Source organism: Poromitra crassiceps, assembly GCF_964638095.1.
Source record: "Poromitra crassiceps genome assembly, chromosome: 1".
Taxonomy (NCBI): Eukaryota; Metazoa; Chordata; class Actinopteri; order Beryciformes; family Melamphaidae; genus Poromitra; species Poromitra crassiceps.
The window spans coordinates 110163178-110235266 of NC_139623.1; the positions used below are offsets into that span (position 1 = coordinate 110163178).

At 44.0% G+C, this 72089-nt stretch overlaps 2 protein-coding genes across 5 annotated transcripts in view; both read right to left on the bottom strand.

The window, feature by feature from the left end:
* Positions 1–1813: 1813 nt before the first annotated feature.
* etv1 (ETS variant transcription factor 1) lies at positions 1814–41669 on the bottom strand. Of its 3 annotated transcripts, none has more exons than XM_083637887.1 (13): positions 41551–41669; positions 41148–41237; positions 40563–40653; positions 40183–40230; positions 35466–35519; positions 26514–26643; positions 24209–24397; positions 21775–22022; positions 13891–13962; positions 13733–13801; positions 7485–7654; positions 5230–5331; positions 1814–3680 (listed from the first exon to the last, which is right to left on the bottom strand). In XM_083637887.1, exons 2-13 carry the CDS (start codon positions 41184–41186, stop codon positions 3456–3458), a joined length of 1437 nt encoding a protein of 478 aa, XP_083494013.1. In that variant the 5' UTR covers positions 41187–41237; positions 41551–41669; the 3' UTR covers positions 1814–3455. The 3 variants fall into 3 exon arrangements, with proteins under 3 accessions (XP_083494013.1, XP_083494014.1, XP_083494015.1); XM_083637888.1 differs by having other exon boundaries at positions 41148–41232; positions 41551–41572; XM_083637889.1 differs by lacking the exons at positions 13733–13801; positions 13891–13962.
* Positions 41670–49977: 8308 nt separating this feature from the next.
* dgkb (diacylglycerol kinase, beta) overlaps positions 49978–72089 on the bottom strand; it is a gene marked incomplete at both ends in the record, with an annotated part of 171242 nt that continues 149130 nt past the window's right edge. For both annotated transcript variants that reach the window (XM_083636690.1, XM_083636689.1), the window contains 3 exons: positions 49978–50085; positions 63094–63154; positions 69338–69458. In XM_083636690.1, the coding sequence (XP_083492816.1) occupies positions 49978–50085; positions 63094–63154; positions 69338–69458 (290 nt within the window). The remainder of the gene's footprint in view (positions 50086–63093; positions 63155–69337; positions 69459–72089) is intronic.

Consider the following 72089-nt stretch of genomic DNA (forward strand, 5'->3'; position numbering starts at 1 on the left):
CTACGAGGCGGGTCGCTGATTGGTTAGAACGCTTTGCAGTTTCTGCAGAAGCCCACCCAGGGCTTGAGGCCAGACGGTCTGGTAGAACGAAATGAAATGTGCGTTCACATGACCGGCTGGTTTACCAGGCTAGTAAAGAGTAAGTAAAGTGCCCCCAAAAAGAAAACATCATTTGAGCTGCAGCAGCTAGCTAGTGGGTGTGGTTTCGTCGAAAGAAAATAGTTCCTACATGAAACTGTTCACAAGGTCTGTGGATTATCTTGCGCAACCGGGCCATGATTTCTGGAAAGAGACATTGCTGTTGAGTTTATTCAAATGTATTTTTTTTTGCACTTTGAGCACCACAAGCCGAGCCATCCAGTTCCATTGTATTCGACATCACCAGACATCTCTACCGGTTATATCTCCAAAACTCGGCAACTCACACCAAAACGATCTAGATGGATAAATAGCACTGCAGATAAGAGTGAATATATCTATTTTTGATTTGGGGGTGAACTATTCCTTTAAGACTCTTCCTATAACACACAGGTGTAAGATATTGCAGCGCTGTTGCACTTTTGCGAGCCGCGTCATTTCACCGATGACATGAAAGCTCACCACATATTTAAAACTCACAGATGTTTGCATGGGATTTCAATGGCAGAGTTTGAATAAACCAGAGTCATTTGTGTCCGGTCTGTAACCGTGAAGTTCATTTGAACAGCGAAAGTCAACCGCATCCTCGGAACCCAACCAGCTCACACCTGAGGAGAGGAGCCGGGGCAGCCAATATGTTTTCCTGCTGGATGTGAAGTTAGACATGTCATTTAAAATTACTTACTTTAGCAAATTATGTTGGTACGAATTGTACAGAGATGATGTTGTTATGCTATTGTAAGTGCATTATGCATTAATTATCAAAATGCAGATACCGGTAGTATTATTGTGTACATACAGGACCTTTCCACTGGTTAATACACAGGTAATATACCCTGGGATAAGGCCATTGTAAGTGGATAACCAAATTAGAAGTGTCATTTATCATATTAAAAGCTTTAGCGCTATTCTCAATTTCGTATGTCGGATTAGATGTTGTTAAATGCATCAGGGAAGCAATCAGATGTATAAAGTTAAGGGCAATTCCTCGCACCATAGACAATCAATAAAGAGGAACCGAGAGAGGGAACTATAATGGGCTTGGCTTGTAACCTGCTCTGACAAATTAAGGCAAGCAGCGTTTTTTCATTACTTACACATCCGTTTTCATTTTTTCCATCAGTAGAACCAATTAAACAATGCTTCCTTAAATTAGTCATTGATTTTTAGCAATAGTGACACTTTACAGAAGGAAATAATAACTTTAAGGCAGTGGTACCTTTTTTCATTACTGCCACTCTCGTAAGAGCATGGGAACAAAAGACAGAAACAATTCACCTACATGAAAAAATACTGCCTTAAATTACTCATTGATTTTTCCTTAGGTGTCACTTTGGCTAAATGCTTTGTGGTTGGGAGTTTTCTCTCCAACCTGGAAATTGACAAGGGTCCATAATCTATTGCCCTTCAGCACACAGACACTATGCTTTATTACCCGTGCCAATATGTAAATACCAACCGATTCTTTTTTCTGTCAAGGAAGAAGCGACAGGCGGTAAGATTGGCTGTGGAAATCACCACAAAATTGCATTTTCTGTTTGACACAAGTGATAGATAACGTTGCCAAGACATCAAACTAAGAAGAAGAAAAAACTTTTCATGTAGCAGATTAATCATCTGAAAAGTGTTGATAAGCTTGTTTTTCCAGAACTATTTTATTACAGAATTTCTGCTATTGCCAATCCCACCCCAGACATGTATAGCTTGAGAACAAAACTCAGACACACCAGATCTTTTTTAATGCTTGATTGAACAAAACAAAGAAAATACCAAATGAAAATGAGGAATCCAGAATAGCAGGCCATAGCTGCCGTACATTTTTTTTAGACTAGAAAATACACTTACAATTTGAAGCAACAAATGTGCATTTACCTGATTATACAATGGAACACATTTTTTTGTTATAACATGAATCTTTATCACATTATAAAACTCTAAATATTTCTTATACCTTTTACCAAAAAGCAACCCTATCAATGGCAATGTGATGATTTAAGCAAAATATACACCTTGTGCTCCCCTACCTGTAACAAAACTGAAAAAAGGACAAAAATGTTTTTTTTTTTTTTTTTTTTTTTGTCTGAGCCTATGAAATATTTGACATCCTGGTTTATTTATTTGGGGATGCAGATGATACCTTGAATATCTTGACTGATTGCTGTATCCACTCATGATATATCTGTACATTTTTACAAGTTTTTCATGGGAAACCAAACACCTGAATGAGAAATGACTGCTGCTTTGATGTATGTGTATTTCAAAAATACTAAAGAAACTGCTGTTTACAGTATATTCAATGAATCAGTTATTTTACAGTATATATAAGGTATCCAGGCCTGGATACCTTTGTTAATTATCCTAAATACAGGCCATTCACATATGCTGAAAAAAAAGGTTTTCATCCATATACAGTTCTTCAATACAATTTTGAATGTATCCTTGTGTGCCAATGTCTCATCTTTCCAACTGAAGAGGTTCCTGTCAGTACAGGTTAGTGGAGATGATCTAGTGGAGTCAACGGCGTAATACATAATTATAGCAAAAACACCTACTGTATTTGATGAGAGCTACCGTATGAGTGAGGGGCAGAGATGATTGACAGGTGCCATTTTAAAACCGGTAGCAAGGCAGTTGTTACTGTATTTCCATGGCAACTAAATGTCTCTTCTTATCATTACTTTTTCAAGTCTATAATCATGTCACACTTCACCATAAAAGTATCATTACAATACATTGCATTATTATTCACTTCAATGAGTATGAAAGCATAATGACGAGATGAGGACGAGCAAAATCAAAAGGACAATTGGACAAAAGTGATCATCGGTACTCCTTCCATCGCTGCAGTCTCAAGAAAATCATTGTCTATCAATCTGTCCTTGGGCCGACTGTTAGCCGCTGAGTCCTGTCTCACCAGGGTGTTGCATGCTCAAAATAAAAATAACAAACAAACTAAACAAATCCCACATTAACATCTGAAGAAAAAAAGCCAACCACATAGCTAACCCTGGCAGGTTAACAACGTGTCGTTCCTGTCCATAAAGTGCACTCTCCATCCTGCTGTACGGCTTGGACGTCAAAAAAGACAAGAGCAAAAAGGGGGATGTGTGTGTGTGTGTGTGTGTGTGTGTGTGTGTGTGTGTGTGTGAGAGAGAGAGAGAGAGAGAGAGAGAGAAATGGGGAGGGGGCGCGAGGGCTCCGCTGGATGCGTATGCTAAGTCTTATTCCCGGAGCGACTGCGAATGAGAGGATATGACAGTTTCAGGTGTGAGCGGTCAGAGGGGAGGGGCCGGGCGGGGGGGGGGGGGGGGTTGATGTTAATAAACGTAGCCCTCGCTGTAGGGGTGCGGCTGGCAGTAGGGCCCTTCCTGTACGTAGGCGGCCATGTTCTCGTCAAAGTGCGACAGTGGCACCGTGTCCTCCTCGTTGATCTGCCGCTCCATGTCGGTCTTCAACACCGGCCGCTGATTGTCAGGGAACGCCATGGAGAACAATGCCTCGGGGTCGCACACAAACTTGTACACGTATCTCTCCCCCGCCACCTGGATGGAGACAGGTGTCAGGTGAGAAAAATTTTAATAAATTAATAGCAGATTGCTGTTTAAGACAAACATTTCTTGAAGGCTGAGCTGCTCTGAAACAAATAATGGTTAAACTTCAGTGGGCGGGGCCAAATAATCAAATTTAATGTTGGACAGATTGAAGCCCAGTGAAAAAGACAAGAGGTAAGAAGTTAATATTATGAAGACTAGTGCTTTTATACTAACTGGGGTAAGAAGCAACAGCCATAAGCTATCTAGGTTAGCTAGCTAGCGTACCTGAAGTGTTATTATGGATAGCATCACATTTCTTGGCATGGGCTGCCCTACACTACCTCTGAGTGGCCTACCCTGATATTCTTAGCCTAACCTTACACAATCATCACTCCTCATGCCTAAACCCAATCATCACTCCTCATGCCTAAACCCAATCAGAGGCAGAAATGTGGTGCTGTCCATAATGACGCGTAGTTGATCCTCCAAATTCAAACTAGCCATACTGCACTAGCCTTTAGCTATCTAGGTAAGCTAAAGCTATGGTAGTTAGCTAGCTGATGACCTTCCAACATCATGAAAACCATGGTCATGAATGAAAGGGGGGGATCAGTGCCATTAAAAAAAACTATTTTAAGCTGCTTTCTGTGTGTTCTGAAAATGTGTGCTTCTTTAGCTCCACCCATTGAAGTTTCGCTCAACCAATGAAAGTATTTCTGCCTGTAGAAACATTGTATAACTCAAAATCCAATCTACATAAACATATAGGTACTGGGAAAACAGAATGATATACGAGGCATCTCGTGCGCTACGCACGCTCGATCCTAGGCTCGCCTGCTGCGTGGGCTCGCCCACCCTAAAGTTCACAAAATTGAAACAGAACATTGCCCACATGATCCCTTCACTGATGACATCGTCAGTGATGTCACAATGCCTCCTTGTGTGTGTGTGCGCCACCTTATGACATCACTGATGACATCATCTGTGTGTGTGTGTGTGTGTGTGATGTGCGTCTGAGTGAAAAGGAGAAGATTCCCCAACTGTGAGAGGCAGCAATGTGCCACAAGGCATCCAGTCTGCCGGAAAGCCATTAGAAAAGTGTGCCGCCTTGTGATGTCACAATGCCTCCTTGTGTGTGTGTGTGTGTGTGTGTGTGTGTGTGTGTGTGTGTGTGTGTGTGTGTGTGTGTGTGTGTGTGTGTGTGTGTGACATCATCACTTCCGGGACACAACATTGAAATAAACAAACGTTGCCACATAGCCAAACTTATTTTATATATATATATTAAATATTATATTAGATAGTTTTTGGGGCATTTTCTCCCTTTATTCAACAGGACAGTAGGCAGACTGAAAGATGGGGAGAGGGAGAGGGGAGAGGGATATATATATATATATATATATATATATATATATATATATATATATATATATATATATACATACATACATACACACATACATACACACACACACACACACACACACACACACACACACACACACACACACACACACACACACACACACACACACACACACACACACACACACACTACCTTTTGCATGATTCCCTTCTCGTAGTAATAGCGCAACGATCGGCTGAGCTTGTCATAGTTCATAGCCGGTCGATTTTTCTGTATTCCCCATCGGCGTGCCACCTTTGCAAACACACAGACACAAATGATGGAGTCATAACAGCAGACATAAAGGGGAAGTTATAGCAGAATCGCCAACAGGTCGCCATTGTAAATAAGAATTTGTTCTTAATGACTTACCTGGTTAAATAAAGGTTAAATAAAAATAAAATAAATAAAAGAATAAATGCCAAAAGTATTTACTGCATTATGTTTTGTGCACATTTGCAAGACCTGTGAAAGAACACAGGCACGCACAATCTACCCAATTTCCTGACAAGAATGTCATGGCAGCTGAAACAAACCTTATTAATCTGTATTTCCTAATAAGAATAATTAAGAGTGCGTCCAGACTGGGCAGACCTGACCAGGGATGTGTTCATTAGGAGCTTGTCACACACCCAGCGGAGGAGGCAGCAGATGTTACAGCACCTGTCTACCAGACCACCCACCACCCGGCCGCGCCTCGCGCTCCAAACACACAGCCCCATGGCGCTCGCCTCACTCTCTCTTCTCTGCCATTCTGTGGTTTACTAACTACTCTATTCTCTTCTTTTTCTCCTAGCTTTCTCACTGTCTTTCCCTCTTTATCCACCCCTCTCTCTCTCTCTCTCTCTCTCTCTCTCTCTCTCTCTCTCTGAACCTGTACACTCAAAAATATGATACACATTACGGATGCACGATGACATCGGCCGATAAAGGCCTTAAAATGAAATACCGGAATCGGCTCGAAACAAACATTTCTGCCGATATTATAGGCCGAAGAAATGACACTTTAAGCCAAAATGCTTGATGCTTGACTAAATGCTTTTTTTGCAACTTGTGAAATAGGTCAAATTTGCCAGGATTGTCTCAGGTCTCATCCAAGCCTGTTTCAGTAGGATGAATCTTACAGTTTTGTTTGAAAGGAAATGTTAAATAAATAAAGAATCTGGCATGTTTGACATAACTTGAAGCAGTTTTATTTTGCCCAGTGAATGTGTACCTTTTGAAAAAACATTGTATTTACAGTATGTCTGCATCTGCCAGTGGGCCATCATGATGAGAGTAGGCATAATAATAATGTGTTAATTCTACGACAGGAGAGACTTGATCTGCTCTAAAATTAGGTGGGGGGAAATCACCACCCCCAAATAAAAAATAAATAAAAAATCCAATATAATGCATCCCCCCCCCCAAAAAAAAGTAATAAAAAAGCAACCTCGCTTGCCACACCTGCCCGGTCCAAAGGCAAAGAGATAGGCACTAACGTCTGTCCTCGGCGCCCCAAAGCGAGTGCATTTGGTCACCTGATGGCATGAATGGGCCCCCCTGTTTGCTGCAGCTGGCCCATGCCGCAACACCGTTGGGCCGTGTGGATGGTTGCCAGGTACCCTTCTACCAACCCCGTTTCTACGCCCTCCCCTCCCCGCCACACCCAACCCCCCATCCCGCACCCTGCATTCTCCTTCATCCTCCATCAGCGTGCAGGAGTGACTGACTGAGCCCTACTGTGTGTGATGTGGGTGCACACAGACCCGCGCTCTGTTTCCATTTCAAAAGGCCCAACCGTCAACATGGGTTATATTTTTAGTTAACTTGTTCTTTGAAATGGCCCGCTTGACTGGCTGTGGAGGTGATTTGGTTGGGTGACAATTTTTCGTGTGCACGTGGCCGAAGTACAAGAAAAAAATAAATTACATTACATTACATTACATTACGTCATTTGGCAGACGCTTTTATCCAAAGCGACTTACAATAACACATTTTTCTGTCTGCAATAGAACAATCAACTATGGAGCACAGTCTATGACAACTACAGCTTCTGAAGGAACAGTGGTACAAGTTTAGGTTAGTGGTACAAGGTTGGTTAGGGTTTTTTTTTTTTTCTTTTTTTTTTTCTTTTTTTTTATATAAGGAAAGAGAGAGACGAGGTTAGATCAAGAAGGGCCCAGTAAATACATCTTGGCCTCTCTGTAGGTTTCTAAAGCGAGTCTTAGAGGCCTGGTCTGACCACTTCAAGAGCAGAGAACATTTCACTGCAAATGATGACCTCTCTGTCGCTGTCTGAACATATCAAGCAATCTGTTTTTCTTCCTCAAGTACTGGCAAAATTCAGCTGCAACGTATGGCACTACAAATACTGCCATATTTCCACCACGCACCGGAGCACATTGATGTTTCACTGAGCTTCTCACCTCCTCTGGCTCGATGAGTTTGAACTCCATGCCGCGGCCGGTCCAGGCGATGAAGTGGGAGTTGGACGGGTCGTCGAGCAGCGCCACCAAGAACTGCCAGAGCTGCAGGGAGCCTCTGCGCTGGTAGGACGGACCCTCGCGGTACAGGCCTGACTCCTGCTTGATGTCACCTAAAGGACACAGAGTGGACAATTACAGGCCTGTTACAGGCCTGACTCCTGCTTGATGTCACCTAAAGGACACAGAGTGGACATCTTTCAAACACAACGTAAAAAAATGGATTTTAAATAGCCAAATCTGCGACCATGTGTAAATTGTACTGTAGTGCTCTTGTTTTTGCTTGCTCTGTTATGCTTCTTGTTTTTGTTTTGTCTTGTCTTATTAACCTAGTTTAGTTCATTTTGGTTTACTTTAGTTTCTGATCCGTTTTGGTTTTGTTATTGCTCATGTTGTTTTTTGTATTGTTCTGTTTAGTTCTGTCCTGGTGCTGCCTCTGTCGTTTTTCTGTCTCTCTGTGGGGACTACGGATGTAATTTAGCATTCTTGCTAACTCCGGCTTATTTACGTTGCCTTGTGTAATGTTCATGAATATGCACTGTCCCGTCCAAATAAACAAATAAATAAATAAATAAATAAATAAATAGGCCCGACTCCTGCTTAATGTCACCTAAAGGACACAGAGTGGACAATTACAGGCCTGACTCCTGCTTGATGTCACCTAAAGGACACAGAGTGGACAATTACAGGCCTGACTCCTGCTTGATGTCACCTAAAGGACACAGAGTGGACAATTACAGGCCTGACTCCTGCTTGATGTCACCTAAAGGACACAGAGTGGACAATTACAGGCCTGACTCCTGCTTGATGTCACCTAAAGGACACAGAGTGGACAATTACAGGCCTGACTCCTGCTTAATGTCACCTAAAGGACACAGAGTGGACAATAGGCCTGACTCCTGCTTGATGTCACCTAAAGGACACAGAGTGGACAATTACAGGCCTGACTCCTGCTTAATGTCACCTAAAGGACACAGAGTGGACAATTACAGGCCTGACTCCTGCTTAATGTCACCTAAAGGACACAGAGTGGACAATTACAGGCCTGACTCCTGCTTAATGTCACCTAAAGGACACAGAGAGGACAATTACAGGCCTGACTCCTGCTTGATGTCACCTAAAGGACACAGAGTGGACAATTACAGGCCTGACTCCTGCTTGATGTCACCTAAAGGACACAGAGTGGACAATTACAGGCCTGACTCCTGCTTAATGTCACCTAAAGGACACAGAGTGGACAATTACAGGCCTGACTCCTGCTTAATGTCACCTAAAGGACACAGAGTGGACAATTACAGGCCTGACTCCTGCTTGATGTCACCTAAAGGACACAGAGTGGACAATTACAGGCCTGACTCCTGCTTGATGTCACCTAAAGGACACAGAGTGGACAATTACAGGGCCTGACTCCTGCTTGATGTCACCTAAAGGACACAGAGTGGACAATAGGCCTGACTCCTGCTTGATGTCACCTAAAGGACACAGAGTGGACAATTACAGGCCTGACTCCTGCTTGATGTCACCTAAAGGACACAGAGTGGACAATTACAGGGCCTGACTCCTGCTTAACGTCACCTAAAGGACACAGAGTGGACAATTACAGGCCTGACTCCTGCTTGATGTCACCTAAAGGACACAGAGTGGACAATTACAGGGCCTGACTCCTGCTTAACGTCACCTAAAGGACACAGAGTGGACAATTACAGGCCTGACTCCTGCTTGATGTCACCTAAAGGACACAGAGTGGACAATTACAGGACCTGACTCCTGCTTAACGTCACCTAAAGGACACAGAGTGGACAATTACAGGCCTGACTCCTGCTTGATGTCACCTAAAGGACACAGAGTGGACAATTACAGGGCCTGACTCCTGCTTGATGTCACCTAAAGGACACAGAGTGGACAATTACAGGGACGTACTCCTGCGTAATGTCACCTAAAGGACACAGAGTGGACAATAGGCCCGACTCCTGCTTGATGTCACCTAAAGGACACAGAGTGGACAATTACAGGGCCTGACTCCTGCTTAACGTCACCTAAAGGACACAGAGTGGACAATTACAGGGCTGACTCCTGCTTGATGTCACTTAAAGGACACAGAGTGGACAATTACAGGGCCTGACTCCTGCTTAACGTCACCTAAAGGACACAGAGAGGACAATAGGCCCGACTCCTGCTTGATGTCACCTAAAGGACACAGAGTGGACAATAGGCCTGACTCCTGCTTGATGTCACCTAAAGGACACAGAGTGGACAATAGGCCCGACTCCTGCTTGATGTCACCTAAAGGACACAGAGTGGACAATAGGCCCGACTCCTGCTTGATGTCACCTAAAGGACACAGAGTGGACAATAGGCCTGACTCCTGCTTGATGTCACCTAAAGGACACAGAGTGGACAATTACAGGCCTGACTCCTGCTTGATGTCACCTAAAGGACACAGAGTGGACAATTACAGGCCTGACTCCTGCTTGATGTCACCTAAAGGACACAGAGTGGACAATTACAGGCCTGACTCCTGCTTGATGTCACCTAAAGGACACAGAGTGGACAATTACAGGCCTGACTCCTGCTTGATGTCACCTAAAGGACACAGAGTGGACAATAGGCCTGACTCCTGCTTAATGTCACCTAAAGGACACAGAGTGGACAATAGGCCCGACTCCTGCTTGATGTCACCTAAAGGACACAGAGTGGACAATAGGCCAGACTCCTGCTTGATGTCACCTAAAGGACACAGAGTGGACAATAGGCCCGACTCCTGCTTGATGTCACCTAAAGGACACAGAGTGGACAATTACAGGGCCTGACTCCTGCTTAATGTCACCTAAAGGACACAGAGTGGACAATAGGCCCGACTCCTGCTTGATGTCACCTAAAGGACACAGAGTGGACAATAGGCCTGACTCCTGCTTGATGTCACCTAAAGGACACAGAGTGGACAATTACAGGCCTGACTCCTGCTTGATGTCACCTAAAGGACACAGAGTGGACAATTACAGGGCCTGACTCCTGCTTAACGTCACCTAAAGGACACAGAGTGGACAATTACAGGGCTGACTCCTGCTTGATGTCACTTAAAGGACACAGAGTGGACAATTACAGGGCCTGACTCCTGCTTAACGTCACCTAAAGGACACAGAGAGGACAATAGGCCCGACTCCTGCTTGATGTCACCTAAAGGACACAGAGTGGACAATAGGCCTGACTCCTGCTTGATGTCACCTAAAGGACACAGAGTGGACAATAGGCCCGACTCCTGCTTGATGTCACCTAAAGGACACAGAGTGGACAATTACAGGGCCTGACTCCTGCTTAATGTCACCTAAAGGACACAGAGTGGACAATAGGCCCGACTCCTGCTTGATGTCACCTAAAGGACACAGAGTGGACAATAGGCCCGACTCCTGCTTGATGTCACCTAAAGGACACAGAGTGGACAATAGGCCCGACTCCTGCTTGATGTCACCTAAAGGACACAGAGTGGACAATAGGCCTGACTCCTGCTTGATGTCACCTAAAGGACACAGAGTGGACAATTACAGGCCTGACTCCTGCTTGATGTCACCTAAAGGACACAGAGTGGACAATAGGCCTGACTCCTGCTTAATGTCACCTAAAGGACACAGAGTGGACAATAGGCCCGACTCCTGCTTGATGTCACCTAAAGGACACAGAGTGGACAATAGGCCAGACTCCTGCTTAATGTCACCTAAAGGACACAGAGTGGACAATAGGCCTGACTCCTGCTTGATGTCACCTAAAGGACACAGAGTGGACAATAGGCCTGACTCCTGCTTGATGTCACCTAAAGGACACAGAGTGGACAATAGGCCCGACTCCTGCTTGATGTCACCTAAAGGACACAGAGTGGACAATAGGCCTGACTCCTGCTTGATGTCACCTAAAGGACACAGAGTGGACAATTACAGGGCCTGACTCCTGCTTAACGTCACCTAAAGGACACAGAGTGGACAATTACAGGGCTGACTCCTGCTTGATGTCACTTAAAGGACACAGAGTGGACAATTACAGGGCCTGACTCCTGCTTAACGTCACCTAAAGGACACAGAGAGGACAATAGGCCCGACTCCTGCTTGATGTCACCTAAAGGACACAGAGTGGACAATAGGCCTGACTCCTGCTTAATGTCACCTAAAGGACACAGAGTGGACAATTACAGGCCTGACTCCTGCTTGATGTCACCTAAAGGACACAGAGTGGACAATAGGCCTGACTCCTGCTTGATGTCACCTAAAGGACACAGAGTGGACAATAGGCCCGACTCCTGCTTGATGTCACCTAAAGGACACAGAGTGGACAATTACAGGGCCTGACTCCTGCTTAATGTCACCTAAAGGACACAGAGTGGACAATAGGCCCGACTCCTGCTTGATGTCACCTAAAGGACACAGAGTGGACAATAGGCCCGACTCCTGCTTGATGTCACCTAAAGGACACAGAGTGGACAATAGGCCCGACTCCTGCTTGATGTCACCTAAAGGACACAGAGTGGACAATAGGCCTGACTCCTGCTTGATGTCACCTAAAGGACACAGAGTGGACAATTACAGGCCTGACTCCTGCTTGATGTCACCTAAAGGACACAGAGTGGACAATAGGCCTGACTCCTGCTTAATGTCACCTAAAGGACACAGAGTGGACAATAGGCCCGACTCCTGCTTGATGTCACCTAAAGGACACAGAGTGGACAATAGGCCAGACTCCTGCTTAATGTCACCTAAAGGACACAGAGTGGACAATAGGCCTGACTCCTGCTTGATGTCACCTAAAGGACACAGAGTGGACAATAGGCCTGACTCCTGCTTGATGTCACCTAAAGGACACAGAGTGGACAATAGGCCCGACTCCTGCTTGATGTCACCTAAAGGACACAGAGTGGACAATAGGCCTGACTCCTGCTTGATGTCACCTAAAGGACACAGAGTGGACAATAGGCCTGACTCCTGCTTAATGTCACCTAAAGGACACAGAGTGGACAATAGGCCTGACTCCTGCTTGATGTCACCTAAAGGACACAGAGTGGACAATAGGCCTGACTCCTGCTTGATGTCACCTAAAGCAGAGGTTCTCAAATATTTTTCAGCCAAGGACCCCTTACAAGATAGAAAATATACCGGGGACCCCCTCATTCTGATTTGTGATTTTGGGCTAAGCTTAATTGTTTCCACGGTAACGTGCTTGACTTTTAATTTGATAGGTTTGTTATTAGAATGTAATCCATGAACCATTTTAGATTTAAAGCATAAACTATTTTCGTTGAAAAAAAATATACGGTATATCTTTTTTTTTTATTACATTACATTTACATTACGTCATTTAGCAGACGATTTTGTCCAAAGCGACTTACAATATCACAATTTGTCAACAGTACAGAAAACCACTATGCAACACAATCAATGACAGCCAAGCTATTTTGATAGACTAGCACCATGTAGGAAGTAGTTTGAGAAGGAATAAGTAACATGTACTGTAGCTTCTTCTTTTTTTTTTTTCTTTTTTTACCTAAAAACTTTTCGCGGACCCCCATTTGAGAACCACTGACTTAAAGGACACAGAGTGGACAATAGGCCTGACTCCTGCTTGATGTCACCTAAAGGACACAGAGTGGACAATTCTATGATGTTTCAAAAAGCTTTGTGCAGTTTGTTTCTTTTCATCTTCCCCCGTTTTCTCCCCAATCGTACTTGGCCAATTTCCTGTCGCGGCCGTTGCCCTGTCCTGGTCGTTGCTCCACTCCCTCTGCCAATCTGAGGAGAGCCGTAAATTAGCACATGCTTCCTCTGATACATGTGCCAGCTGCTTCTTTTCACCTGACAGCGAGGGGTTTCACCAGCAGGACGTAGCGCGTGGGACGATCATGCTATTCCCCCAGTTCCTCTCCTCACCCGAACAGGCGCTGCGACCGACCAGACGAGGTACTAGTGCAGCGACCAGGACTCATACCCCACCGCCGGCCAATTGCGTCTGTCGGAACATCTGACCAAGCCGGAAATACCACTGCCAGGAATTGAACCCGAGTCTCTGCGGTGGTAGGCAAGCGCTTTTACCTCTAGACTACCCAGACACCCCAAGGCCTTGATCCCCCGCCCCCCTCAAATGTAGAATCCTTCAAGGAGCCATGGGAACCCTGTCTTTAATGAAACAGAATGCACTTAGGCAGGACTCACCTTCAACCTTTTCAGGGACCACGCAGGTATCATCATAGAAATGCCTCGCCACTTTGTCAAACATACAACCTGGGGGAGTAAACACGAGTGATTGGTGTAATATTCTACAAATACCCAAAATGCACCATGACAACATTCACACGTATCATCAGTGGTACCTTCAGTCCTGTTAGCGTGAGCCAGATAGCCGTCTTGCCGTAAGTATACAGAATGGCAGCTCGGCACTTCAGCTGAAAGCCAGGCAAGAATGGGAGAGTGGGTGTTAAAGGGCCTGAAGGCAGCATTAAGAACACTATCTGAGTTATCTGATAGCAGTCAGAGCCTGTTCACTCAACGCACCACTGGCTCTGATTAAACAATATGGCCTCCAGCGCCAGCATTGCAATGGCTCCCAGCCACAGGCGAGCTCACTATATCACACTACTACTAATACACGCTCCCAACGTCTAAACACAGAGGGAGATTTATTACCGCATATGGCGCATACAACAAGATGCTTGTGGGCGTCCGGGTAGTGTAGCGGTAGATTCCCTGCCTACCAACACGAAGGTCGCAGATTTGCACCCACGTGTTACCTCCGGCTTGGTCGGGCGTCCATACAGGCACGATTGGCTGAGGAGGGAAGCCAGACTGGGGGTATATGTGTCCTGGTCGCTGCACCAGCGCCTCCTCTGGTCGGTCGTGCACCTGGTCGGAGTGGAAGGGAATTGGTGGGAATAGCGTGATCCTCCCACGTGCTACGTCCTGCCGGTGAAGCTCCCGGTGTCAGGTGAAAAGAAGCGGCTGGCAACTGCGCATGTGTCGGAGGAAGCATGGTGCTAGTCTACGGCTCTCCCCAGATCGGCAGAAAGTGGAGCAGCAACCGGGGCAGCAGGGGCGGAAATTGGCCAAGTACAATTGGGGCGAAAAAGAGAAGGGAAATCAGAAAAAAGGGAGAAAAAAAACACACAACGCTTGTATGGACAGTGGAGCAAGTGGACATGATGTAAGTTTTTCCAATTTACCTAACCCCTCCTTGCAATGTGATAAAAGTTTCTCAGTGAATTATAGTTATTGCCTCACCGAATAATCTGCTGGTTACCCAATTTTAACAGCAGAATTTGATGTCCTGGCGTGGCACATCCGTGCGTAATGACGTTTCTGTGCTGTGCTGCGCTGCGCGGAGATTATGGTGCGCTCAAGCGCAGCGAGTGTTTTAGCGCCTCCTTTTCAAAGCTCTTAGCGCAAAGTAACTGCGTGCTGCTGACGATAGGATAATGCCATCTATCCCCACATTTTAGCGCTGAAACGCCTGCTTTGGCATGTGGCACGCCTATGCCCAAGACAATTATAACAGCCATGCGCTTGTGCCCGCCCCCAATTTACATTGAACACGGCGTTAAACGAGCACAAACGTGTTTTCAGATCTAAATTACATAGATGTGAAGGGGTCACTTATTCCTTCTTCAACACTTATGTCTTCTCCTTTATCTACACATCATGGATTTAACAGGTGAAATCCATAAGTAACATACCTTTTTACTTAAATTCACCTGCTCAGTGACTTTCAGGAATAGTTGGTGTTCCGAATAGTCTAATTTGTACACACAAAATACAAATTTCTAATACGATCTTAATGCCTTTAACAGCTATTTGGTGGTTTGCTTATTTGAGTGATGAGCTTATTTGGCTTGTTTAGGTTTAATTAGATGTGTCCAATCAAATAATTCTCAGTTGTCTGAAAAGGACTTGCACTTTGCTACGGAAGCCATATTTACTAGTTTGTTTTACAACATCCAATTAAACTTCCATTGACTGTCCATGTTTTCAGAACCTCCCATAACACAGGCATCACAGGCACATGGCATGTGATCAAAATGGCCAAACGGGTCACAGGCACATGGCATGTGATCAAAATGGCCAAACGGGTTACAAAGTGAATGTTCAATAAACAGACTAAGGCCCTTCATTTAGACCCATAAACATTTCTGTGAACGTCATCAAAGTAATGGGCTTGTAGAGGAAATGACTGCTAATGAAATGATCAGCTCCCCTCCCATCCTGCAGCAGGCCTGCTCCAGTCAACAAGCCCCACAGTGCCTGCTAATACATTCACCCTCGTACTCAATCTTATACACAACTGTACACAACACTGCTAAGGTTTCTACTGTAGCCTTGGACCATGGACCAACAAATGCCATATTTCTCTCACTAGCACATTTCTCACAGGAATGCGGTGGCTCTCTGAACCTTACACTCATTATTGGTTGCCTTATAATGATGATGATCTACAAATTGAAGGTTACTGTTGCACTCATTGTGAGGCAGTTACGTAAATGTATTTTTTTTTAAGTGTAAATAGACCATTCAAGAAACATAGTGCTGTTGATGGACCACAGGGACATAAGAAAACTGTGTGTATTTTCAGATTAATCAATGGTGTTTTAATAGGTTTCAAGAGCCAAGAGCCCCTAAAACTCGGTCAGCACGTCAATTACCAAGTAAACCTCACAATGGAAAGTGAGAAAAACACCAAAATTGCAGTTGCCTGGCTTTTCCATGACAGCAGTGGTACATTGCGGAGCTGCCGGTGGAGGGGGGGGGGGAGCTGGTGTAACAGAGAGTGGGCAGACCCAGAGGAGGCCATGGGAAATAAAGAGCTGGTGTAACAGAGAGTGGGCAGACCCAGAGGAGGCCATGGGAAGTAAAGAGCTGATGTAACAGAGAGTGAGTGGGCAGACCCAGAGGAGGCCATGAGAAGTAAAGAGCTGGTGTAACAGAGAGTGGGCAGACCCAGAGGAGGCCATGGGAAGAAAAGAGCTGGTGTAACAGAGAGTGGGCAGACCCAGAGGAGGCCATGGGAAGTAAAGAGCTGATGTAACAGAGAGTGAGTGGGCAGACCCAGAGGAGGCCATGGGAAGTAAAGAGCTGATGTAACAGAGAGTGAGTGGGCAGACCAAGAGGAGGCCATGGGAAGTAAAGAGCTGGTGTAACAGAGAGTGGACAAGCCCAGAGGAGGAGGAGGCCATGAGAAGTAAAGAGATGGTGTAACAGAGAGTGGGCAGACCCAGAGGAGGCCATGAGAAGTAAAGAGCTGGTGTAACAGAGAGTGGGCAGGCCCAGAGGAGGCCATGAGAAGTAAAGAGCTGATGTAACAGAGAGTGGGCAGACCCAGAGGAGGCCATGGGAAGTAAAGAGATGGTGTAACAGAGAGTGGGCAGGCCCAGAGGAGGCCATGAGAAGTAAAGAGATGGTGTAACAGAGAGTGGGCAGGCCCAGAGGAGGCCATGAGAAGTAAAGAGCTGGTGTAACAGAGAGTGGGCAGACCCAGAGGAGGCCATGGGAAGTAAAGAGCTGGTGTAACAGAGAGTGGGCAGGCCCAGAGGAGGCCATGGGAAGTAAAGAGCTGGTGTAACGGAGAGTGGACAGGCCCAGAGGAGGCCATGGGAAGTAAAGAGCTGGTGTAACGGAGAGTGGACAGGCCCAGAGGAGGCCATGAGAAGTAAAGAGCTGATGTAACAGAGAGTGGGCAGACCCAGAGGAGGCCATGGGAAGTAAAGATATGGTGTAACAGAGAGTGGGCAGACCCAGAGGAGGCCATGGGAAGTAAAGAGATGGTGTAACAGAGAGTGGGCAGACCCAGAGGAGGCCATGGGAAGTAAAGAGCTGGTGTAACAGAGAGTGGGCAGGCCCAGAGGAGGCCATGGGAAGTAAAGAGCTGGTGTAACAGAGAGTGGGCAGGCCCAGAGGAGGCCATGGGAAGTAAAGAGATGGTGTAACAGAGAGTGAGTGGGCAGACCCAGAGGGGGCCATGGGAAGTAAAGAGCTGGTGTAACAGAGAGTGGGCAGGCCCAGAGGAGGCCATGGGAAGTAAAGAGATGGTGTAACAGAGAGTGGGCAGACCCAGAGGAGGCCATGGGAAGTAAAGAGCTGGTGTAACAGAGAGTGGGCAGGCCCAGAGGAGGCCATGGGAAGTAAAGAGCTGATGTAACAGAGAGTGGGCAGACCCAGAGGAGGCCATGGGAAGTAAAGAGATGGTGTAACAGAGAGTGGACAGACCCAGAGGAGGCCATGAGAAGTAAAGAGCTGGTGTAACAGAGAGTGGGCAGGCCCAGAGGAGGCCATGGGAAGTAAAGAGCTGGTGTAACAGAGAGTGGGCAGGCCCAGAGGAGGCCATGGGAAGTAAAGAGCTGGTGTAACAGAGAGTGGGCAGACCCAGAGGAGGCCATGGGAAGTAAAGAGCTGGTGTAACAGAGAGTGGACAGACCCAGAGGAGGCCATGGGAAGTAAAGAGCTGGTGTAACAGAGAGTGGACAGACCCAGAGGAGGCCATGAGAAGTGGCTGAGGAGGCAGCTCTGCCTCTCCAGGGTCCTGTCTGTCCGTTTAGTGAATGAACCCAAGCAGTCCAGCGTATGTTCATTCACAGTGTTGGGAGGGTTATTCCACTACAGATTACTGAATGCATGTCCTAACATGTAATTTGTAACATACTCGATTAGATTAGTCAAGTTAAGTAACATATTCTAAATACTTTGGATTAGCCTACTTTTGGAATACTTGAAAATCGTCTTGCTGAGCCCATTTGTCTGGGTCACTCTGAATGTACACACTCATTTGTTTAAAATATTGTATGCTTTGTATGATTATTAATATTGGTTTAATTTCTGCAGGTAAAGACCCAGAATAAGCCCACCTAGGGTTTCCTGTCTCTACCTGCACATGCTTTTGTTGATTTCCTTTACTCTGTTTCTTTTTTCTCTCTTTTTTTAATATGTGAAAAAAAGTGAGTTACATGCACATTGCACACTGATGTAATGTTGTGTCCTTCTTCAGCATGTTAGTGAAATGTGTTTGTAGAGTTAGCACTTGCAATAGGGCTGGGTATTGGCAAGGACCTCCTGATATGATAGGTATCACGATACATGGGTTGCGATACGATTGTATCACGATACATTGCGATACAATACATATTGCGATATATTGCAATACTCTACATAATTAACTGACAATTAAAAAATATAGCTAAAAATACAACACGCTGTGTACCACCCAGGTAGTGTAATAATATGTACATCGCTTTATATTGTTAACTTAGTGGACAAATTTTGTCAAAACTACTGAGTGTTGAGTGTCTTACTGAACGCACTGAAATAAAAAGTATTCTTATTGTGTCACTGAACACACAGCAGTGCAAAAAATTTGATATGGCGATATATCACGATATTTTTCTGAAATATCAATACAGTATTGCGGAAAAAAGTATCACGATATATTGCCGTATCGATTTTATTGCACAGCCCTAGCTTGCAACACTACTTTAAAGGGCTGACTGGCACTGGAAAAAACAAAAACAAAAAAAGATGTTTGTGTGCTGAAGAAGCGAGAAAAAAAAAGAAAAAAAATGGGGGAGGGGCTCCGGTGTGTCCCGGCCTGGCCTTCTCTCTCACGCCTTATGTGTGTGGGGGTGGGGGGCATCGGTGCTCTCCATCACTGGTCGAGGGATGCCGGTAGGTTAGAATAGCTTAGGTTAGGTGATAGATTAGCTACAGCCTAACTGTAGGCTGTAGACCTGTTATAGTGTTCAGGCTAAAATCAGACTAGAGTAGAATAGGAGAGGGCAGACTAGGCTGTAGATTAGCTAGATTCCCTGTGTTCTAGTTAGTTCCGGTTAATGGCTCGAGTAGTCAGATTGTCTGAACTGCTGCTCATTTGGCCTGGATGCTCTGCTGCTAGTTCCAGTGTGCCGTTGCTACCTGTGGCTGGGCGATAAATGTCAATTCATTTCTTGCTTATTCATTGGCTCTTTTCGCCTGATAAGTAATTACATAACCTGCCTGCTAAATTTGACTGTCCCCTGTGACTATTCATGACCATATCACCTAGCTACAGTATATTCTATCTGTTCTGCTCTTCTCTTCCCCCCTTCCCCTGCTCCCTCCCCACCTCCTCCCTTTCCCTGCTCTCTCCTCCCCCACATTCCCTGCTCCCCACCTCCTCCTGCTCCCTCCTCCCCCACACCCCCCCTCTCCCTCCCCAACTCCTTCCTTTCCCTGCTCTCTCCTCCCCCACTTTCCCTGTCCCCTCCCCACCTCCCCCCTTGCACTGCTCTCTCCTCGCCCACATCGCCCCACTCTCCCTCCCTTGCTCCCCCTCCTCCCTTTTCCTGCTCTCTCCTCTTTCCCCCTTCCCCTGCTCCTTCCCCACCTCCTCCCCTTCCCTGCTCTCTCCTCCACGAACATTTCCCATTCCCACCCCACCTCCTCCCTTTCCCTGCTCTCTCCTCCCCCACATTCCCCCGCTCTCCCTCCCCACCTCCTCCCTTTCCCTGCTCTGCCCTCCCCCACATTCCCATGTTCCCTCCCCATCTCCTCCCTTCCCTGTTCTCTCCTCCCGCACATTCCACCCCCCTTTTCTCCCCTTCTCTCTGCCTTTCTCTAATTGTTCAATCTTGTTATTATTACTACTGTAATTGCTACTGTTGTGTCAGCTAGATTTAGCTAGACATATTTTCTGTGAAGTCCTCTGAGACATGCTTGTGAATTAGGGCTATACAAATAAACTTGACTTGACTTGACATTTAGTATGCAGCACTTTTGGGGACATAGAGTCAGGTGAAAAGGCAGGGGAGAAGCCTTTGCACAGTGTTCTACATATTCCTGAGAGCGTCCTGGTTCTGTGTCTCTTCCGCCATTGCCATTGCCTTATGGCAGGTGCACTGTGCATGCACAAATTGTTGCACTTTTTTTTAATCTGTTTATCAGAAATGCATGCCTCATATGAACTTTAGAGTAAATAAAAACAAAACAAAGTAATCCCTTCAAGTAACTGTTTTCAGAATATCACCAATTTAAACTGTAACTGTAAGGGAATATTACTCATATTTTGAATACTGTATTCTAAATACAGTACATGTATTCCGTTACTCCCCAACCATGTTCATTCATGTCCCGAATGTAGCCTCAGGCCCCGTGGAAGGCCCCAGCTGACGACAGGCCTTTTTGACAGTGGCCATTTTCCGTCGAATCATTAATGAGGGTTTCCAAACTTCCATGATTGGAAGTTGGAGACCCTCATTAATGTTTTGCTTGCACCTGTGTTTACCCTGCCTTTTCGACACAAAATGGCCGCTGTGAAAAAGGCCTATTAGGTCCCTTTACTCACTCCCTAAGGGGAATGGACAAGCGTGGGAGGACGGATAGTGACCAGGCATACCCCCCCCCCCCCTCTTTTCTATGAGAGCACCACAGGAAATGGAGGCCGGCGCAGACACCCGGCTCAGCCAGATCCCCTGCCCTAATAATGGGCAAACTCAATAAACGCCAACCCCTCCTCCGCCTTCTCCCATTCCTGAAATGATGACGCTCTAGCAACAGAAAGAAATGCTGTCGCTTTTTATGGTATTTATTTCATCGCTACCATAAAAAGACTTCTCATCACATTACTTACCAGTTATCAGGGTAACATGTAGACAAGCACACGCACACACACACACGCACGCACACACACACACACACACACACACACACACACACACACACACACACACACACACACACACACACACACACACACACACACACACACACACACACACACACACACACACACACACACACACACACACACACACACACACACACACACACACACACAGAATTTAGAAGATTCTCACCAGGGCTCCCACACCTTCCTAAGCATCAAATTCAGGGACTTTTCAAGGACTTTCCAGGCCCAATTCCTTCAAATTCAAGGACCCAACAACCACGGCATAGTTTGAGATACGGATCCACTTTCTCGAAGCAGGTAGAGTGTGAAACAAGGACGCAAAGACGGCGGGAGAGACACGCGCAGACAGCGAAACGTATCGTAAACGTAACGTATTACTAACGTTGAGCAAAAAAAAATAATCGTATAAGAACTTATAAGAATATATAAATTCAAGCACTTGAATCACCCATGTCTATCTATGTCTATTTTCAAAAACTTTCAAGGCCTTGATTTTCCCCCCCTGAAATCCACAAACTTTCAACAATGTCAAGGAGCCGTGGGAAGCCTGTCTCACCTGAGTCGTAGGTGAAATCCCTGGGCTCTTGCTTGATCATCATGGAGGCGGGGTATGCGTGGGGCAGCGGCGCCCCCACCATGGCCGGGTGTTCGAACAGCGGGTCGGGGTACTCCTGCTTGAAGCCTTGAGGAGGGAAGGGGATGTTAGGCTCCGACATCTGCCTGTGGTACACGGGCCGCCCATCCCGAACCATTGTCGGCGGGGAAGGGAACGAGTGGCCCGGCTCTGAGAGCTGACGCCGAAATCTGAGGACGACAACAAATCAGTGGATTAGTTAGCAGCACTCATACCGGAAGACATATTTAGACAAGAACATGTTATCCCTTTAACTGGTATGGTTAAATCCATGCTTAATCATGGTTAAATCACGGTTAAATCATAGCATTTGCTAATTATGTTTAGGGCTTTAACCTGCTCGAGTGCCAAATGACTGGACTTTGTCATTGAGGGCAAAATACGAGTGCCAAGTTTAAACAATAGACCCTTCTCATCACGGGGGCCATTTTGTGTCGAAAAGGCAGGGTAAACACAGGTGCAAGCAAAACACTAATGAGGGTTTCCCACTTCCATGATTGGAATTTGGAAACCCTCATTAGGGTTTTGCTCGCACCTGTGTATATTCTGCCTTTTCGACACAAAATGGCCCCCGTGAAAAGGGTCTATAGAGTATTTTAAAGATTGCACATTGCCGATTACTTGACACTGTCTGACTTGTCTGACCTAAATAAAAACATTGCAAATTAGGAATAGCTGAATAGAGAGCCTCAAAAGAACCAGTGCTCAAATATCCAGCAGCGATGCACCTGGTTTATTATGCAAGTCATGACTGCCTTGTAAACAAATAAAACAACATACAAAACTTCAGGTTGTCTGCCGGGTGCTGTTCTGGTTACCTACTGTAGCACCTCTTTAGCCTTCTTCTTGGTACACAGGACTATTTGTTATATCTGTTGTCAGGCCTTTGTGGCTTTGAATCTTGCACTCATTAGTTACTGATTGCATATATAATGGTGATATAAGAAGCACTGGTTTAGACATTTCCCAGAGGCAGAGCTGCTCTGGAGGCAGAAATAAACTCATTGGTTGAATTAAACTTCAGTGGGCGGAGCCAAAGAACCACAGTGTTTCTGGCGAAGCAGTGTTGCCAACTTGGCGACTTTGTCACTAGACTTAGCGACTTTTCAGACCCCCTGGTGACTTTATTTCTCAAAATCGACTAGCAACAAATCTGGCGACTTTTTGACCATGGGAAGCAATGTTAATATGATGAATCCCAAAGCATTTGGCAATAAATTGGTATGGCTGATGCCGGTTTTCTCTACTTGCTTGGCTAATCAGCAATTCCCACACACAGCAGAGCCCCCCTCCCTCCGCTGCAAGCAGGGACTGTATGGTAGGGTCCACTTGTAATTGTTACCTGTGAATGCCGAAACTGGCCCGGATGAGCGGAGTCAGCACATTAATATGAAAACAGGCTACGCCGCGGCGTGCATAGCAAGTGCAGCATTATAGCCAGTAGGCTATATTGATATGCAAATGATCATGAGATGTCATCTGACGACATCTAGCAATGTTCTGAGCAGCCAATAGCTACTTTACTTGGAAAAGAGTTGGCAACACTGTGGAAGTAACATTTAACTGAGGTCCAGTGAAAAATACAAGAGGTAAAAGAGGAGGAAGCTAATATTCCGAAGCTAAGCGCTCTGCTACTAACTGAAAAAAATAAAATAAATCTAGCAATAGCCATACTAAATTAGGTTAGCTAGTTAGCCTAGCTGACCTTCCAAGTTCAAACTAGGCTAACTAAGCTAGTTAGCTCTAGCCCACTGGCCAAGATAATGAATCCGGTTCAGCCTATAAATGAATGGGAAAGATACATTGTTGCTGTTTCCATTTTGATCAGAGTTCCCTCTTTGTGCTTCAAGTTAATTTGCCAATTGCGCTCCTAAACACGGTGGTTCTTTGGCCCTGCCCCGAGTCATTGAGAGAAAAAGTTGTGTCAACGGAGGGTCAAAAACAATACAGCTCATGTGGTTCACGTAGCTCCGGGTCCAATTCCACTACTTCCTTAGGGCGATGCAGTTGCTAGCTCCGGCTGTTTGGAACTACTCTGGGTCTCCATGATCCGCCATTGCTGTCAAATAATTGGCCTGATGAAGTGAATGGAGTTGACGCAGAGCTCTCTCTCTCTCTCTCTCTCTCTATTATGACTCTGGCCCTGCCCATCGAGGTTTAACTCACAATGAATGAGATTATTGCTGCCTGCAGAGCAGCTCTGCCGGCGAGAAAATGTTTGTAGAACTAAAACTGGCACTATAAAGTTACTCTACTGCATGCTGACCTGGTTGTAAGCTGATCTGGACATGAGCCTAAGCTAAATGGCCTGAATGTAAATGTGATGTAAATGTAAAAAGGCTGTGGGTTTGAGTACCTGTGGTCCAGAGCGTAGGCGATGTCAGGGAGAGGCTGCGAGGGCGGACAGTGGGCGTAGGTCCTATCTGGCTTGGGGGTCGGGGCTGCCGTGGGCGAGGCATGCTGGAGCGGGGACACGGGGGTGCTACAAGGGGGCGTCACTGGGCTGGAGGGCTTCATTCCTGTGGGCTGCTTCTGCTCATAGGCACTGTGGGCAGAGAGGGGGGCAAGAGGTTGGACATCATCAGTCAGTCTTTCGGGGTCTGATTCACCCTGGGGTCGTCTGGTGCTTAATGAAATGGTTTATGTTGTTATTTTACTTTACATTACGTTATGTTATATGTTATGTCATACACTACTTGTGTTAGGATCTAACTTTTTCGATACACTCATGTACAGTGCATCGTATGCAGTAGCTCAGTGATTCCCAACCAGGGGTACGTGTACACCTAGGGCTAGGGGCTACTTGACCAGCTTGCAGAGGGGGTACCTGGAAAGATTGGGGATTACAATTTATTTATTTCCAAAATGATGAAAACAATATTCTACGTCATTTCATAGGCCCATCCCGTTAAAACGGATGACTTTTTTCAATTGAAAACTGTCAGAATTGTATTAAAGTGGAGTCTTTCAAATGGTTTCCATTTAATAATCAGATGTGTATAGGCCTACTAAAAGTGTTTAATAGAACAAATTTAGGAGAATCATCTACTCGCATGAGTGAGGGGGTACTATTGGCATGGCAGAACATCTCGAGGGGTACATAAGACAAAAAAATGTTGGGAACCACCGCTGTTGCTGACAGGGTATGAATGCATTTGGCCCTTTCAAACACACACTGGTTTAAAACAATATGACCACCTGCTCTTTCCATGAAACAGACTGGCCACATGGAGTTCACCTATCAAATACTCTTTGATTTGAGAAGAGGAGATGCACTGTAGATGAAGAGGAGCAAAAATATTAAAGATATATTTTTATGCCTGGGAAATATTGAGGCATCTCAATATTAGCAACATGTTTGAGGATATACCAATTTGCAAACTATCTTTTTTAAAGATGAAAACTATTTTTTTTTGCACTGTAGTATTGGGTATTTGTTGGGAGTAAAATATGGATTTTTGTTGAGTGAAAGAGAGATATTAGTGTCTTCCCTTTACTATAGCCGATTGCTATAGTTTTGTTGCTCTTTATTTTACATGCAGTATTGTGTACTTTGGTCAGAATAGTGCTATATTATCATTATCAATATGATGATGATGATGATGATGATGATTAACTTCTATTCCACAGGATCATTTTCATGATCAGATGCTACTGTAGATGATGGAGTGAATGCTGCGTAGTTTCAGTGGATATGTCACACCTCCTTTTCATTGTAATTTGATGGAAAGCACAGCACGCCAAATGTGATACTTTGCCTCTTTGTACCCTGTCTGCATCTGAGCAGATGTCACCAGGTGAGTGAACGAAGAATCACACACATGATTCACCACATCAAAGACTGCTTCAAGATGGCTCTCTATGTAGAGTCTACATACAAGGTCATTATACAAGCACGCAAGGAGAATGAATGTCATGTATTACAAATCAAATCAATTCAACGTTGAGTGTAACTAAGCAACACTCCTGTGCCACAGACCCCTTACCCTTACGTTCATTTGAAAAAAGGATTTGCCGAACATGACGGCACTTGTTACAGGGTGCTTTGGATTTACCTTAGAAATATCAGATGCCTCCAGTTTCCTGTGCATCTCCTTTGAAATACTGAACGCAGTGTTTACACACAAAAAAGAAAGAAAATAACATCACGTAGAATTGAACAGCGCTTTTGAAGAATTCAATATCTCATAAAACACACGCACACACGCGTGCAGCCGCGCACGCACGCGCACACACACACACACACACACACACACACACACGCACACACACGCACACACAGTTCATCATCTAATATCCCTAAAATAAAATGTACCTAGTGTCATTTTGTCAATCAATGACTTAAATCAGAAACTTGATAAAGTACAAAGTAATTTATTTCAGTTTTGTGCTAATTCTTTTTTTTTAAAGTAGGTATAAAAGTGGATATAATTTTAGAATAAATAAAACTCCTCAAACTTTTTCGGTTGGTTATAAACATAATGTGGAGCCAAATATGATACACAGCAAAAAAAGTTCCACTTCTTCTAATGTTGGCCTCGTTCTAATAGACTGCTATCGATCACTTTGAAAGAATAGGTGTCACTTTTTTCAAACGGTGAATATGTCTTTTTTTTTTAATATCATTTTCGAGTGGTCAGTTTGTGTGGTGCGGGGCCCACCTGACGTTGTACAGGCACTTCTCTCCATACTGGAGTTTGAAGGGCCGTTCCTGACTACAGTTGGAGCTCAGCTCTGAACACGGGCTATGCGGCTCCCTCTTGATCTTCAGCTGCAGTCCGTGGAAAGCCACTGCACCAAGCCAGGAGGAGAGAGTGAGAGAAACCCCAATTAGACTTGGAATAATAATGAGTCACACTTTACTAAATAATCAATAGTAGGGTTCGACCAATATGGGTTTTGAAAGCCGGTTGCAAATAACTTTTTTTTTGTACTGAAGGTGCCAATAACTACTGTCATTCACAGTGCCTATTTTCATGACAAATGTGTTTCCGGCAGAATTATATTTTTGTCCGGGTGGAAAAGACCCAGAAACAGCATTTATACCAGTCCACAGAAACACATAGTAATTCAATTATTTGAGTTTTATTGGCAGTTATTTATGGCAGGACGACACACCCTACCAATTCAACGACCCTGGGATAATGCCTAAGAATTCCTTGACATCGGCAAGAAACACTATTGAACAATTCAATGAAAAAATAAGTAAATACAATTTTATTACAGGATTTACAGACATTTTTTTTTTTATGTATCTGTGGTCAGGGAGGAACTTCCATCATCCACTTGATATGATATTTAACAAAAGGCCAAAATCAGCTCTATGTATATTAGTACAAGCCTAGTTCTGTGTATGGATGTTGCCAGCTATGAAATAATGCCAACCCCTCCCTCCTATGTCTGCCATCCTACACATGTCTGCCATGTCAAGCCATCAGTCACACACCAACAACTCACTTCAAATCTCATTTGTAAGCTATGTTCCAGAATGGGAGTCTGTTAGTGAAATATAGCATCAAACTGGGCTGCTCTACAGTAAATGCTTTATCTGCTTTCAGCTGGCTGTCAATACATCCCAGACGACAACAACCGGGCTCATTGAACTGAAGGGGCCTGTGCTCTCTACCTACGGGTCGGCCCCACAGCACAGTGAGCCCCGCCCCCGGTGCATCTGAGAGGCTGTTAAGTGCCTGATCGGTCCTGATTAACATCCCACCGTCTTGAGTCATGATCAACGCTAATCCAATTGGCTGACAAAAACCCAGTCAGTCAGAATGAAGTCAGGCTCAGGTTGCCTCAGTCGCCAATCACCGTCTCACCGCGACTACACACGACGACGTGCGCCGCGGTGAGCCTATCCCACAGCGCTCCATCAGACCCCGCTGATGCACGCGGTTGAAAGGGATAGATTCTGCTCTGACTGATGTTACAGACAGGATGGGAGTCTAGTAAAATAGCTGAGTAAAAAACAAAGCAACCATGAAACTATGAATGGATGAAGGAAATCCATCAACTCCTCGTTCAACCAAAGCACAAACATTTTGACATTTCATGAACCAAAAGATTCAAGCTGGTGGTTTTGTTTGGGGGAATATTTGCCGGTGGGAATATTTTTCTTTCAAACAAACTCCTATCCAAGGGACTGTGTGGAAGGTCTAAGGAGCTGAGAGAGGAGGATGTTTTGGGGAGTTTTTCTCACGGCTGACTGACAGCTGCCGTACGAGCAGGCGGCGATCTGCCAACACCCCATCTGACGCCCAGCCGGGCCCCTGGGGGCCGGGCTTGTTGGCAGCCCTCGCTGGGGGCCCGACCTTTCCGGGTCATCGATCGGAGGTCAAAGAGACACTTCCTGAGGGGAGACCTTTGACGACGCTGAGCACGGCTCGCAGACGTGGGAGAGCCTCGTTAAGGGCTCATGCAGTCGAAACGATAACTTTGTTTTGCCTCAAGATCAGAATCAGTAACACTTTAATCGTCAAGCACAATAAACGTACAGGAATCTGCCTTGCTGACAGTAACACAAGAGCTAATCCACTGACTTATCAGAGGTTTCTATCTGCCTGCACGTCTCTCTACATTCCAATTCTGCGCTTTACTCTGAACAGTACAGTAAAGTCTGTGCGCTATTTCACTTGCATGTTAAATGGAAGTCAATCAATTTTATTTAAAGTGTAGAATCACCATGAAGCCCAATACACTTATGCATAAGAATAATGCATAATAAAAATAAATATGCATAAGAAGAATGCATAAAGCATAAGATGCATAAGACAAAACATAAGTGGGTTATTTAACTTATTTGTATAAAACCCTGTATTTACCTAAGCGCCACATGGGCTACAATATTAACAATGGCTTCACCTGGGCTGAAACAGAGTGCCTTAAAATAGAGATGGAAATGTCACAATAGATTTTGTCAATGGGGTGCCAAGGCACACAAATCAATAGTGAAGGCATTGCCCCTAACTAAAACAGATACTTCCTTTTTAGTGCAGAATGTCATGCCCATCACTGCTTGATTGCTCTCATTATCTACATATTGATTAACCAAGATGGTAGGGTGTTTAAAAGAAGAGGCAGTTAGAACAATTACTGGGTCTATTTTGAATGCAAATGTTTTTTTCTCTGTGCTATTCATTCAAATATTGAGTCATTTTATTTGGCCTTCGATGTAGAGATACAATTTAACAATTACAAATGACAAAAACACATTCTTTTTTATTTTCGCCTTTTCATTTTGGGTGTAATATTTTACTTTGAGCTCCTAAGCATTTTTATGCCAATCATTCATACTGGTAATTATCAAAAAGCCCTCAGGACCAGCAATTGTGTATGCTGAGCTACAAATTGTGTGTTTTGGCAGAACCGAAGCCTACGTTTGGCAGATATTTCTCCAGTCCATTCATGAAAAAAATACAGGTCTTTTGGCAGCAGCGAAAAACCTTCCATTCCATTTTCACCTACTGTAGGTGCTCGCCTTTCCTGTTAAATATTAGAGGCTCAGATCTGCTGGTTACGTGTGGCCTCATTTTACACCTCCTCTCCTCCTCCGTTCCCTGCTAAGTTATGCTAATGGTAAGCATCTGTGTTGGAGTTCAAGACAAAGAAAATTCTCCTTCTTCGTCACAGCCTGAGGACACATTAGCTTGGAGACTCAGCTCAGATGCTGCTTCTTTAGCAGGATTAGAGCACTACTGTAAGTCAGTATTGAGAGGAAAGTGCCACAGCTTGTCAAGAGGTAAGAAGTTTCAGGATTGTAGATGAAAATATAAAATAATACTTGAATAGCAAAGAGGATTTTTTTTTATCTCACACCTGCCTTCTGGTAAAATATTTGAACTACAGTACACCTCAATATTCTACCAAACACTTTCTCTCAGAGGTGCCATTCTTTCTTTCCTTTATACGGCCTTAACACCAACCATCCTTTCCCTGTTTACCTCTCTTCTGGTCTCTCTGGAGGTGGAAAGATTACCAAAATATAGTAGAAGCAGTGTTACTTTAGCAAAGTAAAATTACTGGTATACAAATCGACTTAAAAGTAAAAAGTAGCTAATTAAAAATGTTCTTTGAATAAGTATAGTACCGGTACTTCAAAATAAAACTTTTAGGCGACCTATGATCTTTCCCCATGCAATGTAAAGGGGATGATAGTTTAACATGTCTTATTACACATTTTAAGCAGACTGAAAATAACAGCCATCGCCAGTAGTCAATGTTTCTTTTGCTACTAGCTTCCAGCTAGCTAGCAAGGTTAACGAACTTAGCGAACTAGCTCGACAACAACCAGGCTAACACAAACCAATAATACTACAGCTGGATGGCTTTTTGGCTAATGCTAAACAGTAAGTTATCATTAACATTTGCTCCAACAAGTTTTAAATTTACAATCGACTAGAAACATTTCTGATGCTTATATGGAGAGACAATTGGGGAAAAGATGGGGGAAGAATCTGGGGGGGAGCAAACAGCCTTCCTTTCATAACTTTTCTACATCTTAAACATCCGTCACAGAGTAGCGTATACATTTCTTTTTATTATTATTATTATTATACGTGTATGTATGTATATATATATATATATATATATATATACAGTATAGTCCCTCCAGGATTTTGCAGAGTTTTTTTGTGATTATTGCGATCATAAATGCTTGATTTTGCGGCGGCTTTTCTCAAGATTTGCGATGCAATTTGCGTCATTTTATGTGATTTTTTGCGGTAAAATTGCGGGAACTGGCAAAAATTGCGGAGTTGCGGAAAAAATTGCGATTTAATTTTTTAATTTTTAATTACATTTTTTCTTTTCCTCCCTTCATCGTTTCTCTTCTCCTTTCTTCCTCATCCTCAATGATGCTATTATCACTTTGCCTTTTCTCATACTTTTTGCTTAGTGCTTCATATTTTTCTTCTTATCCTTATTTCCTCTTCATGCCTTCCCTGTCCTCCTCATCCCTTGTTCCTTGTTAAATATTCAAACTACTAGACCCTAAGCTAAATATGCCACCTCTGTGTGTGTGTGTGTGTGTGTGTGTGTGTGTGTGTGTGTGTGTGTGTGTGTGTGTGTGTGTGTGTGTGTGTGTGGGTCTCAAATGCTTCGCGCTAGCAAAGTGGCTGTCCAGTGACGATTTCCGTGTGTGTTCCTCGCGACAGTGATGCACGGAGTGCAAAATAGTTGGCCTCCACTTTCATGCAAAACATTTGGAAATTGTTTTGCGGTTATTTTTGTTGGCAAATGTGAGGGGTTTGCCCTCCTCATCACAATGCGATGACGTGTTACGTTACGTCATACTCTCGTCACTTCCTATTGTTGTCCCTCGTTCCCACAGCAACCAGGCAAGATGACAGCGCACACATATCTCAAAACCAGGTAAAGATGCGGCATTTTACTAACTTTTTGTGGCGAAATCGCGGGAATTTTGAAAAATTGCAAGCCCCCGCAAATATCGCGGAGTTTGGTTGAATTTGCATTAGTTATTGCGATCGCAAAATCGCAATTTCCGGGAGGGACATATATATATATGTATATACTGTATATGTATACGCTACTCTGTGACGGATGTTTAAGATGTAGAAAAGTTATGAAAGGAAGGCTGTTTGCTGAAAGGAAGGCTGTTTGCTGAAATGCATCCGCTGACGTTGATGTGCTGACCCAGTGGTAATCTGTCTATACTATAATGCCGGCATCGTCTGTCAGTCTCTCTGTCCTTCGCGTATCTCGAGAACCATTGGTTGACTTCAAACTTCGGGAGTGCGCTGAAGGTCACCTGATGGAGTGCAGTGCCCTGTTTTTGTGCAATTCGGACACGTTCAATATTTGAACATTTGTGTTCAGTTCTGCACTGCTTCAAGCCACAGCTGAGCTCTGTGAGAGTAAGTGAGAAAAGTAAACATGCTGTAAGTAGGGTCGTTGAGAGTGAATGGTCGAGAATGAGGGGGGGTAAAGTAAACATTGGAGAGAAGGCAGCATGAAAGGAGCAGAGAATAGTAGGAGAACATGTATTTGTAAGCTGAATAAGCAGCATTAATATTCAAGTCTGTCATGAATAAAATCAAGGGGAAATAATCAGTAGAGAGCTCAGTGATCTTAGTTAAGTGAGATTTCGAAGAGATTTTCACATGGATATAATGGTAGGCTATAATGAGTCACGCATTCAGAAATAATATCCTCTAGGGCCGCGCCACTTCCGAGAACCCCCATCCTGTGTAAGTAGGGTTCCCAGAGTAAAACCTGGCCATTTCCACCACTGCTTATGGATGAGCATCATCTGCTGCATGCCATCGAGAACCGTTGGTCGGATCGACTTCAAACTTTGGGAGTGTGCCCTATTGTGCAGTGCAGTGCCCTATTTTCGTGCAATTGGGCATAGCGCCACCTACTGGCAACACAAATAGCGCTTTATCTTGATAGCCATTAATCTGATCGACTTCAAACGTCAAACTCGGGGAGTGCGCTTAGGGGGACTCAACGGATCAACGGAGTGCAGGGAGCTGAATTCCATGCAATCTGGCATAGCGCCATCTACTGGCAACACAAAAAGCAGTTTATCTCGATAGCCATTCATCTGATCGACTTCAAACTTGGGGAGTGCGCTGCTGGAGAACCTGCCATAGAACAGTGCCGAATGTTGTGCAATTTTGGCACAGCGCCACCTACTGGCAACACAAAAAGTGGTTTATCTTGAGAACCGTTCATCCGATTGACTTCAAACTTGGAGAATGTGCTCCTGCGAACTCGATGTAGTGCAGCGCTGAAGTTCTTGCAATTTGACATATCGCCACCTACTGGCAACACAAAAAGCAGTTTATCTCGAGAAACATGTGTCCGATTGACTTCAAACTTGGAGACGGAGAACGGAGTCGGAGAACGGAGTCCGATGGAGTGCAGTGCCGCATTTCATGCAATTTGGACTTATTCCAGGACTGTCTGTATGTCTGTCCTTCGCGTATCTCGATAACCATTTGACAGATGGACTTCAAACTTGCTCTTAGAGGGACCTGACAGAGTGCAGTGTGTGTGCAGGGGGAAGCACCCATGGGGTGGTGCATGGGGGATCTTAGAGGGACCTGACAGAGTGCAGTGTGTGTGCAGGGGGAAGCACCCACGGGGTGGTGCATGGGGGAACAGGCACTGCACTAGTTAAATGAAGTGTGTTGGCTTTTTCCTTCCTTTCATGAGTTATCCTTTTGGCATGCAGCTTAATTTATTCTTGTTTTTGAGTTGTGTGCGCACCTTTGTTTTTCTAAAGACATAGAAAAGTACAATATTAGAGGCAAAACATTCTTCAGTAAAGTAATGACTTACTCAAAAAAGTACAAGTACGAAAAAAGCTACTCATAAATGCAATTTATTACTACCACCATTAACAATGGGTTTCCATCCCTTTGTCTCTCTCCTCTCTTTAGATACAACCTGATACTTCTTCTATCATTCTCTGCATCTCTCTCTCTCTCTCTCTCTCTGTCTGTCTGTCTTTCTCCCCCTGTCTCTCCATCTCTCTCTCTCTCTCTGTCCGTCCCTCCATCTCTGGGCTCGGTGAAACTCATATGGGAGAGCTGCCGGCTGGGATGCCTGCTCGAGCGCCCAACCACGGTGCCCTCACCCTCCCACCATCTGCTAGTGCCTCTCCAGTCTGCTGCAGGTTGCCAACAGGACAATTCAGATGGTCAGCAGTCTCCACCCGCCCCGGCTACCTCTGAAGGACGAGGGGACAGTCTCGGTGACCTCTGGTTCTCTGCTGCACCACACCGGCTCCACCACCTTGGATTTTTGGGGTAGGTTCACTGAGTTCACTGCTTCAGGACTCACAAGTCTTAACAATAATGCTCAACTTCAATGAATGAAACATTTTTGCGGGTGTGACGATGATGGATAACTATAACCCTACCCCTAACCCTAACAACACCCCTGTGATCACGGTCTGTTCAATTCAAGCTCTTGGTTGAATATTTGAATAAAATGGGCTACATTAAACGGAAAAAAAATCAACTAATCTTTGTCCAAACACGGTCACAAAGCGCTCTCCGAATGCTTACCAAAACACACACACACACACACACACACACACACACACACACACACACACACACACACACACACACACACACAAATAGGTAAAAGAAAAAAAACAGCAAAAACACTAGAAGTGATGTCAGAAATAAACATATAATAGACAAAAAATACAAATCATATAATCAAGTTGTAAAAGGAAGTACAATTTTTTTTTCTTACATAAAGCAAGTATGGAAAAAAAATCAATAAGTGGTTTAAAGATTATACTATTTTTTTCTGGAATTTACACTGAAAAACACAATCACAATCTGGTTTTTAATATAGACAATAGGAAGCCAATAGGAAGCTGCGGTCCGGCTCACACGGGGTTAAAAAGCCTGTGATATAGCTTGATGCCAGACCCATCCATGCCTTCATCTTATTCTTATAGTCTTACCCGTGATCAGTACAATCTTAAAATGAGTCCAGAAACAAACGTAACCAACGCAAAGATTCTAAAATCTGGATCTTCTCTTTTTGTTCCAGTATAGCAGTTGTCTTTTTGCACAAGTTGGTTGAATACATAGTAGTTAAAGGGCATTAAGGACAGGAGAAGCAGACTTAGGCTGTGGACATGCAGTTTTGCGCGGGCCGTTTGGCTCATCTAAAAGACATGTGCTAGCACCGGCTCCCACTGAGCTCCACTCACTCCATTTCTGTCCCCAGCTTGGCACTACCTCCTCCAGAAGTGGTGCCAAGTCCCCAGCCCCGCGTGCTTGCCTTTCACCGCGCACAACCAGGTGAACTGCTACTAACGACCACATCCTATAACTACTGCCAGGGTATCATCAATTCACGTCAGGCGACAGAAAATTCATCCCATTCTCAGAAATATTCGTAACAAAATAATTTACTCTTTGGAGGGGGATTACGCAAGTAAAACCTGACATGCCATAAAATACTCTGTATAAAATATTTCTGCTAACACTAGAAAGGCCAGTGAAGTTTGCAGGTGTAAGAAAAAAGGCCCAAAAGCCTTGAACTGAAAGAAAAAATAGAGGAAGAAGAACTACATATTTCCTTGAATGATTTTGAAAATCTAGCATAAAAAGTGGGTCTAGGATAGGTCACGGAGGAGCATGGAAGCATGGAGCATTGGAAGCTGAGAAATGTCAAAACAGCCATCAGTTGATGCCAGTTTGGCTTTCCCAGTGTTAAAAATATCACCTCAACTGCCTGAAAATCAACCACAATATTTTGATGTTTCCTTATGCAAATAAATCACGGTGCAATAATATCTCAGACGGTGGTGGAGAGCTGCAGGGTGCGACAGAGGCGGGGGGGGGGGAGAAAGAGATACCCCCCCCCACCCACACACACACACACACACACACAATGCACCTGTCTGCCTACCCGCACGACTAGTGGTTCTCCAGAGAGCACATGTGCACTCTCAAACAAACACACGAGTCGAAGAGCGCAACACACACACACACACACACACACACACACACACACACACACACACACACACACACACACACACACACACACACACACACACACACACACACACACACACACACAACACACAGAGAAAAGTGATGTTGTCTCTTACTCACAGTTTTCAGTCTGGAAGTCTGGAACAAACTGCTCGTCATTGTCGGGAACTTGAGCTGAAGACATAAGCAGACAAGAAGAAAGGAAAAGATTGTTTCTTGATGTTGATGGACAATGCTGCATTGATCAGGGCTCTCTACAGGCCAATAACCTGCTCTGGCAAGCAGCCTCCTGGGATATTAAGTTGGCCTATCCTCGACGTCGTCGTCAGTTAAAGACCACAGAGCTCGCCATTTTTTTTCTTTTCTTTTTTTTGCAGGAATCAAGGAAAGAATTGCTTGTTTTCTCAGTATTTTTAAAAATGTGCACTTTGGTTTAAAAAGGTTTTAATGGCCTAGAAGGGGTCATGAGACTCATTCCAAACATAAATGACCATGTGAACATTTAATTCAAGTATGAAAAACAACTGGCAATAGCAATATCCAGCACAACCTTGAAAACTTCTTCAATAGCGTGTGCATTATGTACTGCCAGAAATTGTTTCGAACGAACTGCATTTTCAAACAAATGCTTCGTCTGCCTCCTAAATTCCACTTCCTGAGGTCGCCTTGTCCACTGACGACTCTGGAGCCTCAGCGCTCAGTCCTTGCCAGCAGCCAAACACCCATTGTTAACAGTATCTAATTGGCTTCTTCCCTACTGGTGAATCCACCTGTACCTACCGAGTCAGGTCTGTTCCAAAACTGCACTGCTTCACCTATGCTTCAAACGCCCCTGCACCACCGGCTAATGCTAGAATAATGAAGCCTCCTCCTCTGCTCTGGATCCACTTAGGCATAATGTAGATATTTATACATGACACACATTATTTATCACACATATTTACACTTGCTGACAGTTCTTCATGTCCCTCATGTTCCACTATGGCGAAAGGCAATAGGAGATTTAAATTGTGTCATTAGCACATCTATTTATACGCACAATGAGGTGGGTCCTCATTATCACAGAACCAGTAGCATGTCTCCACATGTCTGGAGATCGCACAAGAATCGCCATTTTGGCATTTTTTTTACACTCTTGATACGATCTTGATGTTTTTTTCTCCAAAGGTGTGAGTAAACAATCAACAGATCAACAGTGCCGGTGCTCCATATTTCCCAACAATGCATGTCAAGTGTGTAATGAGAACAAAAAAACACAAGTAGAAACACCTGAGTTTTTTCACTGCAAGTTCAGTTAAATGTGCCTCCACCCTATTGTATGCAGTCCTTTTAAATACAGCCTGGTATTATAGCCTGGTTGAAGTAGTCGATCATCTGGAAAACAACCATGACTGTACAAAGGACTACTGCAGTGTTATGCAGAGGACACACAGTTCTGATGGATGACTCCTTTACATAAGATACTTTGTGACAAGCCTACTTCCAGGGCTAGTAAGGGCAAACGTGAACAATACAACAATCAAAAAGAAAGCTATAAAAGAAAGCTCACTGCATGGTAAATAATACCCACATCTTTAGCTACCGTGACCTAACCTCAACTTTTTAACACCAATTATTAACCCAACGGTCCACGACAACCAAATGTGCCAAAACACAATGAAAAACAAACCTGAAAACAAGAGTGAATCTCAGCAACAGCTCTCGCTTCGCTGTTATGACACAAACACGGACTCACAGAAACCTCAGGCAACACATCTTCACACAGGGACAAAGGAGAGGACAGATCTTCACACAGGGACAAGGAGAGGACAGATGGAAAAGAGAAAGAAAGAAGGAAAGAGTCTTTGTCCAGAAGGAAGTGCAGGGCGGATGAGTCACCGGCCGCGGCCTGTGAATGAGCCAGCTGATCCCTGCAACAAACTCCTGGGGAGATCGCAGAGCTGGAAGTCTGCCGCCATTCACAAAAAACACAGACGGAGAGAGGAGAGAAACACAGGGGGAGAAAGAGGAGAGAAAAAAAGAGAAATAGCAAAGTCCCCAAACACAGGGCCGGAGCAGAGAAGACGCGCCCTGCAGAAGAGAAGATCAGCGAATGCTCTCGCTGCCTCTGCACTACCTGCTCCACTCTGTGTCTCTGGCCTGCTGACTTTCAAACTCATTTAGCGCAGGACAAACAGGATCTGGGTGAAAGGCGCCAACTGTCACACTGTCATTTTTGTCAATGCCGATTTCAATGATACATTTGTGTGCTAACAATGCCAAATTTCCACAGATGAATCGGTGCACCCGTGCATTCTTAAAGCGAGAAATCTGTGAAGCACAACACTTTTTTTTTTTAAATAATAATAATAATATGAAAATGGAAGTATTTTGAACTTAAATAACAAAAAAGAAAAATTCTGGCTGGATGCATGTGGGGATGGAGGGTGGATGGGTGGGGTGTTAGACACACGCCTGTCAGGTGACAAAACCCCTTCAACCACTCTGTCCATGTCGGAAACTCAGTCTGTCTCTCATAATTCCTCCTCTTACTCCAATTACCTGAACTAATAAATCTTACAAATGGACAAGGTATTCCTTTTCATCTTAATGGACGGGAAGTCATTCATTAAATCTACAGCGTTGAAGCGGACATCGTCACATTGGTCCATGACAGGCAGAACTGTCATCCTTAACAGTAATATCTTATCTTATCAACGGCCGCCGTCTCTCTCCTCACTTGGATACTGAAATATTAAAATCTTGTCTTATTCTTTTACACGCCCTGCGGTGTGCGCCACGCTACCTCCCCATCTAACTGGCGGTGAGGGGTCTTGCTGAAGTACTCCAATATCTGTTTCAAAGCATATGTTTCTTTTTTTTTTAAGATTATACTGTGAGCATTTTCAAATGTGCTAAAGAATAGATGGGTCCCATTAAAGATTGAAGACCCCATTCACCTGTGTAAAGGGTGAGCTACATTTTCTCCTCAGCACCTTTCCAGAGGATGTATTGAGATGAAGCTCCATCCTTTAAAAAAAAAGTATTACAGTTGATTTTCCCCCTAATTCACTTACATTGTGCACTTGAGAGAGCTACTTTGTAACTATAATTATGGCTGTGTGTCCTGAGCACTGACATTTCATTTCACTGATGACATTGCTGTAATTTTTAATATTTTTCGGAAATTCCAACTTCCAATTGACTTGTTTTACACAAATTAAATTGATCAAATATTATATTTGTGCCTCATCAGATAGCAGTCTTTCCCCACAATGTCTACCTCAATTTCAGCACAAAACAAGCAAAGGACTAAATAAAACTGATGCAGTAATTTAACACAATAATATAGATTTCCCCCAAAAAAACGTTGGTTCCATAAGTGAACTTTAAAAATAGGATTTTACAAATTAACAAAAAGAAATAAAGGGAAAAAAGACGAGACTTTACATGTCCACATAAGCCAATAAGGTGTAATAAAGAAAACACATAAAGAAAACAAGTCTAATCGTTCTGTTAGAGGGGACAATATTCCACTACTTGACAAACTTATTTTTTACATAATATTGCTGAGGCACATTTTTAGAGATATTCCTATTTTGTTTTACTTTTAGATGTATATTTATAACCATAATATGTATTGTAGTATTGTATGCAAAAGCTGGTTAAAATTTCCCATACATAGAAATTGTCTCTTTTCTCTTTGCAACTTTACAATTTATCTGCTTTCTTATCTTACAGTGACGGAGCAAATCAAGAATTAGTCACAATGACCCTGTCAAACTAAACTTATACACAATGATGCACGCAGTGTGAAATGCCAAACTCTTACTCTGTTATGATATCTATTATATGAACTTTCAAAACACATGCAATATTTAGAGAGATGCAAATACAAAACTTAGGTTAACTAGAGGTTAAACTAAGTGAAAGAGGCAGATGCAGCAGGAGACATGCATTTTACAAACAAATCAAAAGGTAAAAATATAATATCAATATTCACCACTAACCAAAACTTCGGTGTTGCAGACACGGCGGAAAGAGGACACTTGCACTTAAATCCTGAAGCATCACGTCTCAGTTAGACCACAAACTACAAGTCTTGCCATGAGAGAAAACAAAAAAACAAAACAAAACAAAACAAAACAAAACAAAACAAATTAATAAATAAATAAATAAATAAATAATAACAAAAAGTAAACAAATAAATAAATAAAAGTGTGAAAAATGTCAGTGGCCACTCAGTGAGACCAACTCTGAGGGGAAAAAATTATAGATCCATTCTTTTTCCTTTCTTTTTCCGCCAAGAAATTAAATTAAAGCAGACAAGATGATGGTACAGCTGTAGAGGAAAATATTTGGAGAGGTGTGCTGATAGGAAGGAGAGAGAGAGATAGCAGGTGAGAGATAAAGTGAGTGAGAGAGAGAGTAAGTGAGGGAGAGAGAGAGAGAGCGAGAGAGAGAGAGAGAGAGAGAGAGAGAGAGAGCGAGAGCGAGAGCGAGCGAGCACGCGAGCTGGTGCTGCAGCTCGGCTCTGGAAGAGGACGTGGCTGGTGGCAGCGACTGGCGTGCGCTGCGTTAGCTCTTGCCAAAAGCAGAGTCGACAGTGAGCGTCGACAGAGAGCCTTCTCCTGGTAATTTGTGATGACACTCTCTGGTAGAGCCTCCTCCGTCTCTCCCTGAAGACCCCTCTCTCTCATCACAGTCTCTAATGTATGCATGACACACAAGGTGCCTCTTCCACACAGGCTTTTAATTGGACTGCAACGCTCAGCCATGTAACTCCAGGCAGCTCTTTCCCTCATAACCTATCATACCCATCTCTCCTCTTCACACCCCAACTTTAAGACACACTCACCTTCCGCCAGCCAAGCCTCCTGCAGTTGACTGAGGTCCTGGAAGAGCTCTGGGGGGAATCAAAGCAGAGAGCGATGCTTGAAGAAAGTAAAGAAAAAAAAACACAGTCAAAAACCCCATGAGAAGCATCGGAAACAACTGACTTCATTATGACGGGGCTTGGCACCATTGCAGCACAGTGTTGGGCACGTGTGCAGCTAATAACAACTCAATTTGTGTCTGTAACCACTGACAGAGGCTTGTGAGGATCTTCACAGGCTGCTGTGTTCTAATTGAGAGTCTGTACTAAGGAGTGCAGGTGGCCACCAACCAATTGAATTTTGCTAAATGTTTAGGAGCCGTGAAATTAACTCTAACCCCCCACCCCCGCCCTCTGCCTACCTTCTGTGTCCAGGGCCAGGTCGGACTTAATGAATTTTCTCTTTCTGTCATTTGCTGGCCTCTCGCTGCTCGTTGTCTTGTCTTGTGGCTTCTGCAAAGAGGGTACAAAGACACAAATCAATTTTTCTTCCCTGACTGGAGCGGTGATTCGCTTCCTGGCTGCAGCAGCACACCACGCACTCTGTCTGATGGCAGCAGAAAGAGCAGCAGGAGAATCTCAATCGCTTTTAAAGCCCGACCCATGGCAAGGGACTTGTGCTCTTATGCTTGTCATGCAAATTCAGAAGTTGTAAACATAATGCATTTAGCCAAAACACAGAATAAAGTCATGGACACCTTGTTTAACTGATTGTCTTTGACGAACAGATGAAACTTAAATGGTCCATGTGAGGTATATGGGTCTTGGCAGCAGTAAAGAAAGACAAAGAAAAGAATAGAACAAATATAAAGTGTTGGAGGTAATACAACAGGGGATTATAACAATAACATTATTGTAACAGGCAACAAGGACAAAAAAAACTTCCTTGGTAGATTTACAGGTTTGAGTTAACTTTTTTAACTAGCCTACAGGCTATAACCACTCACTTTACAGTAAGGCACTTGTTGGTCGTGAAATCCATCCATTCTGCAGCGCTGTAATTGATAAGCAGTTATAATGTCTCCCTCGAGTCTGTTCTGGTCACAATAAAAAGATGGATAGAGGAGAGAAAGAGAGAAAGAGGACATGAATGACGGTTTCGCATCTTTCCATGAGTGAAAATGAGATAGTTTCTTTCATAAAGGCACAGTTTACACACCTCTACTCGAGCTTTTAGCTCAACGAGAATGAAATACAACTAACAACACCTGCGACGCTGCAAACTTTGTTGACAAATCTGCAAATGTCGTGCGTAAAACGGCACAAAGCGCGCAAAGACGCAGCGCAAAATGCTTCAGACGCGAGAAAAGTCGTGCAAAAAAACAAAACAAAAACAAAATGCGCACTTACCGAGCGACAGTGGACTGCGTGTGTGCGGACTGGAGCAGAGCAGAGCAGAGCCGCTACAGGAGTGATTTCTTTTCCTCCACGGTCCCGGGCTAAAGGCTGCGCTCTCGCCGCTCACCGTGTTGCTGTGTAGCGGCTTGGCATCGCCTCCCGGGGCCTCCCATGGAAACAACCCGCACTCCGCTTCCTATTGGTTGTCAATGTCTTTCACCGGATCAGATTGCTGGCAGTCAATCACGCACGGCACGGTGGGCAAGCAGGCAGGCATGTCAGGAGTCAACATGGAACATTGCCCTCTGAAGTTTGGAGGTGTGTTTTTTAACTGAAAATGGCGCCGCACTTAGCCTAACCTTACATTCACAAATAAACGTATACACATGCATAGCCTATTTACCTGCACCCCCTCTCTCAATTCAATTCGCTTTATTGGCATGGATGTAACAAAGACAATGTTGCCAATGCTTCAAGTAATAATGAGATTACTGTAAAAAGAAAATGGTACAATTAGTAAAATCAAGGAAATAGTAGAAAACAGAACACTGTGAAATACGAGAAGTGTGCATTGAAGTTGTTAGTGGTGTGTGTGTGTGTGTGTGTGTGTGTGTGTGCGCGCGCGTGTTAAAGTTGCCATGTGTGCCACACACACACACACACACACACACACACACACACACACACACACACACACACACACACACACACACACACACACACACACACACAGTCTCTTGTCTGTACCCTGTGTGTACACATTGAAACACACCCCTCTCTCAGTCAGTCAGTCAGTCAGTCACGGTACGTGCACATCTACAATGGCACGGCGGCTTGCCTGCTGAAAAAGCCGCTTTGACGCTGCATCTTGATAGGCTGTCTTGCTGTATTCTCGATTCTGATTGGTCCATTTCAACATCGCGCTGGAACCGCCCCCAGCGTTTCAGCGTTTCACTGTCGCAGACTAGAGGCGGCTTGTCTCCGAGCGGCTTCACGCTCGCGGGGCGGGACTAGGGCGGGACCTTTCGTTGAAGCTACCCAATGACAGCTCTTCTTACACATTTCCTCCCCGCACCCTCCTGTGTACAACGTTTCTACAGGCTACAGCTCCAAGCTGGAAGCTGGTTTGCACGCCCACAAAACGCTGCGACACAGCGGAAAAGCGAATTTGCCATTGTAGATGTGCACGTACCGTCAGTCAGTCAGTCAGTCAGTCAGAAGCAGCTCTCTCTCCCGGCGGTCAGGTTTGTGGCCATGGTAACAGTGTTTTGAAGAGGCTCCAGAGGGACTCGCTCAGAGCCAGCTCTTCCTCCCTGTAAAGGAGACATTGTTGGGTGAGCCTGGCTGTAAGACCTGCAGGAGGCACTGACCTGGAAGTAAAGCACAGGTCACTGGGTGACTGGGCCACTGAGGACACAGCAGCTGCTGGCTGGGGTTTCTCATAACTTATGAGAAACCCCAGCCAACAAAAAAATGATTCCCACTAAATAAATCTTTTTTGTTTGTTTCAACCTGTTGGCCAGCCCAGTTAATTGTTAGATATCACCTAACTGAAGGAGGCAGACTGAAGTTCCAAGTTGTTGTTTTTTAGAGTGCAAGTCAGCTAACTGGTCAACTTGAATGGCAAAGAATGAACTCTGGTAAAAAAAAAGAAGAAGAAAAGAAATTATACTAGAAAACTTTGAATCATTCACTTGGTAGTAAGCCAAAAAGAAAGCCAAGGCAAAAATAACGTGTGCGTCTCAACCTTCATCAGGGTCCAAATATAATGGCAATGATTTATTTTTTCCTTCATTCATGACTGTGGCCATCATGAGCAGCTCCACTGGAGCAGTTGAGGGTTGACTGTCCTGTTCATGGACTCCTCAGCGTAGCTGAAGGTTCATATCAGGTGTTCCCTTTTCAGTCAGGCTGGGATCATATTGTGCTCAAAGGGATATGCAGAACCTGTATGAGGTTATAGAGTCTCTGGATAGTGGACTATGAGCCATTAGGGGCTCCATGTTATACCCACCAGGATGGGAATTACATGGAGGCCACCTTGGCAGTGCCCTGCTACCAGCCTGCTACTGTCAGTTGCTTTAAAAGCATCAGTGGTCTCAGTTTAATGTAGCCTGCCCTATGCAAAGGATGTGTAATTGGCTCATTTTAACACACATTTTTGGACCTTTATTTTTCTGTGTAGCTACAAAGAATTGTGTGGTAGCCTAATAGCTGTTTAGAGCCACTATAGACTATAGAGTTTTGTTTTACATTGTTTCTTTTTATATCTCTGCTGTATAACATTCAAGAAAGGTTTGCCTGCAGTACTAACAGATACAGAAACAGGATAAATGCGTGAAGGGGAACCATTGTATAAAATGCTTGACTGAATCTATCTCAAGTCAGCGGTCATGCTGGTACCATCTTGGATCCAGGCAGGGTTCCATTACCAGGCCGGTGAAGTGGATGTGAAGTGAAGGATCATGTCATGCTGCTGAACCCCCTCGAGGACGGAGAAACACAGGTCAAGTGCCGGCATCCACCCATCTGACACCAAGTAAACCAATGCTCCCTCCACTCCACCACATCACAAGATACGGTAGATAGATTCATACAGATACAGTAGATAGAAAATTATGTTAACATCCTCAGAAAATGATGTAGGAGTTATAGGCACATTTAGTTGACATACTGTAAATGTCATGTATTTAGCTGATGTTCTTATATAAAAGAGACTTCCATCAAAAGTCCATTCCTTTCTCCTTGTTTACTTCCCCACAGTCTGTCATTCACTTTCCTCTCCTGGGAACTCATATATACTCATATACCTGCAGGTCAATGTGACTGCATGTACATTTAGGAAGTGTTTTGACCCTTTCCATCAAATCCATTCAAAACCTGTGGTGTTTAGAACAGCAAATGTAAAAGATTTCATGAACTGGCTGTAGGTTGGATCACTATTTTGTTATACTAGGAATTGAGCATGCATGGAGACTCTGGAAATGATGCACCATGGCTGCAGTTATGGAAATGCACACCTAGTCACAGCTGATGCATATGCGCACCTGGTCACAGCTGATGCATGTGCGCACCTGGTCACAGCTGATGCATGTGCGCACCTGGTCACAGCTGATGCATGTGTGCACCTAGTCACAGCTGATGCATGTGTGCACCTAGTCACAGCTGATGCATGTGTGCACCTAGTCACAGCTGATGCATGTGTGCACCTAGTCACATCTGATGCATGTGTGCACCTAGTCACATCTGATGCATGTGTGCACCTGGTCACAGCTGATGCATGTGTGCACCTAGTCACAGCTGATGCATGTGCACACCTGGTCACAGCTGATGCATGTGCACACCTGGTCACAGCTGATGCATGTGCACACCTAGTCACAGCTGATGCATGTGTGCACCTGGTCACAGCTGATGCATGTGTGCACCTAGTCACAGCTGATGCATGTGTGCACCTAGTCACAGCTGATGCATGTGTGCACCTGGTCACAGCTGATGCATGTGTGCACCTAGTCACAGCTGATGCATGTGTGCACCTAGTCACAGCTGATGCATGTGCACACCTAGTCACAGCTGATGCATGTGCGCACCTGGTCACAGCTGATGCATGTGCACACCTAGTCACAGCTGATGCATGTGCGCACCTAGTCACAGCTGATGCATGTGTGCACCTAGTCACATCTGATGCATGTGTGCACCTAGTCACATCTGATGCATGTGCACACCTAGTCACAGCTGATGCATGTGTGCACCTAGTCACATCTGATGCATGTGCACACCTAGTCACAGCTGATGCATGTGTGCACCTAGTCACATCTGATGCATGTGCACACCTAGTCACAGCTGATGCATGTGTGCACCTAGTCACAGCTGATGCATGTGTGCACCTAGTCACATCTGATGCATGTGCACACCTAGTCACATCTGATGCATGTGTGCACCTAGTCACATCTGATGCATGTGCACACCTAGTCACAGCTGATGCATGTGTGCACCTAGTCACATCTGATGCATGTGCACACCTAGTCACATCTGATGCATGTGCGCACCTGGTCACAGCTGATGCATGTGCACACCTAGTCACAGCTGATGCATGTGTGCACCTGGTCACAGCTGATGCATGTGTGCACCTAGTCACAGCTGATGCATGTGTGCACCTAGTCACAGCTGATGCATGTGTGCACCTGGTCACAGCTGATGCATGTGTGCACCTAGTCACAGCTGATGCATGTGTGCACCTAGTCACAGCTGATGCATGTGCACACCTAGTCACAGCTGATGCATGTGCGCACCTGGTCACAGCTGATGCATGTGCACACCTAGTCACAGCTGATGCATGTGCGCACCTAGTCACAGCTGATGCATGTGTGCACCTAGTCACATCTGATGCATGTGTGCACCTAGTCACATCTGATGCATGTGCACACCTAGTCACAGCTGATGCATGTGTGCACCTAGTCACATCTGATGCATGTGCACACCTAGTCACAGCTGATGCATGTGTGCACCTAGTCACATCTGATGCATGTGCACACCTAGTCACAGCTGATGCATGTGTGCACCTAGTCACAGCTGATGCATGTGTGCACCTAGTCACATCTGATGCATGTGCACACCTAGTCACATCTGATGCATGTGTGCACCTAGTCACATCTGATGCATGTGCACACCTAGTCACAGCTGATGCATGTGTGCACCTAGTCACATCTGATGCATGTGCACACCTAGTCACATCTGATGCATGTGTGCACCTAGTCACATCTGATGCATGTGCACACCTAGTCACAGCTGATGCATGTGTGCACCTAGTCACATCTGATGCATGTGCACACCTAGTCACATCTGATGCATGTGTGCACCTAGTCACATCTGATGCATGTGCACACCTAGTCACAGCTGATGCATGTGTGCACCTGGTCACAGCTGATGCATGTGCGCACCTAGTCACAGCTGATGCATGTGCGCACCTAGTCACAGCTGATGCATGTGCACACCTAGTCACAGCTGATGCATGTGCGCACCTAGTCACAGCTGATGCATGTGTGCACCTAGTCACATCTGATGCATGTGCACACCTAGTCACAGCTGATGCATGTGCGCACCTAGTCACAGCTGATGCATGTGCGCACCTAGTCACAGCTGATGCATGTGCGCACCTAGTAACAGCTGATGCATGTGTGCACCTGGTCACAGCTGATGCATGTGCACACGTAGTAACAGCTGATGCATGTGCGCACCTGGTCACAGCTGATGCATGTGCACACCTGGTCACAGCTGATGCATGTGTGCACCTAGTCACAGCTGATGCATGTGCACACCTAGTCACAGCTGATGCATGTGCACACGTAGTAACAGCTGATGCAAGTGCACACCTAGTCACAGCTGATGCATGTGCACACCTAGTCACAGCTGATGCATGTGCGCACCTAGTCACAGCTGATGCATGTGTGCACCTAGTCACAGCTGATGCATGTGCGCACCTGGTCACAGCTGATGCATGTGCACACCTGGTCACAGCTGATGCATGTGCGCACGTAGTCACAGCTGATGCATGTGCGCACCTAGTCACAGCTGATGCATGTGCGCACGTAGTCACAGCTGATGCATGTGCGCACCTAGTCACAGCTGATGCATGTGTGCACCTAGTCACAGCTGATGCATGTGCGCACCTGGTCACAGCTGATGCATGTGCATACCTGGTCACAGCTAATGCATGTGCGCACCTGGTCACAGCTGATGCATGTGCGCACCTGGTCACAGCTGATGCATGTGCGTACCTGGTCACAGCTGATGCATGTGTGTACCTGGTCACAGCTGATGCATGTACGCACCTGGTCACAGCTGATGCATGTGCACACCTGGTCACAGCTGATGCATGTGCACACCTGGTCACTCACAGTTATTGCGAATTCGCACTTGTTTATATGAAAATGTCAGATTATTACTTTAATCCATTACTGTATCTTGGTTTACCTCTCCACATATCAAGGACAAAAACAGTGTGGCACTTCCATGATGCTTTCATAGTTTCACATCGAGGACCATGGCGTCTCACATTAAGGTATTCAAGTCTACAAATGATTTAACTTGTTTTAAAAAGTACTATAAGTCGTACATCATACAAGTCACAGAACACCAAGTCAAACAACCAAATAATTCTTTATTGTTTCATTACCACTTTTCTCACTTAAGGTAGGCAGGCTTATTTTGTTTCAGACAGATCAACACATTGGCACAATGTCTAGAGTAGTGAAGCAATAAGCAGAAAAATAATGCTGCCGTGTACAAAAATACAACCTCACTGTACAAACGCTACACTTACAAAGCAAAGAGACGGAGACTGAACACTGGTCTCTACAAGCGTAAACAAAGACTGAAACGGTCTATCCAATTATTCTCAGAAAACATGCAGGAATGCATTTTTGTTGAAAAGGTTGATGTAGTATTTATCCGATGTATGTGTGCTATTCTTGGTTCATGCTGTGTTTAATGGATCCAAAAATGTGCAAATAGTGTTTGAAATTTCTTTGGTGAGAGACTGAATGAGGTTAAATAATGTTTGTTCTTAATGCAGAAATGTTTCGAAATAATACATTTTAAAGCCACAGCATGTGCAACAGTGGCCTCTGCTGCCAAAAGTGGTAAATACAAGACGCTAATAAAAGCTACCCTTCCCTGTTTGTACGTTCAGATATCAGCTTGTACTCTCTACTTTGATAACCTTTCTGCTTATAACTGTTGTTTATAACTGATTCGCTGGGGGGAGAGCTCCAAATATCCCCATTGTTGTGTCAACTTGTTTTATTGAAACAACTTTTATTGAAACAAGTCTCTAACCGTGCTGCTAATCAAGCTAGCTAGTGATAAACACATTTAATTTCCTATAAGTTCTTCACACAAAAAAGCATCCCATTAGTTTGTCAGAGGAAAGCTTTTAATATAAAGGAGCTGCGTCAGCAAATGGAGTTACATCCAGGTAACTTCAATGCTCCGAAGTGACATACATGGTGCAGGAAAAAGGCCTTCGGGGCACGGAGTGAGAATGATAGAGGCGACAGTGTCAGTTGACATCAGTATAGCATCAAAATGATTTAAGTAGCCTAAGTAAAATTGGTGCTTTAAATGAGTAACATGAATTGTAAACTTTCTTGAAAGGAATGAAATAACTGATTTGGGGTATTGATTCTTCTATTCCAGCTCGTATGTCATTTTCATATGTCATTTTCATTTTCAATTAAAGTCATTTTGTATTTAGACTTTAATTGGTTAATGTACGTTCGTATGCGCAGCGCACTGCAAACGCTCAATGGTAGACATCAGAACAAATCAATGATCTGAGCAAGTCACACTGCCCACACTAACTGTACCAGCAACAAGTCTGATTGAACAATGGGCTCTTTTCTATTTTTCCACATTAAAAATACCTGAGTACCTGTTTATAAAATCACAGGACCCCATACACAAAAAATAGGTATCTCATAGACAACCGTATGATATGGTTCAACCTTCAGATAAAGGCAGCGCTGATGTATTACAGATACATCATAGACAGATACATACTGTATGTATTATAGGCAAAAACCTTCAGAATTATCCATTTCCACAAGTTTCAAAACAGATCTTGGTCACCCATGCAACAGGACATGTGCACACAACTGGTAAACACGGTCTAGAGATCTCTCGTGCGGCGTAAAACAAAGAGTGTCATGCATTTTTATCCAGACTCATTCCTAACCTTTCCACTGATGCAGTAGCAACACAACAGAGTAAAAACATGTCAAGACTTTCAATAATCGTTAGAAGACGGCAAACGCGATTCTCTTTTCACCATTTAAAGTCATTTGTGAGTTCGCATCCGTTAAAGAAAATGCTGAGCCGGTAAACTCACCTCACACCCAAACTCCAGATATGTAAACTCCAACGACAGTAGCTTCTTCTACTGTCCATCATGCATTGGGGTACGAAAATGCAAAGACGGTCATAAAACATCATCAAACATCAAAAAGCAGCAAAAATGAATGAATAAATAAATAAATAAATACATCATAAAACACATTCATCCATGGAGTTTCTCCACATGGCACAGGTCACAACAGCGGGGGGGAAATGAGACATTTAGAAAACATGTCATTTTTCAAACTGGCTTTCTAGAAACACCAACAAGGTATTGAGGAGTTAAATGATAACACCGTAGCTCAAAGCCTCAGTCCTTCTAATCTCGCACCTCATTGTGGATAAAGTGAGGTTTGCTCAGAGAGGTCCCCATGCCCGAGGCAGCGTGTGCCTACAGCTTGCTACTGTGTGCAGTGCACTGGGCTATCAAACTGGCATCAAAGAGCCATCGCAGAGTGGGCCAAGTCAGCTGAGTGACGTTCACCCTGCGATGGCTGCTGTGTGGGTGCTTGTGACGGCGTGTGCTGCGTGTGGTGGAGCGTGAGCCCGTCAGTCTTTGCTCTCACTGCGCGGCCGCCTGATGACCGAGGAGAAGCAGCTGCTACCTTGCGGCGGGCCCATCAGCATTGGAGCCTGGTTCTTTTGGATGATCTCAATCTGGTTTTGGGAAGAAACAAAGAGGCAAGATTGACCTCAGTGTTGCTTCATAGGGCATGTCAACTTGACTTGAGGCCCAGTCAGTTTCAAGGCTACAGGCACAGGTCTTACATTAAATCCCAAGTCTAAATATATATTACCAAGTCAAGGTCAAGTCAACTCCAATGTCATTACTGTCACGTCTGAAGCCTAAATGTAGAACACCAAGTCAAGTGAAAACAAATCAAGTCCAGTATCAATTTAATATCTTAAATAACTTAATATCTAGGACTTTTCAATGCAATATGGTTTTAATAGGATAAAAACCTGGTAAGAGCTTCATGAGTTTGATTTACTGTATATCATCCGTTTCAACTTCAATAAATTCAATCATTCCATAAGAATTCAGAAAACGGAATTTCAATTCAGCCGTGTGCTGGAACAAATCTCATCATTTTCAATCTAAGTAATTTATACAAACGCAAGATCTCAGGTCAAGACTTTAGACGCCTTTTTTAAATCATCAAATTACAAGTCAGAGTCAAGTCCCAAGTCACCAGAACCAAGTAAAGTCTCATCTCATCTCTTCTGTTCACACATCAAGTCAAGTCTCATGTTTTCTGTTCACGCATCAAGTCAAGTCTCAAGTCTTGTGTTCATGCATCAAGTCAAGTCGCAAGTCTTCTGTTCACGCATCAAGTCAAGTCTCAAGTCGTGTGTTCATGCATCAAGTCAAGTCACAAGTCTTCTGTTCACGCATCAAGTCAAGTCTCAAGTCTTGTGTTCATGCATCAAGTCAAGTCGCAAGTCTTCTGTTCACGCATCAAGTCAAGTCTCAAGTCTTCTGTTCACGCATCAAGTCAAGTCTGAAGTCTTGTGTTCATGCATCAAGTCAAGTCCCAAGTCTTCTGTTCACGCATCAAGTCAAGTCCCAAGTCTTCTGTTCACACATCAAGTCAAGTCCCAAGTATTCTGTTCATGCATCAAGTCAAGTCCCAAGTCTTCTGTTCATGCATCAAGTCAAGTCCCAAGTCAGCTGTTCACGCATCAAGTCAAGTCCCAAGTCTTCTGTTCATGCATCAAGTCAAGTCCCAAGTCTTCTGTTCATGCATCAAGTCAAGTCCCAAGTCTTCTCTTTACACATCAAGTCAAGTCCCAAGTATTCTGTTCATGCATCAAGTCAAGTCCCAAGTCAGCCATTCATGCATTAAGTCAAGTCCCAAGTCTTCTGTTCATGCATCAAGTCAAGTCCCAAGTCTTCTGTTCACACATCAAGTCAAGTCCCAAGTATTCTGTTCACACATCAAGTCAAGTCCCAAGTCTCTGTTCACACATCAAGTCAAGTCCCAAGTCTTCTGTTCATGCATCAAGTCAAGTCCCAAGTCTTCTCTTTACACATCAAGTCAAGTCCCAAGTATTCTGTTCATGCATCAAGTCAAGTCCCAAGTCAGCCGTTCATGCATCAAGTCAAGTCCCAAGTCTTCTGTTCATGCATCAAGTCAAGTCCCAAGTCTTCTGTTCACGCATCAAGTCAAGTCCCAAATCAGCTGTTCACGCATCAAGTCAAGTCCCAAGTATTCTGTTCATGCATCAAGTCAAGTCCCAAGTCTTCTGTTCATGCATCAAGTCAAGTCCCAAGTCTTCTCTTTACGCATCAAGTCAAGTCCCAAGTATTCTGTTCATGCATCAAGTCAAGTCCCAAGTCAGCCGTTCATGCATCAAGTCAAGTCCCAAGTCTTCTGTTCATGCATCAAGTCAAGTCCCAAGTCTTCTGTTCACGCATCAAGTCAAGTCCCAAGTCAGCTGTTCACGCATCAAGTCAAGTCAAGTCAAGTTTATTTATATAGCCCTAATTCACAAGCATGTCTCAGAGGGCTTCACAGAAAATATGTCTAGCTAATTCTAGCTGACACAACAGTAGCAAGAATATACAGAATAAAGATAACATTTGAACAATTGATGGAGAAATATAGAAAATATAGAAATGAGGATAGAGCAGAGGAGAGAGCACGAGAAAGGAGAATGTCCCCCTGTCAACCATTTTATGTGAAGCACTTTGAATTGCCTCTGTGTATGAAATGTGCTATACAAATAAACTTGACTTGACTTGACTTTAGGGTTTGGGTAAATCAGTGTTCTAAAACTGCATTCCGGCAACCCCAAAGGTCCCAGCAAGGCAAGGAACCGTTTAATTGACCTGTAATTTAATTCACTACAATTTATCTCAATGAGACAATGTAAGAATGAATATTCTGTAGGGACGGGACCATATATTGAAATTCAAGGTTCAAGGTTTAATTTATTGTCCCAATAGTGGAAATTAGTTAGCGTATTATACATTGCAATATAAAAATGTGACCATACATATTGTGGGGTAGAAAAATTAAATTCTATTTATTCTGTTGTTGTAATCACAAAAGAGACTACTTGCTCATCCCAATCACAAATTGTCCATTAAATTATATTACTTGTACTTTTCTAGCAATCCAATCCCATTGCTAGAAAGGTTTGTGGCTGTCATATTTTGTTGTCATTGAAGTTGTATTTATTACACATTGTATCGTGTTTGTGTCGATTCGTGAACCCCATATTGTGTATTGAATCGTGTCATGAGAAAAGCATTGTCCCATCCCTACTATTCTAATCACAATTTTCACTCTGTACTTCCCCGCATTAATGTAGTCAGTCATACAATACAATAAAACACTAATAACCCAAATCTTCCCCTATTGGTGCCTACGATAAAATCTTGTCAAATGGCTTAACGTGTGTCTGTTTTTTTTAACAAGACACACTTTGAGAGTCCCTGTGCCAAATGACTTTGATAAGGTTTGGCAGGATGTGATTCATTATGTTGTGATGAGACATGACATGGAGTGGGTTTGGTAAAGCATGCGGGCTTGTGAGGGTATGAAATATGGCAGCATCCATCTTCACAACCATAATGCCATTTATGCTTTAAGGTTAAACTTGCATATCAATGGAAGAGCAAATATCAAACATCAAGGCTGGTCATGATATGTAATAGCTCATTATATGTAGCAGCACTAAGAGTCTAAACACAGCAATGGGGAAAAAAATGCTATCATCAACATTAAAGGGACTGTTATGACCCAGGGGATCATATGTGTATTATCCTGATGTGCTGTGTTCTCCCTCCCTGCCTGGCGTGGAGCTCTCCAGTGTACTCTTTGAGTTCTTACTGCAGGTGCGGCTGGTGATTCATAGATGCTGGTGATTGGTTGGAGACGGATGCGGGCCGGCTTTAAAAAGGGGGCTGTGTGGAGGCCTCCTCACTCTCTCCTTTCCTGCTCCCAACCAGCCTGTGCCACACCAAGAGCTAGCTTAGCCAATCCTTTGTTAGCCTAGCTGGTAAATGGGTCATTGTAACCATGCTTACCTTTTATCTTAAAGGTAAGTCCTTATGACAGTAGGGGTGAGAAGCCCTGATTTTCTTTAGTTGTTTTCTCCTGTGTTTAATATTAGTTATTCAGGTAAGGTGCCTGTTGTTTGTTTGGGGGGTTTTGTTTGCAGGTAAGATTAGGCCTTTAAAATAGATTATGTTTATTATGTTGGGAATTCTCACCCTGATGCTCTACACTGTCATTCTTCATTAAAACAACATTGTTGTGCACTGCAAACCTCTGTGGCCTGGTCATCTTTGGGAGAGGGGAAAGGGGGGAGTCACTTTTTTATGTTATGTTTGGTGTCCCCTAGGCCGGGCATAACAGGGACCCTCTTCACCTCAAAGAGAAAATGCATTTTTTTTTTACTTGATCTCTGACTCCGAAGCAATTATCAGCTATTGTGGACTTGATGTCGTCATTAAACGTGATTGAACTGAATGTTTCTGGTGTATTTTACTATATACATGATAACCTTTTCACAATCAGGGGGTAAAAGGACATTGTGTACTGAAATCTTAGAGATGATCACTTTCACTTTAAACTCGGAACAAAAACAAACAAACAAACAAACAAAATGCAAGTGACCCTAATCATCTTCGCTAGTTTTAAATTGTGTATGGTGTACTTTTATTATTATTACTATTATTATATATTTTTTTTTAATTTCAGGCGACCCTATTTGAATTTCAGGCAACCCTGAAAGGTTGGGAACCACTGGGCTAAGGCAATAGGGCTGTTAGTCAAGTACAAGGAAATAGTATCAGGCTAATAAGCAATAGGGCTGTTAGTCAAGTACAAGGCAATAGTATCAGGCTAAGGCAATAGGGCTGTTAGTCAAGTACAAGGAAATAGTATCAGGCTAAGGCAATAGGGTTGTTAGTCAAGTACAAGGAAATAGTATCAGGCTAATGCAATAGGGCTGTTAGTCAAGTACAAGGCAATAGTAGCCTGACAAGGCAATAGGGCTGTTAGTCAAGTACAAGGCAATAGTAGCCTGACAAGGCAATAGGGCTGTTAGTCAAGTACAAGGCAATAGTAGCCTGACAAGGCAATAGGGCTGTTAGTCAAGTACAAGGCAATAGTAGCCTGACAAGGCAATAGGGCTGTAATGGCCCATTTCCACCGCTGGTATTCACAGCAGACATGACATGTATGCTAAAAAAGAAAAGAAAAATAAGCAAAGATACATTTTACCAGTATTATCTCTAGACTTATAGTAAATTTCAGTACTGCAGTAACTATTTCAGACCTAGATTTCAAAGACCCAGTGAGACATGCAAGTTCCTTCAAAGTGCAAATGGGATTGATGGTGTCAGATATGTTATGCATGCAAAGGAACTGAGGTGAATTTGCATAGTTGTTGTTGTTAATAATTAGTGCGATAACATCCCATTTGAACTGTGATGTTTCTATAAGCATTTAACAGGTTGACTGATTCAAATTCAGCACCAACACATGAATAACTCGCCATGGAAATCATTTCAACACAATTATGTATTGTCAGATCCTAACTTTGCTTGGTGGAGTTCTGCCAGCAGATACAAGTGCACTTCCAGACTACTTGTTTTGTCATGCACTAGATTTTTTACATTGCCTGAATGATCCATATATAAATATGTAAATCTCGGCAGCACTTCATCTGCAGTGGCGTCAGCGGGCTGGAATTGTAATTAAAGCCAAACATAACTGTAATCAACGCAAAGTGAGGGGATTTCATTTTGAAAAATGAACAACTTTGAATGACAGCAAACACTTGTCAAGGTGGATGTTCGAGACTCAGACGGTAAGCAAATTAGAAGAAGCAAGACTTGCATCATTAAGTATTTTTATGATAAATTCCTGCATAAATACACAAAGCAACAAATTTAGGAAGAAATTAGGATCCTATAGGACGAATCAGTTTTGATGTATAATATATATACATGATGTATAGTTTGATGTATATATACATGATGTATAGTTTGATGTATAATATATGCATGTCGTGTTAAAGTTGTGTGAACTGTTGCAGTTTATTAAATGTAAACAGGATCAGCCGGCTAGATCAGACATTCAAGCCTCCCAAAGCTCACCCTCCATAGGGTTCCATTGCCATGCCACCCAGTGACGCGGTTTGTTTACCAAAATGCTGCTCGTCTGATCCCTCGTATAGTGACTAATCTGACTATTCACCTTATGTTGCCACGGCCACTTATTTGTTCTTCCGGTTCAGCGTTAGCCGGCCGGTAAACATCGATCAACTGTAAACTATGAATGAAGTTTGGCAGCATTCAGCAGCTAAACTGCGGCCAACTTCAGACATGCTCATAACGTTACTGCTGCGAGGGGCCAATGGCTGTACCCGGTCAGCATTTAACGTTAGTTACAAAAGCACGTCGACAGTGTTTTCTCACTGCCAGTAGCTTACAGTAGGGGTTGACAGATACTAGCTAACAGCTAGTCCGACTGGTCACACAGCCAGCACTAAAAATTTCCAAATAGGCGTTATTCTGATAAACTGGTCACATATTTGGAATGTTACGTTCTCATCAAAAGTTTTTTTTTGCTTGAAAAACAGCTTTTTGGCATATACAAATTATAAAGGTGGGAGTAATCTACTTCCGGGTCTGAAACGGAAAGACGATTACAAAATGACGTTATGCGGAAGCGTCCTTATATGGGCAAATAATAAGGTGAATAGGATCCTAATTTCTTCCTAAGCTTGTACTATATTATATATAGTATATATTAGTGATATATTAGTACTATAGTATAGTCCATTAACCTTGCAAGGCAGCTGGATTTGTGCGAGATCATGAGATCACGATCAAACCATTGGGATTGTAAGATTTCTAGAGCTGTTAGAAAACTGATAGAAGAGTTTTAATCTAATAATACGAAAGCCTGTGGGACTTACATTTGATATAGATATATTGAACCCTCCAGTAGAACTAATTCCTTCTGATTCCTAATTACAAGAAAGACTCTCATTGGCTTTTATCATATTTCTCCCCTTCAGCAGTCTTACTGTATTAGGCAGCCCAATGTGATTGTGTTACAAGTGAGCGTTACATTTCTGCAAGTTTATGACAGAAATCTTACAGGTTTATTTAAAAAAAAAAAATTACATGCTTGTTGAATTGCTACTGCATGCCTGCTGCATCTTCAACTAGAATTGTTCAGAAAAGCTCCCCATTCTTTTCAGTTGTTCTAAGATACAGGGCCCTATCTTCACAAAAGTAGTAATTTAGCGTTTAGCGCCTCGCAAATTGGGGGCGTGCATAAGCGCATGCCTGTTATGATTGTACTGGACATAGGCGTGCCACATGCCAAACCAGGCAATGTGGGGATAGATGGCATTATCCTGTCGTCAGCAGCGCGCAATTACTTTGCGTTAAGAGCTTTGAAAAGCACCTCTTAGGCGCTAAAATTCTCGCTGCGCTTGAGCGCACCATAATATCCGCACTGCACAGTGCAGAAACGTCATTACCCGCGGACGTGCCGCCAGGACATCAAATTCTGCTGTTAAAATTGGGTAACCAGCAGATTATTCGAGGAGGCAATCAACTAATTCACTGAGAAACTTTTATCACATTGCAAGGAGGGGTTATGGTAAATGAATTGAGAAAACTTGTACATTGTAGCCTACTTGCAATAGGCTATTCACCTTCACCTGCTATCCCATAACCCGGAGGGTCGCTGGCACCGCAGCGGATCTGTCACAAGCTCTCTCCATCTCTCTCTGTCCTCGGCACGAGTCGGCAGCTGTTTTTAAACAGTTATGTTTCTGTATAAATCATGGATGTCAGAGATACGGCCCGCGGGGAGATGTTTTGGAATATAAAAATATATATATATTTCAATCATGAGAGACTCGTAATATAATTTTAACAAACTTTATTGAATCAGAATAGACAGTTTGAGTATGGCGTATGACTCCATGATGTGACGCTCCTCTTGCTTATGAGAGAGGGGCGTCAGTGCTGTATGAGATAGGACATCCCCCTTAAGGGGATCTGTTTCCAACAGGAGTCATAACATTGGTGGTGATCTGGGGAGGTGGTGGGATGAAGCTTCTTGCTCTGGAGATGCTGGATGAATGCGTGATGCTGACACGAGGTGAGTGATGACTGCACAAGTGTGATTTAAGCTGTGGTGATGGGGGCTTTATATAGTACCAGGAGAAGGGCATTTATGATGTCATAACTGACATCATTTGGGCAACTGACGTCACACTGCAAAGGTGACGTCATGGAGAAGGTGACGTCGGAGATGGAGACGTCATTTAGTGACGTCATTTGGGCTGAGGGTTATGACAGCATGGGGTGCTCTATTAATGCCTTATTTGGTCTTCCATGATTGAACTACAGTCTGCGACTACACTTCAATCATGAGAGACTCGTAATATAATTTTAACAAACTTTATTGAATCAGAATAGACAGTTTGAGTATGGCGTATGACTCCATGATGTGACGCTCCTCTTGCTTATGAGAGAGGGGCGTCAGTGCTGTATGAGATAGGACATCCCCCAAAGGAATTTAAAGTTATTTCAGGAACTGGGAGAGTGAAAACGGGGGTCATGGAGCTCGCCTGGGGTATGCTTTAGTCAGGTCGTGGGCTGACGGGGGGAGAATTTAGGCATGTCGGGAGATGAGGGGCTGACCGGGGTTTTTTAAGGCAAAGCGGGGTTGCAAGGGCGTGGATGTGGATAGCCCGGGCATGGGCGCATTGATGAGGAAAAGGAGAGTTTGATCACCACCAACGAAGTGCTTGTTGCCTCTTTAGTCATGGAAGGAGGGATCTTTGGGCTGATAATATGGTGTCTTGCTCTGGTCGAATGAAGGATGCATAGGCGGATGAGGACCAGCGCCCCAGTTGTTGAAGGGAGGCGGAGGACGCCCCCTGCATGGCTGCTGATGTGGCTGCTCCGATCCTGAAGGAGTGACTGGAATAGTTCTCTGCAGGGATGTTGGATTTCTGGAGTGTGGTCTTGAAGTGAAGGATGAACCAGGATCCTGTCATGTGATGATGGGGAGAGATGAGGAAAAGGGGGCCAAGGGCTGATTGAGGTTTATGCAAATGCCGGAATGATGGGTTATGCAGATTGTCGGGACATTGGCTGACTTGTCAGGACGTGGGCTGACTGAAGTTTAAGCAGGATGCAGGGATAATGGGTTGAGCAAGTTGTCAGGATGTGGACTGACTTCTCGGGACGTGGGCTGACAGGTTTAAGCAGAATGCAGAGATAATGGGTTGAGCAAATTGTCAGGACGGGGGCTGACTTGTCAGGACATGGGCTGACTGATGTTTAAGCAGAATGCAGGGATGATGGGTTGTGCAAATTGTCAGGACGTGGGCTGACTGAGGTTAAGCAATGGCAGGACACTTATGGGGTTATATGCAAATTGCCCGGGCATGGGCACCAAACGGGGATTGGGAGAGAAGACCGCCACCAACGAAATGCATTAATACTTCCTACCAATCATGGAAGGAGGCATCTTTGGGCTGATGATATAGCAGCTTGCTCTGGATGGATGTAGGACGCATGGCTGATGAGGACAGCAGCCCAGTTGTTGAAGGGAGGACCCCCCCGGGAGGGGACCACCCCCCCCATGTGCTGCATCTGTAGAAAGTTTTAAGTCGTCGGCAGACGAGACGATTTCGTCGTAGAAAAATGAGATTCCGTTCCAATTTTCTAAGAGGTGTGCCCAGGGGGTATACTTTTGCTGAAGCCACTCTGCTGTGCCCGGCTATATGCTTTGCTGGAGCCACTGTGCTGTGACCAGGGAGGAGCTCTGCTGAAGCCACTGTGCTGTGACCGGGGATATGCTTTGCTGAAGCCACTGTGCTGTGACCAGGGAGGAGCTCTGCTGAAACCACTGTGCTGTGACCAGGGATATGCTTTGCTGAAGCCACTGTGCTGTGACCGGGGAGGAGCTCTGCTGAAGCCACTGAGCTGTGCCCAGGGATATGCTCTGCTGAGCCACTGCTGTGACCGGGATACAGTGTTGCCAGATGGCAAATGTTGAATTATCGTACCAGAGGGTCAAAATTATCGTTTTTGGAGTGAAATTATCGTACGCCCCCTCCCCAGCGCGCGTGCCTTCGGCGCGCCTATGTCGGGGGGCTGCGCTGATCACAGGCTACTTTTTGGACTTGGCATGATTTTTCAACACTGTGGTCTCAGCCTGCGTTGCAACAACAACAAAACACCCTGCACGTATTAGCTGCAAATATGTTTGTTTGAAGAGATGATTGTATAAACAGATAGAGTGATAGACGTAGGATTCGTCTAAGTGTCACGAAATGATGAGATTCTCGTACGTTTGGGGGATTTGGGGATTATTGATCGTACATCGTACAGAGGTCAAAATTATCGTACAGGTACGATAATTATCGTACGTCTGGCAACGCTGCCGGGATATGCTCTGCTGTAGCCACTGTGCTGTGACCAGGGATGTGCTCTGCTGAATCTACTGCGCCGTGACCGGGGAATGAGCTCTGCTGACCTGACGAGTTATGCATAACGGAAAGCCGGGTGATGCTGCACTGCACATTAAAGCCGTGGTGGACTGGGAGGAGCACCTTTTGTTTATGATCGAGACTGAAGCTTCGTATGCATTTGCAATACCAGAGTAAATCTCGTAGAGGAAGATCGATTCCCTACTGGGAGAAAGTAGGGAACTCATGGTGCCTCTTTTCTGCAACCATTCACCTCTAGAACTTAGTTCAAGCATATGCTGAAGCCAGAACCACCCGCGAGCATTTTTCGGTTGAAAAGACGTTTAAATTTGAAAGTGAAAGTTTTTTCACCCACTATTTGCAGACGTTTATTGAACTTTCAGATTTAGACCATATTTCACCAGGATCTTAAATTAAAATATCAGCGCGCACACGGGATTCGAACCCCGCTTTCCCACATTCAAGCCAGTCCGCTCTAGCGCTGAGCTATACATTTTCTTATATTTTGAAGGACGGCAACAGCAGAACTGATGATTATCGCCATTTTGCCTGAAGCATGCGACGGGAGACGATAGTGTCGCATCTTGCATTTGCAATGCGCATCTTTGGCAACGCTAGACCAGCCACGCGCATGCGCAGTATAGCATGGAAGGCCGGTGGCTAGCCAGGTAGCTAGCGCGCTACTCAGCATGGCCGGAAAAGTTTACAAGGGTTATACTTTATCTAAATGACTGGGATTGGATCGATGGATTGGATGCGTAAGAGAGGAACCATGCTATGAAAAAGAAAAGGTTGACTGGAAACTGGGACTAGAGGCATGTTGTTAAAACCCGAATGGACACGGGAGAGGGAAGCGGCCGTATGCCGTATGCCGTATGCTAAGGGATTGGCACCCGGCCTGAAATGAGTGCAGCAGCAATGCCGCAACGTTGACTGAAACCAGGGACTAAATGCATGTTTGATAATACCCGACCGGACGCGGGAGAGGGAAGCGGCCGTATGCAACAGGGCAGAGTTGCTCGGGGATTGGCACCCGGCCTGCAATGCTTTTTATGTCTGCTGCACACAAATTGCCCTTCGGGGACAAATAATAAACTTGAATCTTGAATCTTGAATCTTGAATGAGTGCGGCCGCCGGAAGAGATGCTGGCTGAAAAGGGGGGATACGACCTGAAACCTGGGGCAGGGCTGTTTGGGCTGCTGCCGTGGGGAGCGTGGGGCTCGCGAGCGTCCTCGGCCGGGCATCGATGTCGATGAGGGACCAGTGAAGACATCGTTGCGATCAGGGGATCTTGGAGGCCTGGAGGGGCTGGAGCCTTGGCGCGTCCGCCGAGGAGCCGGCGGTCGTGGTGCGCTTCGCTGGGCCTTTCTTGGAGGTGGACTTCTGGGCTCTTTTGCTGCGGCCACGACCTCCGGAGTGCTGTGCGGACTGAGATCCGGGGGAGGTGGACTTCTGGGCTCTTTTGCCGCGGCCGCGGCCTCCGGAGTGCTGTGCGGACTGAGATCCAGGCGAGACGAGGACCTCCTTGACGTTGGATCTTCTTTTGCGGCCGCGGCCCCTGGTGAGGGGAGCGTCCCATGAGATGCCTGTGACGCCCGGAGATGGAGCCTGGGGATTGGGGATTTGCCCGAGGCTGGCCGGGGCGTTGAATGTGCTCTGGAGGAAAGCGTCCACGGTGGAGCTGAAACTTTGCTGCTCGTTTTCGGACTCGGACATGGTGCTGGACTGAATGAAGCTTCTTGCTCTGGAGATGCTGGATGAATGCGTGATGCTGACACGAGGTGAGTGATGACTGCACAAGTGTGATTTAAGCTGTGGTGATGGGGGCTTTATATAGTACCAGGAGAAGGGCATTTATGATGTCATAACTGACGTCATTTGGGCAACTGACGTCACACTGCAAAGGTGACGTCATGGAGAAGGTGACGTCGGAGATGGAGACGTCATTTAGTGACGTCATTTGGGCTGAGGGTTATGACAGCATGGGGTGCTCTATTAATGCCTTATTTGGTCTTCCATGATTGAACTACAGTCTGCGACTACACATATATATATATATATATATATATATATATATATATATATATATATATATATATATATTTTTTTTTTATTATTATTATTAAATTCGCACTCCATTATCATGAACTACGTGTGGCTAATAAGCAAGCTAAGAGTTCATTCATAAGTTAATTAACCTGCACTACAAGGAAGTATGTCAGTAGGTCATCAGGTGTAAACAAAGCCGCCATGATGCCACGCTGGAATTGAATCGCGCATTCGGCTACCTACCAAAAAACAAAGGAATCAACAAGATGCTGTCGAAAAAGAGAAAGGTTGACACGGAATGCAGGCAGTTTCAAGAGAAATGGAAAGAGCAGTATTTCTTTTGTGAAGTAAATGGATAAATGAGTCGAATTGATTTTAGTAAAAAAAAAATCCGGCCCCCATGAGGTCTCAGTTGAACAAATCCGGCCCTCTACCTAATATGAGTCTGACACCCCTGGTATAAATCATTACAATATGCTCCCATGAGGTGGGGATGTGTTTAGCTGCTGCCGGGTGGGAGTGCAAAACTCAGCATAACACCTGGACACGTGCGCAAGGCGGTCTGCTATCGTTAAGGCACGCAAACAGGTGCGCAAGCGCAAATAGGGGATATCGCATGTACCAAGATAGGGCCCACAGTGTCTGGCAACGACTTGATTGAAAGACACTGCAGGGTTGTATTACAATAAACTAATTTTGTTTCATGGCTTAATATTCAAGATAGAGTTGTCTAAAAGCACCGTTATTTTGCTCATATTTATGTTCTGATCATATGCTATGTTCATGTTTCATATTGTGTTATTTTGCTCATATTTATGTCCTGCTGAGCCTCTCGGCCTAATAATTTCACACGAGTGACCGGAGTGACAATAAACCTCTTGAATCTAATGCAGAATGGATAGAGGATAAATGTAAATTGTGGGAGTTTGACAGTGGCCTCTATACTGTACAGCAGTGATACCAGTTGGGTTGGAATGAACTTTAGAAAGGACTTTGGCCCTGCAGGTTATGGCATTAGTACATTTAGTGTGTGAACTTTGTGGTTGACTGACTGGCCTCAGTTTACATAAACCACCTGCATAATGAGGGGAGAGAGCGAATATACTGTATCTATTGACTATTTGACTTACAGTGCAGGGAGTCTGCATCCAAGGCTCGCCATCGATCTGCATTGGAAGGGCTTTGCTGGTTCTGTCGATAACAAACAATAAAGAGTGTTACAATGTAACTTTATAGAACAATAGTTTGTAAAGTGAAACAAGTGGGTAGGAGTGCTGCATGGCTCCTTCAATGAATCAGTGTTGACAGCGAAGTGCTCGTGGGATTGGGCTGGATCAATTGAGACTGAAGATCTCTAAGTAAATGGAAAAAAGAGAAGTACCATAGTATCAAAAATGGCAAACTTAAAAAGATGTCCCAGGCACACTGTTCAAGGTGAAACAGTTAAGTTCATCAAAACGTTACAGTTAAAGTTCACTTTTTGACCGAGTATGACTGGGACATCTTTTTTAAGTTCGTCATTTTTGATACTACAGTACTTCTCTTTTACCATTTACAAAAGGAGACGAACTGAGAGATCCTCTGTCTCAAAGGTTTGTCAAGGTTCTTATCAGTTTATAGGTGGTGAATTTTATGCTGAATCAAAGAAGTTATGTAATGGAGGCTTATATTGTGCTACTGTACAATATGTAGCAATGCTAGGTGTGACCCAGTAGTATGTCCTATAGGTTAGGTTAGGTTAAGCTTATCTGATATGGACATCACAGAGCATTGGAGATGTAACATACATGTATGCACAGTAACCAGATACACAGTGTTAAGTGTAGCGGAACGCACATTTTCAACACCTGTCCACAGGTGACTCCTACACCAAAACACAACCCAAAAGGACATACCCAAAAAGAAGCAAAATCGAATATAAAAAACCCACAAGAGTAAAGCTATACATACAAATGTATTGACTAGAAAGTCACGACAGAAAATCACTAAAATGAGAGGACATACCCAAAAAGAAACATAATCGAATATAAAACCACATGAGCAAATCTATACATACAAATATTCAGGGATGTACATACAATACAGTACGGACAATGTCCACACGATGTACACACAATACAGACATAATACACAGAGTACCACCAGAGGCATTGGCGGAGTTAATATATATATATATATATATATATATATATATATATATATATATATATACGGTATATATATATATATTTTTTCTTCTCACCATTGTAAATCTCCATCTCACTGTCTGGCTGAATATGATCATACAATTCATATCCACTTTGACAAGAATCACAGGTATCTCTTTGCTAAAGCTGTGACAGGGGGGCCTCTGACAGGGCCTTGCTGCAGCCGCCCCCTCCCTCTGGAATGCCCTCCCCAGTCACATGGTCTGACAGACCAAAACTCATTGTCTTTCATAATCATTATGTCATCTTTCCAAAAAAGCCCTTTTCACTGTTCCTTTTGACCTATAATATTTCTCTCTCTCTCTCTCTCTCTCTCTCTCTCATCTATTTTAATATTTTCTCTCTTTATTAAAGTTGTTTTATCCTGTATTTGTAAAGTATCTTTGAGCACGGTCAAAAGCAACAGTGAACAGTGAAGCGCTATATAATATACATTACATTACTAAACATACAATAATGAGTATTAATGTTCTGTAATTCTACTCATATTCTAATATTTCTTATATTTCCATTCTTATACTTCTCAAACAATAATTAGAGAGAGACCATGATGATGCCAGCCTTAAAATGAGATATCCCTCTAAATCTGGCTTAAAACGGGCAAAATTTCAAATGTAAAACGACCAATTTTTTTTGCACGTGCCAGCAAATGTGTGTCTCCTACAGAAGTGGCCCCCCCAGAGCTAAAAGTCAAACTCCGCCTATGACCAGAGGTCTACAAGAGTATTAAGTGTGAGAACACAGTTGCTTCTCTTTTAACCATGACTTAATACCCCTGTTAAAAACATTAAAATCCTCTTGTGTTTTCAGCTCAGTAGGTAGACTGTTCCATAGTTTTGCTCCTTTAACAGAGAAAACTGATTGTCCAAACGTGGTTTTACACATCGGGACACGACAGTATCCGTTTGTAGAAGCCTGTGTGTTAATTCTACTCATCTGCTGGTGCCTTACAATGTAATCATTAAACAAGGAAGGAGCATGTCCATGCAGACATTTAAAAATAAGCTTTAATAAGCTTTAAAAGTTTGAATAGCTGATGAAAGTTTCAAAACTGAGCATTTTGTGTTTCCCCAAGATGTGACAATGGTGCCACCTCATGGGTTTTTTGTCCATGATTTTTATTGTCATTATATAGAGATACGATGGGTTTTATAGTTGTTTGTGAGGCTTGTGACCAGGTGGTGATGCAGTATGATAGGTGTGAAAATATCATAGCATGCATGTAAAACTGGGCTGTACAGACACTTTCTAATTAGTTTGAAGCAGTTGATGTTTGATTTTACTTTTTTCTAATATTGGTTATTTGTTTGTCAAACCTTAGGTGGGAGTCTAAAATTATTCCCAGGTATTTGACATTATCAACCTAATGGATATCTTCATTTTTTATTTTTACCAGAAAGCTTTCATTTTGGTTTCGTTTACGTTTTGAAAAGCAGATTGAAACAGTTTTTTTTACATTCAGTGTTAAGTGAGACGTTTCAAGCCATTGTGATACAGAGTTTAAAGATTCAGTGAGCTGGACAGCGGCCTTGCAAGATGTTCTAGCAGATGTATAGATGACCGTATCATCGGCCTACATTTGACAGCCAACACCAGGACAACTCTCAGGTAGGTCGTTGATATATATGTTGAAGAGCAGAGGTCCTAGCACTGACCCCTGGGGTATCCCCATGCTACTGGCCCAGAGGGTGGACTTTTCCCCATTGACTCGTACACATTGGACTCTTCCCCTGACATACAGTATGAGTCAAACCATTGTGAGGCATGATCAGAGAATTGGAAGTTGGAGAGTTTGGCTAGGAGCACACTGTGGTTAACAGTGTCAAATGCCTTTTTTAAGTCTGGGAAGACCGCTCCCACAGTATGGCCTCTATCCAAGAGACTTTTTATTTCTTCAATAAGTTGCAGTCTCGGTAGAATACTTTGGTCTGAATCCAAATTGTTGTTGATGCAGAAGCTGATTTGTCTCTAGAGTCTAGATGTATTAAGAGTTGCTCTGCTACGATTATTTCCAGTATCTTGGATATAACTGGGAGGATGGCAATCTGTAATTGCATGTCAATTCTTGCTCACCAGATTTAAAAATTGGGCTGATAACAGCTGTTTTCCAGGTCCTAGGGAAAGTTCTAGTTTTGATTGACAGGTTCACAAGGTGTGTTATTGGCTGCAGTAGTTGGGTTCTATATTTCTTTATCAGAGCAGTATCGAGATTATGGGTGTCCTTTGAGTTGCTCAAATGACTCATAATCTTGCTAACTTTTTCACAGTCAACCTCTTGGATGTGAAATAGATGTTGACTGTTCTGGTTCACCGTGTTGGCTGTCAGCCCTACTGGTTTGAAATTCTGTGCCAGTTCCTGGACTGACTCTACAAAAAAATAATTGAATTAATTTGCCATTGTAGCACTGTCAGATACAAGTTCATTATTTATTCTCAGCTCCTTTATTCTCTGATGCTTAAGGGTGTTGGAGTTGGTTAGACAATTGATGTGCTTCCACAGTTTGGAGCTACAACCCTTAGCCTCTTCGATCAATTTATAGAAATAATTTGTCTTGGCTTTACGAAGTGCAGCGATGACCTTGTTTCTTATAGGCTTGTGTAAATTAGATGTTCAGTATCAGATTTAGATACTAGAGACTTTTTAAGGGCAAAATCACACTTTTTCATTAATTGCCAGAGATCTTGACCAAACCATGGAAGAGAGCTTATTTTAGGGCTACTCCTCCATGTTTTAGTGTATCTGTCAATTAGTGAATTAACAGTTGTTATAAAATTATCACAGCAGGTATTCACATCATGCGTTTTTGTTATTGAATCCCAGTTCATTTGCGAAAGTTCCCTTTCAAAATCTTCCATTTTACATTTTGGTATCCCTGATTTTACAAATTTCATGTCATTTTTGGCATGGTGTGCCAGTCACTTCTTGGTCAGTTTTCTAGCAACCAAAGTCATGTTATGATCTGATAGGCCTGTAACCAGATTATAACTTTTAGTAACTGTTTCTGCCCGGTTTGTGAAGATCAGGTCAATCAGAGTTTTGCTTTTTCTTGTTATTCTTGTGGGTCTATCAATTATTAGCTGGTAATTGAATTTTGACATGATTGCTTTCAGTTTTTGTTTAGCACCTTTGTCCATCCAATTGATATTGTAATCTCCAACCAGGATATTTTCAGAGGAATGATTACATAGCAAGGAGTTTTTTCAATTCATCATAAAAGCTAACATTGTGTGTAGGTGGATTGTACAGAACAACATTCAAATTCATTTGGGGTGAAAGAGCAATATTCATTCAAGATTACAGTCCAGCTTTATTTATGTGCATCTAAACTTCTCTCTAATACATATCATGACTCCTCCTCCTCTCCCTGTTCTGTCTTTCCTAAAGCAAGTATATCCTGGGATGTTTATCAAGTGTGATGGTATATCACAGTTGAGTCAGCTCTCACTAAGACATAAAAAGTCCAGGTTAGAGTCAATAAGCAGATTTTGTATTTGGTCCATTTTAGGTACATTAGTATGCTTCTAGTTAAGTTAGTAGTTGACAATCACTATAAAGCAGTGATTGTCTACCTTTTTCATCTCAAGGACCCTGATTTAATCAACAATAGAGTCACAGACCCCCCAAAATCAGAGAATATGTTTATTGTCAGATATGACTTTGTCCAGTATCCCATGACTATCTGTATGTAGGTAGAGAGGTAACAGAGAAACAATGATCAAAACAGTCGTTCTTCTACTTCTCTAAGGCCATGTTCACATTAGAGGCAAATCTGATTTGCTGATAAAGTCATTAATCATCATTATCTTGATTGGTTTCCCAAATCTGATTTGGGAGTGTGTCCGCACTGCCACAAATCTGATTCTCAAGTCCGATCTGTGTGTCCAGACCTAAACAGCCTATCTGCATTGGTTGCTATGGTAACGACATGGGCATCAGTAAATATGTACTTTGGTGACGTGGTTTTCCTGCGCAGAAGCATTTGATGACGAGTTGCGAGTGACGTTCAAATCAGATTTGGTGGATCTGCGCGTCCGCACTCAAGTCACATCAGTCGAAAGCAGATTGGAAACTACCTCCATATGTGGTTTGGGACAAGTGACACAAATCAGACTTGGAGCGTCCAGACTCATAAAACCAATCTGGATAAAGGTCAGTATAGTTCACAAATCAGATTTGGCCTCCTAGTCTGAACATGGCCTAATTGTGTTCACTTCTTGTGAATCAAATAATGGTGAAGTTCAACTATTCATCAGTTTGCTGGGGACCCCCTGGTAAACCCCTCATGGACCCTTGGTGGTCCCTGGACCACACGTTGAGAACCACTGCTACAGGTATGAGGGAGAAACTGAGAAAAAGCTGCTGCACATGTAGACTCAGCTCTCAGTCTTAATCCGTTTCACTACTGTAAGACTGAGAATATTACTATTTAAATCTTTTCATAACGTTAGGTGGTGCTGTTGGAAGCCTTGCATCAGAGAACCAATCATCAGGCCTGCTTTCTGGGGGCAGTGACGCTCATGCAGAACCGGTGTCTCGCAAAACATCGGCGCGTTTGCGGAGAAACATAACCTGTTAATAGGACGTGTTTCATCCGGCCCCGGCGGCTAGAGTTCTTCCCCCAGCGATAAGCCCAACTCCCGAGGGTAACGTTACAGAGGCTGCTGATGACTTCACAGCGCTTCACAGTAGCAAGCGGACCACTTCCGGGTAGGACAAATTATTGTAAAATAAACAACAGGTATAAACTCTCTTAATTTGCAGCACATCAGTGTCTTGCTCTATATTGGAACTATGAAACATTGCATTGCCGCTACCAAATAAAATTCTAATAATAAATGTAGGCGTGTCTGCTGCCGGCCGTTCTCGCCGGGCTCTGAAGCAGATTTGGAACAGTAAATTCCCAGACGTTTGGTGGTTAGGTGGCGCTGTTGGCGCCGCTCACCAAACGTCTGGAAACCGAGACTACTGCACATGTTACTATGTTGGAGGGGTCATTATTACCCAAAAAAGGTTTAACATTAGTGAGTCCAGCTGGATGGAGCGGTTGTTTTTACTGCCAGGCCAAATGACTTATAACTAGATCTTTGAAAGTGTGGTGAATGGTTGACTTGATAACTTGATACTGTAATTGTAGCGGTTTTCCTCTGTAGAGCAGGTCTTGCTGACCTGATGGTGACAGAGGAACACTGTGCCAGCCGCCTCCCAGCGCTCTTCAGGCCGGTGTAGATCTGACCCATCTCCATGGCTCCTTCCAGCCCCACCACCTCCAGCAGCTGGTCAGACAGGTCTGCAAAACAAACACAAAAAACACTTTTCATTTTTAAACACACCTAAAGGTTTCTATAAACACTTCAAATAAATCTAACAACCACTCCTGGTGCCTTCATGGAGATCCTTTGGAGAATTAGCTGTGTACAAATAATGGCTAAATATATAATAACCATGGTTATTACAGTATATATTTTATATTTTATATTAACTCATTGAGTGCCAGCCACTTTTGGAAAACGGATGCTCCCAGTGCCAGCCCTTTCAGAGCGTTTTCAGTGATTTCTCGAGGCCCACAGAATATTGTGTGATATTACTATGTAAACACCGAACACGCCCAAAGAACGATGAGACTATCTTGTATCATCAGCAAAAAAAAGTTTATTGATATCATTTTCCGTTCTTTAGTTATCAGCAGTATTAGATAGGTTGGTTTCAGCAAAAACAGACGTTTCAAACTAGAAGCTGAGATAATGAGCCTTTTGTGAAATGAAGCATTTCAAGCACATCACTGACTCTGAAGCTAATATTTTCTGATGTAGTGACACCTCAAAAATAATTTCCTTCAATAAAAGAGCGAAAACAAAGGAATTTTGATGGCAAAATAATATTTTTTAGCTGCAACCAGCAGCACTGGCCTTCTTGCTGGTCTTGATTTACTGCTGGTGGGCATCAGATATTCTAGCTTGTGTTTTGCCAATCTGTCCATCGAGCCTGCTGTCTGGGTCGGTACGTGTTGTATGGTGCCCTGCGTGCCCCACCCCCCTCAACTGCAACCTCCTCCGTGGGAGTGTCTCTGGTGGCTCTCTGCTGCACGTTTGCTCTGCACGTTTCAAAGTGCGCTACACCCAGCTCTATTTTCACATCGTTCCGCCGTTTTTGTTCGCCGGCTCCCAGCGCTTCCAGCTGAGAATGATTTGGCTTTTCAGAAAGACGCTGGTGTCGTGCTCCTTTTCTGGCAACTAATCATGTGGATGGGCTATCGCAGCGGAGACGGAGGGGCTCAATTGTGGCAGCAGATTGGCTGCTGTTCACAGGCACAGCTAACGTTACAGCATTTCCGTTTCCCCACACGGCTTCTTCTACTCTTTTTTCTCATCTTTCTCTAATCCGGAGAGCACTGTCGCCACCTAATGGGTCCGTAAAATAGCTTCTACACCTTCAAAATCCCCCATACTTTTACAGGAGATGCATCAGGCTTTGATCCACGTCCCACCGTCAAAAAACGCAATTGACGTCTTTAGACGTCATTGGCACTCAATGAGTTAATATTATATTTAATATTTCTGTCATTTGCATGCATTTTTGGTGTGTGTGCGTCTGTGGGTCAATTCAGTAATGATATGAGTTATATCTTCTTTCCTATATTATTATAGTAAGGATTTGCTAAGTGGGCTCTATCTGTCCGGGCGGTGTCAGTCACAATTTGTGACGGAAGTGATGTCATCAGTGATGTCACTCCTTCCTGGCTGAGGGATAGAGCTCAACAGTCATGTGACTTTCCGTGACATTTCCAGCCCCGGAAGTGAGTAAATGTCTATGGAGAAAATGAATGGGGAACTCACTTCCAGGGCAAGAAATGTCATGTGACTGTTCAGCTCTATATAAGTGGTGGGAGTATAAGTAGGGAGAAGAGAGGTCTGTGGTGTCAGTCACTTTGTGATGGAAGTGATGTCATCATTGAGCAATTGTGATGTCATCAGTGATGTAATGAATCCTTCCTGGCTATAATAAGTGGTGGAGTATAGAGTAGGGAGAAGAAGGTAGTTTCCCCAGAGTCTCCACCCTAGAAATCGAGCGTGCGTAGGTGTAGATGGCACAAGCATCAGGAAAATGTTATTTTGGCTTGTACAATAGCAAGATAATTTAGGTGCTATGGAGTATTTTAGGCTGTTTTTTATTTAACTATGCCCAAATGGGATTATGGACAGAGGTATTTCCAGTGTTACCCCATTGGTACCCATTCATTTAACATTGGCCACAGCTGAATTTTGCTGCTGTTTGTTTGCTTGTTGTCAGAGAAGTAAACAACACTTGAAAACAAGGTTTGAAATTTGCCAAACATAAACGGTCCAGCAAAAGGAAGCAAGGAAGGAAGGATGGAAGAAATCCAGTAAGGAGGAAAAGAGGAAGGAAGAGAGAAGGGGAAGAAAAGGTAAAGAAGTAGAAGAAGAAAGAGAAGACGTGGTTCGCCTCAGTTCACAGTTTGCCTTCCGCTCTTGAAAGTCTGAATATTCACCGTTGAAAGGAGGAGAAAGGCAACAAGACCAACAAGCTACAAACAAAACTGCTATTAATTAAATTGCACCGGCAATGCAAAGCAATTTTGTGTTACTATAATTATTAATTTCTCTTCTGTTTTGCAGTTATGAGCATTGATTTTGGCCCTGCTGGAAGCCCAGCACCACGCAGGGCCCATCTGTTTCAGCGGGCCCGCTCTGCCTCCCACTCTCCATCCACGCGTCCCTCCACAAATTAAGAAGCTGCTGCCTCTCTGCTGGGAGTATACAGACACACTAATTGAAACTAAGACCCATTTTTAGGCACTCGGTGAGCGTGGCCGAGTTCACTCGCTGTCACCGATGGTGCAAAGCTAGCCAGGTCGCGGTCATGTTTGTCACGTCGATCTGTGCTTTCCTGAAGGAGTGAT

Excerpts from the sequence above, each read along its gene's own strand:
- etv1 (XM_083637887.1), bottom strand. The coding sequence starts at position 41,186 with ATGGATGGATTTCACGACCAACAAGTGCCTTACTGTAAA. Across the intron at positions 40,654-41,147 it reads AACAAGTGCCTTACTGTAAA|AAGCCACAAGACAAGACAAC; the intron begins GTGAGTGGTTAT and ends CCCTCTTTGCAG. Across the intron at positions 24,398-26,513 it reads AAGTGCCTGTACAACGTCAG|TGCCTATGAGCAGAAGCAGC; the intron begins GTGGGCCCCGCA and ends CTCTGCCCACAG.